Consider the following 62564-nt stretch of genomic DNA (forward strand, 5'->3'; position numbering starts at 1 on the left):
AGGCCACACCTCCTAATCCTTCCCAAAATGTTCCACCAAGCATCCAGATATATGAGCTTACATGGGCTGTTCTCATTCAAACCACTACAACAGCATCCCTTCCTTCTCTCAGTTTCTTATGAGGGTGGGAGGGAGGTGGGCTAAAGGTATTTTGCTGCCTCCTCTCCAAATTCTGTGGTGGGATTACTCCTCTCCGCAACTCAGAATATTGCCTCTAGGGCACCTGATATGTCTACTAATATGTCATTTCTCTTGCTTTGGTAATACACTCTAACAAAAAGCAACTAAGGAAAGAAAGGGTTTATCTTATGGTTCCAGGTTCCAGCCATTATTTCAGGGAAGTCAAGACAGGAGTTAAAGTGTTACATCCATAGTCCAGGGCAGACAGAGAACAAATACATGGATGCTTGCTTGCTCTTAGCTACCTTTTTCCTCTCTTACACGGTAGAGGATTTTTCCTTGGGCCACCAGCTCACAAAAAAATGACATGGAGACTTATTATTAATTTGAAATCTTGGCTTATAGCTTAGGCTCATCCCACTAACTCTTTTTTTGTTTGTTTGTTTGTTTGTTTTTGGGTTTTTTTTTTTTTTTTTGGTTTTTCGAGACAGAGTTTCTCTGTATTGTCTTGGAAGCTGTCCTGGAACTCGCTTTGTAGACCAGGCTGGCCTCGAACTCACAGAGATCCACCTGCCTCTGCCTCCCGAGTGCTGGGATTAAAGGCGTGCACCACCAACGCCCGGCTCCCACTAACTCTTATAACTTAAATTAACCCATTTCTATTCATCTACATGTTGCCACGTGAGTCATGGCTTTTACCTCTCTTCCTGCACATCTGTTCCCTCTGCATCTGGCTGGAGACTCTTCCTTTTTTCTTCCTAGAGCTCTCTGTCCCCAGGAGTCCCACCTAATCTCTTCCTGTCGAACTAATGTCCATTCAGGTCTTTATTAAACCAATCACAGTGACACATCTTCACACAGTGTAAAGGAACATTCCATAACAGTACACTGTTCAGGATCTCTTGCCTAGGGAATGGTGCCACCCACAGTGGGCTGGGTCTTCCTACATCAATAAACAAACAATCCTTCACAGACATGCCCTCAGCCCAAGCTAATGTAGGAAATTGCTCATTAAGTCTCTCTTCCCAGGTGATACTAGATTTCCCTGCCCCCCCCCCTGCACCAATGCCCCAAGAATAGCCACTAGGTACACACCAGTGACACTCTCCAGCTCCCGAGACAGCCTGAATAGAAGTCTACAGCCATTGCTCTCCTGGCCCTGTTTCCTTCTTTCCTTCCTTCCTTCCCTTCCTTCCTTTCTTTCTCAGTTTCATCTATGTGGTTACATTTTAGTCTATTATCACTATTCTATTACTATTACTATTCTTCCCCATAGGAGATTAAAAATAACCAAACAAAAGTTGCAATTTTTCAGGATCTGGATGATCAATCTTTATAGTTATTACGTTTGGTCCCGAATAAGCATATTTTCTTAAAGATATGAGCAGAAAAAAACACAAAGGTAGAAGAAAAATCACAAAGGTAGAAACACAGCTGGCAGTTAGAAGACAGTATTCAACCTCACTGGTAACCTAGGAAGCAGAGGCTAGAGGAAATACTATATTTACCTTTGAAATGATTAAGTTCTTTTATAATGATATTTGAAAATAACAAGTGTTCGATAAAATGAGAACCTTCTAGTGTTGTCAGTGAAAATATAAACTGGAGATCAAAAGCCTTAAAATTTTTTCATTCTCCTTTAACAATTCCCTATTATGACTGAACATAAAGAAATAACCTGAAATACAATGGGCTTTTATGACATTTTATTTAGTGTGTGTGCATGCATGAGTGCGTGTACACGCACTCAAGAATGTGCCAGGGTCAGAGGACAACTCGTAGGTGTCCTTTTCATTCACTGTGTGAATCCCGGGGATTAAACTCAGGCCGCTGGCTGTTGCCTTTACCCGCTGCTTGGTACGGAGTGATGTTAAAAGTGAGGAAACACCTAAGGACCAGCCTGTGGGGGTGGCTGCGGGAGTGTGCTCAGTTGTACATCTTGAAGGGCAGCAGTGGTCCCAGCTAAGCAGCTGTGGGAGCCACAGAACGCTAGCAAGTCTCCGGGTCAGAATTGGCCGCATTGTTTACATCTCATATTACAAACAGAACGCTCTGGAATCCAGAGATTTGTTTCTCATCCAATAGTCCATGTATTAAGCTACCCTTAACCAATTAAAAAAGAGTAAAATGTGGTAAGAGAACACAAAGACTTTTACTGCCTAGCCATTCTTCTGACCACACTAAATGATCCCGATTACCACAGTAATAAATACTTTGATCTTGAGTGCTGACCATGTGGAGAAGGTCTCGATGCTTTGATGTTTCTCGTTTATCCTTTTGTTTGATGGTAGTAGGGATGGAACGCACTCACTACTCCCCCTCCAGCCCCTTATTGTCATTTTACACATTTTGCCATGCCTGTGCCTGCTTAGACATCTCCAGGGCTCCACCGCGCTTTCCTCCCAGGCTCTGTGTCCTGTGTGGCTCTGCTTGTCCTAGGGGACGGGACCACATGAGTTTTGCCCTGGAGACCCAGGCATCCAGCTTCTGGTACTGGGACAAGGCTCTGTTCTGCAATAAAGAAAAGAGTTCCTAGCAGATGCTGGGGGCCTGGATAGCCTGTCTTAGGGGGTGGCAGCTGGCAGAAGATCCCCCAGGAATCTCAAGGGGGCACTGTGAACCTGTCCATCTGAACATCAAGCAAAGCACAGGGCTTCTTCACCTGGCTACCACAGCCCACAAGGTGCAGTCAGGAACCAGGGCACTACAGGTCATTGTATTCTGTGGTTCCATATTAACCCTTTCCCACCCACACCCACGCCCTGGGAGGCAGAGGACCCATGCAGTGTGCCTGTGGGATTGGCCTGTGGAAAGCCTCCACCCCCACACCATCTGCCAGAGTCCTAGGGATTCAGCCACCCCAGGCTTGCTCCCTTCCAGGCCACATCAGGTCAAGGGAGGCTTCTCGGTCCTACTTCTTTGGAAAAACCCTGGCAAGCTTTACTTTCCTCCCAAGGGGGAGGCGAAGAAAATTCAACGCAGTCAGCGAAATGCTAGGGAAAAGCTAGCTGAGCCCCAAGTAGGATCCTCCAGTCTGCGGCCCTTGGCTTTGTCGCCTCGTTTTTTAAATATATATATATATATATATATATATATATATATATATATATATACATACATGTATAGTTTTAAAACTAAGTACTACTAGAAATTAAAATTGTGTGTGTTACATTGTGCTTCTAATTCCTCTGCTAATTTGATTTCTATGTGCACCCTACTTATTTACTGTTGTGGATGTCAGTGGTTGGAATTGTGCGGGGACAGTGGTGACATGTGTCAAAGCCTGCCTAAGTCAGAACAATTTTGTGTTATCAGTTCCTCCCTGTAGCCTGTGCGGGTTCTAGACTTAGACTCGGGGTTCTAGGATTCTTTTGTTCTGTTTTGTGTTTTTGTTTTTTGAGACAGGGTTTCTCTGTGTAACAGCTCTGACTGTTTTGGGACTAAGCTCTGTAGACCAGGTTGGCCTCGAACTCACAGAGATAGATCCTCCTTCCCCTGCCTCCCCACTGCTGGGATTAAAGGCATGAGCTACTACTGCCTTGTGGTTTCTAGGATTTTTAAGGCATATGCCCTCCCTGCTCAGCCATTTTGCTTGCCCTGTAACACCTTATTTTTAAGTTATAAAGATCCCTAGCTGTTCTTAAATTTCTCAGCTTTAAATTGTGGCTACCTCTCTAGAATGGCAGCTTTTAAAATCTAAACAATTTAAAAAATGATAAGGCTGGTGGTGATGACTTTTTTTTAAGTGTGTGTGTGTGTGTGTGTGTGTGATGCGAACTGTGTACACAAAAGATGTTTATGGCTTTATTGGTTATGACAGAAGATTGCTACAATCTGAGTGCCCAGCAGAGGTGATGGGTAAATAAGGTATGCCTGCCAGTGTTCTTTAGCTATTATAAGAAAGAATAAATTCTCCCCTTGTATTGGCACAAGAAGAATGGATGCTATCATGTGGAAAGTGAATGTCAGGACATTGTGTAGCATAAAACCACAGGATTGCTCAACTCTGAGAACAGAGAAGTGTGTCTACAAAATGAAAATGTAAATAAATGTCCAGAAGAAAGTCTAGGGGCTGGGGGATACCTCTCCAAGTGGGCCACTGTGGAGATGTTTACTGGGGGTTTATACTAAGGGATCCCAGGTAGCAGCAATTAAAGGCAGGTTCAAAATTCCCTGGAAGTAAGACAGTGTTTACAAGGAGAATATTTTCAAGTGTCATTTAGTTAATTAACGACCCAGTTTCGGTTCCCAGGATCCCCAATTACAGCAGATCACAGTCTCCTGGAACTCCACCTCCCAGGGAATTTAGCACCCTCTTCTGGGCTCCATGGGTTCCTTCATGTACCTGTGCAAACACACACACACATACACACACACAAATAAAAATTATTTTTGAAATATTAATGTTTAGGCCGGGCGTTGGTGGCGCACACCTTTAATCCCAGCACTTGGGAGGCAGAGGCAGGCGGATCTCTGTGAGTTCGAGGCCAGCCTGGTCTACAAGAGCTAGTTCCAGGACAGCCTCCAAAGCCACAGAGAAACCCTGTCTCGAAAAACCAAAAAAACAAAAACAAAAAAAAAAAAGAAATATTAACGTTTAAAAGAAAAACAAGATGACATTTACAGTTTCAGTCCATCTTTGCCTTCCATACATACTTCTGTTCATGAATTTTTTTTAAGGTTTATTATGTATATAGTGTTCTGTGTGCATGCATTCCTGCATGACAGAAGAGGGCATCAAATCCCATTATAGATGGTTGTGAGATGCCATGCAGTTGCTGGGAATTGAACTCAGGACCTCTGGAAGAACAGCCAGTGCTGTTAACCTCTGAGCCATGTCTCCAGCCCTATTCATGAATGTTTAAATATTTGGAGTTTCATAACTAGAACCTTTTATTCAGATCCAAAGCAAAACCAGCCCAAAGAGCCCCTATTTTCTTCCAGGTATTCGGTCTGTGCTGGTTGCTTTGTTCCGTTGTAGTGGTTTATAGCTGGTGCTTATAGCTGAGTTTCTGTTTCCAGCAGAGAGCCACTTAGTTCTCCAGCAATCACAGCTTTCTCTTGTAGGAATGCTTAGCGTCTATAAACTGGTTAAAAAGGCCAGGCAGTACTGCACCCTTACATGCCTGCAGGGACTTGGACTCAACTAGTGGTATTGAGGGAATGAAGAAAAGACAAATGCAGACAGACAGGAAAATCTGGGAGTTGGTGGACGAGGATCTCTTGCTAGAGAAACCTCAATACCCTGGAAGCCCAGCATGTTTATTATAGAGAGTTGAACAGAGAGGCGGGGCTATTAAATACAGATAAACAAGAAGGTGGGATCTTTGGTGTATAGCTGGGTCAAGGAGAGATTAGCTAATCTCGGGGCAGTGGGGACATCTTCAGTCCTTGGGTGTCTCTGGAGAGAAAGCTATGGTGGACATTTTCCATACCTGTTGTCAACATCCTCACTTGGACCAGAGGAAGGCTTTGGCAGGCCTCCGAGCCTCATCCCCAGAGAAAAGGTCCTTGCATGGCTGTGCTTGTGTCAACAGTACATTCACTACCGACTTCACTTGTCCAGGGCTGTCTCTGCTCCCTACTGGTGGGCGGTACATGCTTTTAATTAACCCAGCCCTTAGGAGGCAGAAGCAGGTGGATCTCTGGGTTTGAGGTAGCCTGGTCTACATAGCGAGTCCCAGGCCAGCCAGGGTTACATAGTAAGACCTTCTCTCAAAAAGTGGGGGGAGGGGGAGAAGAGAAAATAAAGCAGCTTGCATCATTAGTGTCGGTTCCCTCCCCAAGGGCATTTGCACAACAATATAAGGACCCGCTAGAGGTGGGGGTGGGGCAGGGATGGAACCGGTACAGACCCGGGGGTGCCAGACTGTTCAGGAAACTCTAGAGTCTCTGAGACAGGATTTCAGGTTTCTGAGGGAGGTATCTGGGGACTTGGGCACCTGGGTGGCGTCCCTCCTCCTCTCCATGCCTATCTGCTTTTGAGAGGAATCCACAGGGTTAGAAATGGAGCGTGGAGGAGGGGAGACAAAGAAGGGAGGGAGGAAGGAAGGAAGGAAGGAAGGAAGGAAGGAAGGAAACAGAGGAATAGACTGAGACTCACCAGGTCCTCCCATGCCGAGCTAAATAGAACTATTCAGTAAGCTGCAATCCCAGGGGACATCCTCAAAGGTGCAACCAGATAGGAGAAAAATGTTTGCAATTGCAGGTCAGAGGTAGCTCGAAGAAGAGCACAGTCGGCACATTCTCTCCTGAGTTCCGTGTCCTCCTTGTTTTTGATGTTCCCAGGGAGCGCAATCCCCGCCCCCCTGTGCCCTCTGCTCGAGAAAGGCCATCCCGGTTAGCTTTGATTGAGTGCTCGCATTCCACTCCATTCCTTATCACAGCATTCCTGACCAAAAGGAGCAGCTGATGGAGAACGGGCTCTGGCGACAGACAGCGCTCCAGACACCCGGGGGCTTTCTCCCTGCAGTGCAAACGCGCGGAACAGTGACGAAAGGGGCATTCAGACAACTTGGGCTGTGTGCCTGCTGAATACTCCGGCGTCCGTCCTTCGCCTCGCCTCCTTGGTTCAGGGGGCAGCCACCGGCCCTTGTCACAGCATCCTCTCACCGACACGCCTCAGTTTGCTCCGAAGAAGCTGAGCACAGACCTTGCCAGCTGGAAACGCGCGTTCTCGGTTAAAAAATAACAACAGAAAAGAAGAAGAAAAAATCTGTAGGAGAAAGGGCAAAGAGCGGATTCAAAGAGCAGTTGCACATCCCAGAAAGAACAACTCTCTTGTAGCTCCAACATGTCCTCTCAGACCTCACCCAGATCTCCCCAGAGGAGATTTTCATAAAATAATATTCCTCTCCTATGCTGAACTTCGATTTCGTTAGTGAGAGAAAAACGGGCATTTTCCCTTTGCACTAGGCATTTGCAACTATGGATGACAAAAGGCAGGCATGAGCTAAGAGGGCAATTTGTGCCCCCTGGAGTGTTTAGACCACTTCTGTTTTGGAGGTTGCAAGATCTTTCAGACCTGAGGCCTAACTGGCCGATAGAAGGCTGTTGGGAAAGGACCAAAGTAGTGGTTCTCAAACCGTGGGTCATGCATGACCCCTCGGGGGTCTCATAGCCCATATTCACGTTATGATTCATTGCGACAGCAAAATTGCAGTTACGAAGCAGCAACAAAATTATTTTAGGGTTGAGGGGGTCACCACAACGTGGGGGAATTGCACTAAAGGGTCACAGCGGTAGGAAGGTTGAGAATGCTGGGCTAGAGTGTTTGTGCCTGGGCTCTCTGCTGCAGATCCACCCGGACTCGTGGTCTCACCGGCACAAAGAGGAGCTGTTTGTTCCCTCTGCGGCGCCATCTCTGCCGTGATGGACTGTATCCTCTCAAACCGCGAGCCCAACTAAATCCCTACAAAGTTGCTTCTGTAGACTATATCATCACCAAAACGGGAACGGTAACTAGGAGCCGGGTGGCACAGTGGTTAAGAGCACTTGTAGCTTTTGCGCAGGAGTAGGGTTCGGTTCCAGTGTCAACACTGTTCACCATCATCTGTAACTCCAGCGTCAGGAGATCTGATGCCTTCTTCTGGCCTCTGCAGGCACCGGGCATGTACGTGGGTGGTATAGAGACATATGTTCATATAAAACAACCATACACATTAAATAAAATAACAAATTTAAAAAAATAAAAAGAAGTAGGGTGGTGGCTTCAAATGTCTTTAATCCCAGCACTTGGGAAGCAGAGGCAGGAGGATCTCTGTGAGTTTGAGGCGAGCCTGGTCTACAGAGTGAGTTCTAGGACAGTTAGGACGACACAGAGAAACCCTGTCTCAAAAAAAAAAGAAAGAAAGAAAATATAACCCTGACCCAGGGATGGACAGCAAGACATCAAGGTTTCAACTAAATAAATGACTGGTCAAAAATTACACAGTTAAACTGGGCGGTGGTGGCTCACGCCTTTAATCCCAGCACTCGGGAGGCTGAGGCAGGCGGATCTCTGTGAGTTCGAGGCTGGGCTGGACCGACAGCCGCCAAAACAATACAGAGAAACCCTGTCTCATAAAAAACCAAAAAAAAAATTACACAGTTAAGAGACAATGAGGGACTGGGAAGATGGCCCAGTGGTTAAGAGCACTTGCTACTCTTATAGGGGACCCAGGTTCAATTCTCAGCAATATGTGCCGGCTCACATCCATTTGTAACTCCAGTTTCACTGGATGCACTGCCCTCTTCTGGCCTCTGAGGGCACTGCATGAATGCAGACAAAACACCTATACACATAGAATTGATATATATTTAATGAGAGAGAAAGGAGCTGGGACTCTGCTGCACAGTGCTTCTCGCTGCTGTTAGACTTTGTTTTGACGGATAGCTCCCGAAGAATGAGATGGAGACTCATTATTAATTCTGAAAGTGTGGCCTTTAGCTGAGGTTTGGTCCTATCTAGCTCCTTTTTTTTTTTTTTTTTTTTTTAGTTTTTCAAGACAGGGTTTCTCTGTATTGTTTTGGTTGTTTTGGAGGCTGTCCTGGAACTCACTCTGTAGACCAGAAGCCAGGGTTCCTCCGGGGATCTCAGGGGCTGGGGCTTTTGCACATTTTTTATGGGGTGCTACTGCCATGTTTCAACCCCACTTACCTCTGTCTATGTCTTCATTTCTATGGGAAAAATCAGTAAAGCTTGAGGAACAGAACCTCTGCCCTGTAAGGGTACTGTCTGAAAGGATTAGAAGGATTAAGAGGTGTGATCTTATGTCTCTGGGTCTGGACATTGAGGGTTCAGAGTCTCTCTGCCTGTGGATCGGGATGTAGATCTATACGCCTGCTCTAACGCCATGTGTGCCACCATGCTCCCTGCTTTGATGACCAAACCTCTGAAACTGTAAGCAAGTCCCCAAATACATGTTTTCTTTCATAGCAATTGTCATGGTCATGGTGACTCTTCACAGCAATAGAACAGTGACAAAGACATTCCCCGTCCTGGGTGTGGAGTGAACCCTTTCAGAACTGCATATAAATCTATGCAAAAGAGTAAAACAATTCTAAAGATCACTTGATTGACACCAGAAAGGATGAGGGTGCAGTGTTAACGTCCCATGAAAGGGCCTTGAAACCCAATGAGGGGGCCTTGGGCGCACACACCCTGATGGGGCCAGACATGTTCTGTTTTTGCCATTCTGTCCCGGGGGAAGGGAGACTGTTAGAGCAGTTTTAATGTGAATTTCCTGGTGGCAGAAGATGTTGAGTGCTTTTCATGATGCTTTCTTTAGAGAATTGTTTGTTCAGTCCATTGCCGCTTACTGATTAGATGGTTTGGTTTGGGGATGTTCAAGTTTTGTAGTTCTTTCTGTATTTTAGACATTACCCTTGTAGCTGAAGTATAACCAGCAAGGGTTGTAGTTCTCTTGTTCTGTAGTCTGCCTCTTCACTTTGTAGGGAGTTTCCTTTGCTGCGTGGAAGCTTACCAGTTTCACTAATTTCCCACTTGCCCATTCGTGGGGTCCTTTCCTGTGCTATTGGAGTCCTCTAGGGAAAGTTCTTGCTCACGCCCATACCTTGAGGTGTTTCTACCTCTGCTTTCCTCCCACACATTCCTCTCGTCAGCTTTCTACTCGTTTCTTTAATGCATTTTGAATAGATCCTGGTGCAGGATGAGGAACATGGGCCTAGTCTCATTCTTCTGCGTGTGAACAATCAGTTTTCCCAGCACCATGTGTTGAAGAGGCTGTCCTTTTGTTCCCCCTTGTAAATTTTTGACATCCTTGTCAAGGAATTGATGGCTAAAACTATGGGGGTTTATTTCTGGTCCTCTCTTATTTTTCCCCCATTGGTCTTATGGGTCTGTTTTTGTGACAATATTGTGCTATCTTTGTCTTGGTTAGGTCTCAAAGAAACCGGGGACAAATGGCTGAGGGGTCTATTTAACATTTCAAAGTGGACGATGGCCATCAGTCTCTTTCAGCATCGCCGATAACTATTACAGAGTCCTGGCTCCTCTCAGCCCTTCTCACCCACCCCTTACCCTGAGCCTCTCCAGCCCAGCTTCCCTTCCCTTCCCCCAGCTTCTCTGATTCCTACACAACCTCAGCCAATTTGGCTATGTGGTCTGTTGGTCTCTCGGTCCTTGGTTCCCCTCTTGCCTCCTTCTCTTTCCCTCCCAGCTGGTCCCCGCCTGGCCTGGTTCAGTGTAGACCCTTCCGAATGCCTCTGACTGGAGAATGGGATTGCTTCCGTTCTTGGTGCTCAAGTGTTCTTCTCATCGTTCCATAAAAAATTCAGTAAGTTAGCCACTTCCCGCTGTTGTGTTGAATTGTCTGGAGTGGACGCAAAAGGGTGTGTGTGTGTGTGTGTGTGTGTGTGTGTGTGTGTGTGTGTGTGTGCGCGCGCGCACTCTGGATCCCATGGTGAAAGACAGGAACAGACTCCCAAAAGTTGTCTTCTGATCTCCATACACACATACTTTTTAAAAATGTAGGTTATGAGCCGGGCGTTGGTGGCGCACGCCTTTAATACCAGCACTCGGGAGGCAGAGGCAGGCGGATCTCTGTGAGTTCGAGACCAGCTTGGACTACCAAGGGAGTTCCAGGACAGCCTCCAAAAGCCACAGAGAAACCCTGTCTCGAAAAACCAAAAAAAAAAAAAATGTAGGTTATGTGAAGATTGATATGACTGGGTGGTGGTGGCACACACCTCTAGTCCCAGCACTGAGGAAGCAGAGGCAGGCAGATCTCTATGAGTTCGAGGCCAGCCTGGTCTACAGAGCTAGTTCCAGGACAGTTAGGGCTGCTAAACAGAGGAGCCCTTTCTCAAAAACAAGAAAAAGATTGATATGGATCCCTGAACATCCTACTATATGTTTTTCAAAAGCTGCTTGATCTGCACCTATCCAAGCTAGCAATACTGTTTTTGCTTTTTTGTTAATTTTTTAGGAAGGGTCTCACAGTGTAGTTTTGGCAGGCCTGGAACTCAATGGGTAGACCAGGCTGACCTTGAACGCACAGAGATCTGTCTGCCTTTGCCTTCTTAGAACTGGAATTAAAAGTGGGCACCACCACACCTGGCCGAAGCTTGCAATATTTGATAAGGATAGTAATGTTAGGTACCCAAAGGGGAAATGATAGCTTCTATGTAAGTAGATTAATGAAATCTTTGGTCAAGGATAATCTGAAGTTAGATGTTGCCTAATTAGGATCTCTAAAGGGGAAACAAGCATGACAACCCTCTGTAACTGTGGGTCCAGGTTCATCTAACATTCATCAAGGACCAACATTGCAATAGACTCCAGCTGGACATTTAAGAAAGCACAACCCATTAAATTCAGAACAAAAGAATTAAGTTTCTTCCTTTGTGTTGAGCTGGGAAACATGGAAAAGGGAAGCTATTTTAGGACTAAGGAAGGGAGAAACTGCCTCGAACATCCCATGTAGGGTAAATATTTCAGGATCTGTCCTGGAGGCTCAAGGGTACATTTGGAAAGTCGAGTTTGCATAACAAACCACTCAGTTAATCCTTTGAAGAATGTGGTAAAAGTATTGGACACAAGAGATTCATTTTCTCTATATTAGCTCATCTTACATGGTAACGGAACGGTAACATGGAGTGTACCACCCACAGGGGGAGGATTTTCAGCACACAGTCCCATAGTTACTGTTCAGATCAGTTAAGGAAGAAAGCGCCTTGTGCACATGTGGAGAAGGTTTTCTGTGTGCTGTCTCCACTCTGGCTGTGTGCCTCCTATCTCACACTCTCTGCTTTCATGGGATCAAGGCTATTAGTTACCAAAGCACTTAGCACAGTGAGTTGCCTATGTCGGGCCGTTAGTAAGAAGCTGTGTTGAGTGCAGAGATGAAGCTCTAGGCCTTACGTACAGCAGATGTGAGTTCTTTATCTCCAGGCAGCACATCGTCCTTTCTCTCAGTAGCAGCATTCCGGTCACCATTCCGTGCCCCTTCCTTTCACGTGTAGTCTGCATGCACCGGGGGACCCTGACCCACTCTTAGCTCTGGTTCTTTGATTGCCTCCTGTTATCCTCCCACCCAGGGCAATTTGGTAAAAGGCACACCCTACTGCAGATCAGTGAAATGCAAGATACATGATATTTGCTGGAGATTTCAAGGAAAGAAAGAAACTTTCTTATTCTTTGGGAGCTACCTAGAGTAAAACTCTTTTCACACAGGGAATGAATGAAAACCTACATCTGGGGAGCTGGAGTGATGGCTCGGAGGTTAAGAGCACTGGCTGCTCTTCCAGAGGTCCTGAGTTCAATTCCCAGCAACCACATGGTGGCTCACAACCATCCATAATGAGATCCGGTGCCCTTTTCTGGCGTGCAGACATACATGTGGGCAGGATGTTGTATTCATAATAAATAAATCTTAAAAAAAAAAGGAAGACCTACATCTGTGAGAGATTTAGACAGTGGTGTCTTGTGCCCACAATGAAGGCAGCCTTGTCGAACTCAGGCAGTGCCGAAGACTAAGAAAGCCAGGGGAACAGCCGGGCGTTGGTGGCGCATGCCTTTAATCCCAGCACTCGGGAGGCAGAGGCAGGCGGATCTCTGTGAGTTCGAGGCCAGCCTGGTCTACAAGAGCTAGTTCCAGGACAGCCTCCAAAGCCACAGAGAAACCCTGTCTCGAAAAACCAAAAAGAAAAAAGAAAAAAAAGAAAGCCAGGGGAACAACCAACATTTCTAGCATTCAGAAGCTGGGATCAAGGCTTCCCTGAAAAACCACTATCTGTAAGGCCTTTTCCATTGTCTCAACCAGTGATTTTCCTCTCAAATGGTTGAAGAGGGATTATTTTTGTTGCTTTTACTTATAATCAAAATACTCCTAACCATATAATGAGAGCTTAGACATGATGACTCCTTTCAGGTTAATATTTAAAGATTCCATTAAGAACTCTACCACCAGGTGGTGGTGGTGCATGCCTTTAATCCCAGCCCTCAGGAGGCAGAGGCAGGTGAATCTCTGTGAGTTCGAGACCAGCCTCGTTTACTGTGGGAACACCAGACCTTGAGTAGAGACCCACTTCCCCTTTTGCCTGGGAGTAGGCAGCTGTAAGACAATGTTTACTAAAAACATGTTTACTAAAAACAATACAATGCCTGGGGGCATTAAGTTCCTGGAAAAGGCCTGCCCACAGAAACCACCCTGACCTCGACCTTGTCCAAAGACTAACCACCTCTTCTGCCACGCCCAGATCAGTTTCTGGGGTCAGAGCAGAACCAGCCAGGGGAGAGGAGAGAGCAGAAGCTTCTCTGGTGGGAGCCTTTCTTAGGAAGTTTTCTTGAACCTTTTTGGAGCCTGCTTAAAGTTTTCTTTACATCGTTGAACGAGTCTCTGTGTTGTCAATCCCCGACACCCTCCGCACGTTCTCGGACACAGGCCGCGCAACAGACGCGACAATTGGAGGTCCCACCGAGATTGTGAAAGTGAGGTAAGTGGACGGGGTTAAGAAACTATGGGGAATAGTTCCGGGAAGCTAGAATCATTGCAGTATCAACTAAAAAAGTTACTTAAAGAACATGGGACTGCAGTCAAGTCTAAAACCCTAGAAGGCTTTCTAAAATCGATCGAACGAGCCAGTCCATGGTTCATTACTGGGGGAAACTTAAATATTCCAGATTGGGAGGAGGTTCGCCGTGATCTTCATAGACTTTTACGAAAAGAGGGGTCTGAGTCCTTACCCCCTACGACATTCTCCTTATGGAGATTAGTGAGGGGAGCACTTTTGACAGATAAGGTTCATCACCGCCAGGTAGTTCAGGACACAAAAGAGGCTTTTTTAGAATTACAAGAGACTGAGACTCAAGCCTCCTTGAGTTCAGGGGAAGAGAGTGATGATGAATCATCTGAAGGGACCCTGACTGAAACTAGAGTCTCCATTGTTAGTGAGGATGAAGGGGAGTCTCTTAGTAACAACAAAAAAACGGGTAGAGATCTCTGGGCGCGACCCAAACAGAAGAACTCCGGTCAGAATCGGTTATATCCTTCTCTATCAGACCTAAAAAATGGAAGTAGCTCAGACTCAGACTCATCACAGTCTGAAAAGGAACGGTTACTTGCTGAGATCGAGGCCCTTAAAAAAGAACTAAAAAAGATTCGAATTAAGGAAAGACAGGACAGGGAGAGAAACCCTTACCCATACTCTGAAAAAAGGGACTCCTATGAGATAACCCAGTCCTTCTCGGACCTGGAGGGAAGACCCAGAGGAGGGGTCCAATGCTGCCCAGTGGTGGCCCCAGTAATGGAAGTTCCAGACCCAAACAATTCTGGACAGGTCATTCGGCATCATAACCCTTTAAATTTTAAGGATATAAGACAACTTAAAGAGGCAACTTTAAATTATGGAGCACAGGCTCCCTTTACACTTTCCTTAATGGAATCTTTTACGTCTCTTAACTTGACACCTACTGATTGGCAGCAGCTTTGCCGAGCGACTCTATCAGGAAAAAATTATTTGATTTGGAGAGGTAAGTTTCAGGAAAGATGCAGCCAGACAGCCCAAAGAAATGCACAGGCCAGACAGCCCCAGAGAAATGTGGAGATGCTTACCGGGAGTGGTCAATACGCCACCATTCAGCAACAAATGCAATATGACATCGCAGTCTATGCCCAAGTGGCAGCAGCGGCCCAAGGGGCTTGGAAAGCATTGCCTTCCAAGGAAGGAGGGGATCATCTGTCCAAAGTCCTTCAAGGACCCTCTGAACCTTTTCAAGACTTCGTAGACCGTCTCAGTCAGGTAGCAGAAAGAATATTTGGGGGCATTGGGCCTGCAATGCCAGTCATCAAGCAGATGGCATTTGAAAATGCAAGTAAGTACTGTAAGGAGGCTCTTCGCCCCTATCGTAATAAAAGTCTAAATGACTACATCCGGATCTGTAGGGACATTGATGGGAACTTCATCCAGGGCCAAGTGTTAGCTGCTGCTATTCGGCCCCAAGTGGGGAAAGAAAGACCTACTTTGGGAGGGAGAAAAACATGTTTCAGCTGCGGTAGGGAGGGACACTTCCGTAGAGAGTTCCCTCAAAATAGTACTACGGGTCTCAAGCGACCTGGTTTATGCTCCCGTTGCCAAAGGGGATATCATTAGGCCAAAGACTGCTACTCTAAAACTGACCGGAAGGGAAATTTCCTTCCTGCTAATAATAATCAGGGAAACGGGAGGAGGGCCCTGCCCCAGGGCCCCAAAACCAATGTATACGGGGCAATGACCCTTACTCCGGGCAGTGGCAGGACTCATTTTCTCCCCCAGAGCAACCCCTTCATATCTCAGACCTCCTTAGAGCCACCTCGGGGAGTGCAGGATTGGACCTCACTCCCTCTGCCCGGGCAATCCTAACACCGGAAATGGGGATCCAGGCCCTCCCTACTGGGGTGCATGGGCCATTGCCCCCAGGCACGGTCGGACTACTCTTGGGACGGTCCAGTACTATTCTTCGAGGCATCCAGGTACACCCCGGTGTTATAGACCAGGATAGTGAGGGGGAGATTAAAATAATGACATCAGTGGGCAGTGGGGTTGTTGCCATCCCTGCAGGAGAACGGATTGCTCAGTCACTCCTTCTCCCTACAGCTCCTTGTGAGGCTAGAAAAATTAAAGAGAAATTACATTTAAAATTTTTTGACCATAGACCGTAATAATTTGTCTGCTATGGAGAGACATTGAAACAAACCCTCCCAGTCCTTGGGATGGGTCAGATGGAAGGATTTGATTACAGGAAAATGGCAGCCACCCACCCCCCTATTAGCTAGGGCCCGAGGGGCTGTTTGTGTTTTCCCTCCAGGAAGTGAGAAGCCTATTTGGGTCCCCGAACGGTGCATCAGGCATGTCGACCCCAATACTACTCCGGATACTAGAAATGCTCACCATGATAAAGATGATCCAACCATTGTTAAACACTCAGGTAAGGGAAATATGGGCGTTGGTGAGGATTCCCCCCCCATGTTGATGCCAGCTAGTCATTCCAGCTCCCTGTTCATCAAATTTTATAACACCAATAATACATTGGGAGCGGCTGCCGCCAATGAGATTAAAAAGTCAAAAACTAGACATTCTGAGTCTCCCCCTCCTAAGCCTGATACCAGGGTCAGAAAGTAGGGGAATCCAAGAGATTGCCAGCGGCATACACCTTTAATACCAGCAGCATACGCCTTTAATCCCAACACGCCTTTATGAGGGAACATCCTGGGTTAAAAGTTGGATTGAAAATGGGTAAATAGCCGGGCGTTGGCGACACACGCCTTTAATCCCAGTACTCGGAAGACACAGGCAGACAGATCTCTTGAGTTCAAGGCCAGCCTGATTTACAGAGCAAGTTCCAAGACAGCCTCCAAATAATACAGAGAAAAAAAAATTGGTAACAAGCTGGGCGATGGTGGCACACGCCTTTAATCCCAGCACTTGGGAGGCAGAGGCAGGCAGATCTCTGTGAGTTCGAGGCCAGGCTGGACTGACAGCCTCAAACAATACAGAGAAACCCTGACTTAAAAAAAAATGGGTAAAAAAAATTTTATAACAGTAAAGAGGTACTGGTATTAAGTAAAAAAAAAAAAAAAGACAAAGGTATATACAATAAAAATTTTTGTTTACATTTAAGTTCTATTTTGTGAGTCATCTCTAAAAACTTTTGGCCAAAAGCTTGGCCTCTCCACCTTACATCTACAGAGTTACAAGGGGTAGGTACAGCTGTACCCCATGACTGTAGCTCAAATGGAGAAATGATAAAAAACATACAGGACTTTTTAACCTCTTAGTTCACGGATTGGCTGGAGTTGTTCTTTTACATAGATTTCAATTAAGGAAACTTCATTGCAACAGACTAATCATGACCTAGTAAAAAAGGATGACTAAAAGATACATGTATGTTCTAAATGTATGGTGTGGCCACACCGGTATGTATAAAATGTGATTGTAAATGCGTGAGTATAAACTGCTTATATGATTAAAAGGATACTTAAATCCCTTCAAAAATAGTTAAGAAGCTACCTAGATTGCTTTAAATATAGCCAAAAGGAACATCCAGCCAGTCTGTTAATGTTTTAACAGAAAAATTTAAGATGCAAATGAGGCCTTGTCAGCTAGTGAGAGCTCTACAGGTTAGATTGGGAAAGACTGCTCACAGACTTCAAATAATTTTCAAAAGTTATTTGGACACAGTATAGTTTATAATCTTTGAGTGATTTTCAGAAGTTTTTGGGAAATATTTAATGGATATGTCCTTTTTAATGGGCATCTACAAATAATCTAAATTTACCTAGATAGTCAACCAAGGAGGGTAGACAAATCCTTCTACTATTATGGTCCAGCTTCAACAGTTCAAAAAAAATTTTTTTAGAAAATAAAAAAAGGGGGAATAATGTCTCCAGTCCCCATATGACTCATCAAATAATACACTCCTCATTTAAAAATTTTATAATGTGAATGCCAGTGAGCTTCAGACAGATTCTGGCATGATGGAACTTGAGCAACCATTGCTCAGGTCAAATGGAGACATCCATACACTAAACAGTGGAGAAGACCCTAATTTGGGGTCGAGGGCATGTTTGTGTTTTCTTGTAGGAAAAGAATAAAAGCTTCGACATGGAGCAGAGAAAAACTGGACCTGAGACCATGGGAGCCTACCTAAGCCAGTTTGAGTGAGATCTCCTAAATCAGTGTTCCTGAACCTTGATGTCATCGAATCTAGAGCCCAAGAAAGAAAGAAAACAGTCGGTTCGAGATTTCCAGTTTCTCAACAGACCTGCTACATCAACCTTCTGGACCCATAAGTTTTCATCGTAAAGCCAATAGAAAAAAAGGATCCATTTAAAACATTTGGACATTGGTATGGACTGTGATGAGGGGCAAAAGCCACTTTTCAGTAATTAAACAGGACATGGTCACTTGAAATATCAGACTTGATGGTTCCTGTTTCTGGAATCACGACTAGGCCAGTGTATTTTTCTAGAGAGATGCAACTTGTCCTAATGCGACAAAAAGGAGACTTTGACTCAAGTCGCATAATCAGCTGACGTTAAATCAACAAACTACATCACCACAGGAACAAATTGGTGCTCTGTGGATAGTACAACAAGCCTATTGTTCATATTTTTAATAATGCTACATGTGTAACATCAATGATTGTACCTAATGTATCTGTGCAAGTACACTTTCTAAATGCTTTCCTGAGCAGATCTTGAAACAATTGTAACTTTATCAAATTGTAAATGTAAATCACATGCGGGTTACTCTTGTAACAGAATGTAAATCACGTACATATTACCCTTGTAACAGATAAAGGCTGGTAGAATGTTATGACTCAGATCTGGTGATGGGTACGGTGATGGAGAGGCGCTATGTCAATGGGGGTCCTGGAAATGGTGACAGTGGCGGTAGACATTCTGGCTTTATGCCGAGCTCAAACGTGCCTTGTTCCAGAGGCAAGAGATCCGTAACCAAGTATTACTTAGCCTAGCCCATGGCAATCCTGATAGCCATGAAGGTTGGTTACAGATGATTTAAAGTTGGGGTGCTCTGATGACAGGCAACCTGTGGGGAAGACCCCTCCCGCCTAAGACAGGGGTTCAAGGTCCCCCAAGGACGGGAAAGGGAGGGTGACCCTACTTGACCTAAGCCAGGAGTGCCTCATTTAAAAATAAAAAGGGGTGAATTGTGGGAACACCAGACCTTGAGCAGAGACCCACTTCCCCTTCTGCCTGGGAGTAGGCAGCTGTAAGACAATGTTTACTAAAAACATGTTTACTAAAAACAATACAATGCCTGGGGGCATTAAGTTCCTGGAAAAGGCCTGCCCACAGAAACCACCCTGACCTCGACCTTGTCCAAAGACTAACCACCTCTTCTGCCACGCCCAGATCAGTTTCTGGGGTCAGAGCAGAACCAGCCAGGGGAGAGGAGAGAGCAGAAGCTTCTCTGGTGGGAGCCTTTCTTAGGAAGTTTTCTTGAACCTTTTTGGAGCCTGCTTAAAGTTTTCTTTACATCGTTGAACGAGTCTCTGTGTTGTCAATCCCCGACACCCTCCGCACGTTCTCGGACACAGGCCGCGCAACAGACGCGACAATTGGAGGTCCCACCGAGATTGTGAAAGTGAGGTAAGTGGACGGGGTTAAGAAACTATGGGGAATAGTTCCGGGAAGCTAGAATCATTGCAGTATCAACTAAAAAAGTTACTTAAAGAACATGGGACTGCAGTCAAGTCTAAAACCCTAGAAGGCTTTCTAAAATCGATCGAACGAGCCAGTCCATGGTTCATTACTGGGGAAACTTAAATATTCCAGATTGGGAGGAGGTTCGCCGTGATCTTCATAGACTTTTACGAAAAGAGGGGTCTGAGTCCTTACCCCCTACGACATTCTCCTTATGGAGATTAGTGAGGGAGCACTTTTGACAGATAAGGTTCATCACCGCCAGGTAGTTCAGGACACAAAAGAGGCTTTTTAGAATTACAAGAGACTGAGACTCAAGCCTCCTTGAGTTCAGGGGAAGAGAGTGATGATGAATCATCTGAAGGGACCCTGACTGAAACTAGAGTCTCCATTGTTAGTGAGGATGAAGGGGAGTCTCTTAGTAACAACAAAAAACGGGTAGAGATCTCTGGGCGCGACCCAAACAGAAGAACTCCGGTCAGAATCGGTTATATCCTTCTCTATCAGACCTAAAAAATGGAAGTAGCTCAGACTCAGACTCATCACAGTCTGAAAAGGAACGGTTACTTGCTGAGATCGAGGCCCTTAAAAAGAACTAAAAAGATTCGAATTAAGGAAAGACAGGACAGGGAGAGAAACCCTTACCCATACTCTGAAAAAAGGGACTCCTATGAGATAACCCAGTCCTTCTCGGACCTGGAGGGAAGACCCAGAGGAGGGGTCCAATGCTGCCCAGTGGTGGCCCCAGTAATGGAAGTTCCAGACCCAAACAATTCTGGACAGGTCATTCGGCATCATAACCCTTTAAATTTTAAGGATATAAGACAACTTAAAGAGGCAACTTTAAATTATGGAGCACAGGCTCCCTTTACACTTTCCTTAATGGAATCTTTTACGTCTCTTAACTTGACACCTACTGATTGGCAGCAGCTTTGCCGAGCGACTCTATCAGGAAAAATTATTTGATTTGGAGAGGTAAGTTTCAGGAAAGATGCAGCCAGACAGCCCAAAGAAATGCACAGGCCAGACAGCCCCAGAGAAATGTGGAGATGCTTACCGGGAGTGGTCAATACGCCACCATTCAGCAACAAATGCAATATGACATCGCAGTCTATGCCCAAGTGGCAGCAGCGGCCCAAGGGGCTTGGAAAGCATTGCCTTCCAAGGAAGGAGGGGATCATCTGTCCAAAGTCCTTCAAGGACCCTCTGAACCTTTTCAAGACTTCGTAGACCGTCTCAGTCAGGTAGCAGAAAGAATATTTGGGGGCATTGGGCCTGCAATGCCAGTCATCAAGCAGATGGCATTTGAAAATGCAAGTAAGTACTGTAAGGAGGCTCTTCGCCCCTATCGTAATAAAAGTCTAAATGACTACATCCGGATCTGTAGGGACATTGATGGGAACTTCATCCAGGGCCAAGTGTTAGCTGCTGCTATTCGGCCCCAAGTGGGGAAAGAAAGACCTACTTTGGGAGGGAGAAAAACATGTTTCAGCTGCGGTAGGGAGGGACACTTCCGTAGAGAGTTCCCTCAAAATAGTACTACGGGTCTCAAGCGACCTGGTTTATGCTCCCGTTGCCAAAGGGGATATCATTAGGCCAAAGACTGCTACTCTAAAACTGACCGGAAGGGAAATTTCCTTCCTGCTAATAATAATCAGGGAAACGGGAGGAGGGCCCTGCCCCAGGGCCCCAAAACCAATGTATACGGGGCAATGACCCTTACTCCGGGCAGTGGCAGGACTCATTTTCTCCCCAGAGCAACCCCTTCATATCTCAGACCTCCTTAGAGCCACCTCGGGAGTGCAGGATTGGACCTCACTCCCTCTGCCCGGGCAATCCTAACACCGGAAATGGGGATCCAGGCCCTCCCTACTGGGGTGCATGGGCCATTGCCCCCAGGCACGGTCGGACTACTCTTGGGACGGTCCAGTACTATTCTTCGAGGCATCCAGGTACACCCCGGTGTTATAGACCAGGATAGTGAGGGGAGATTAAAATAATGACATCAGTGGGCAGTGGGGTTGTTGCCATCCCTGCAGGAGAACGGATTGCTCAGTCACTCCTTCTCCCTACAGCTCCTTGTGAGGCTAGAAAAATTAAAGAGAAATTACATTTAAAATTTTTTGACCATAGACCGTAATAATTTGTCTGCTATGGAGAGACATTGAAACAAACCCTCCCAGTCCTTGGGATGGGTCAGATGGAAGGATTTGATTACAGGAAAATGGCAGCCACCCACCCCCCTATTAGCTAGGGCCCGAGGGGCTGTTTGTGTTTTCCCTCCAGGAAGTGAGAAGCCTATTTGGGTCCCCGAACGGTGCATCAGGCATGTCGACCCCAATACTACTCCGGATACTAGAAATGCTCACCATGATAAAGATGATCCAACCATTGTTAAACACTCAGGTAAGGGAAATATGGGCGTTGGTGAGGATTCCCCCCCCATGTTGATGCCAGCTAGTCATTCCAGCTCCCTGTTCATCAAATTTTATAACACCAATAATACATTGGGAGCGGCTGCCGCCAATGAGATTAAAAAGTCAAAAACTAGACATTCTGAGTCTCCCCCTCCTAAGCCTGATACCAGGGTCAGAAAGTAGGGGAATCCAAGAGATTGCCAGCGGCATACACCTTTAATACCAGCAGCATACGCCTTTAATCCCAACACGCCTTTATGAGGGAACATCCTGGGTTAAAAGTTGGATTGAAAATGGGTAAATAGCCGGGCGTTGGCGACACACGCCTTTAATCCCAGTACTCGGAAGACACAGGCAGACAGATCTCTTGAGTTCAAGGCCAGCCTGATTTACAGAGCAAGTTCCAAGACAGCCTCCAAATAATACAGAGAAAAAAAAATTGGTAACAAGCTGGGCGATGGTGGCACACGCCTTTAATCCCAGCACTTGGGAGGCAGAGGCAGGCAGATCTCTGTGAGTTCGAGGCCAGGCTGGACTGACAGCCTCAAACAATACAGAGAAACCCTGACTTAAAAAAAAATGGGTAAAAAAAAATTTTATAACAGTAAAGAGGTACTGGTATTAAGTAAAAAAAAAAAAAAAGACAAAGGTATATACAATAAAAATTTTTGTTTACATTTAAGTTCTATTTTGTGAGTCATCTCTAAAAACTTTTGGCCAAAAGCTTGGCCTCTCCACCTTACATCTACAGAGTTACAAGGGGTAGGTACAGCTGTACCCCATGACTGTAGCTCAAATGGAGAAATGATAAAAAACATACAGGACTTTTTAACCTCTTAGTTCACGGATTGGCTGGAGTTGTTCTTTTACATAGATTTCAATTAAGGAAACTTCATTGCAACAGACTAATCATGACCTAGTAAAAAAGGATGACTAAAAGATACATGTATGTTCTAAATGTATGGTGTGGCCACACCGGTATGTATAAAATGTGATTGTAAATGCGTGAGTATAAACTGCTTATATGATTAAAAGGATACTTAAATCCCTTCAAAAATAGTTAAGAAGCTACCTAGATTGCTTTAAATATAGCCAAAAGGAACATCCAGCCAGTCTGTTAATGTTTTAACAGAAAAATTTAAGATGCAAATGAGGCCTTGTCAGCTAGTGAGAGCTCTACAGGTTAGATTGGGAAAGACTGCTCACAGACTTCAAATAATTTTCAAAAGTTATTTGGACACAGTATAGTTTATAATCTTTGAGTGATTTTCAGAAGTTTTTGGGAAATATTTAATGGATATGTCCTTTTTAATGGGCATCTACAAATAATCTAAATTTACCTAGATAGTCAACCAAGGAGGGTAGACAAATCCTTCTACTATTATGGTCCAGCTTCAACAGTTCAAAAAATTTTTTTAGAAAATAAAAAAGGGGGAATAATGTCTCCAGTCCCCATATGACTCATCAAATAATACACTCCTCATTTAAAAATTTTATAATGTGAATGCCAGTGAGCTTCAGACAGATTCTGGCATGATGGAACTTGAGCAACCATTGCTCAGGTCAAATGGAGACATCCATACACTAAACAGTGGAGAAGACCCTAATTTGGGGTCGAGGGCATGTTTGTGTTTTCTTGTAGGAAAAGAATAAAAGCTTCGACATGGAGCAGAGAAAAACTGGACCTGAGACCATGGGAGCCTACCTAAGCCAGTTTGAGTGAGATCTCCTAAATCAGTGTTCCTGAACCTTGATGTCATCGAATCTAGAGCCCAAGAAAGAAAGAAAACAGTCGGTTCGAGATTTCCAGTTTCTCAACAGACCTGCTACATCAACCTTCTGGACCCATGAGTTTTCATCGTAAAGCCAATAGAAAAAAGGATCCATTTAAAACATTTGGACATTGGTATGGACTGTGATGAGGGGCAAAAGCCACTTTTCAGTAATTAAACAGGACATGGTCACTTGAAATATCAGACTTGATGGTTCCTGTTTCTGGAATCACGACTAGGCCAGTGTATTTTTCTAGAGAGATGCAACTTGTCCTAATGCGACAAAAAGGAGACTTTGACTCAAGTCGCATAATCAGCTGACGTTAAATCAACAAACTACATCACCACAGGAACAAATTGGTGCTCTGTGGATAGTACAACAAGCCTATTGTTCATATTTTTAATAATGCTACATGTGTAACATCAATGATTGTACCTAATGTATCTGTGCAAGTACACTTTCTAAATGCTTTCCTGAGCAGATCTTGAAACAATTGTAACTTTATCAAATTGTAAATGTAAATCACATGCGGGTTACTCTTGTAACAGAATGTAAATCACGTACATATTACCCTTGTAACAGATAAAGGCTGGTAGAATGTTATGACTCAGATCTGGTGATGGGTACGGTGATGGAGAGGCGCTATGTCAATGGGGGTCCTGGAAATGGTGACAGTGGCGGTAGACATTCTGGCTTTATGCCGAGCTCAAACGTGCCTTGTTCCAGAGGCAAGAGATCCGTAACCAAGTATTACTTAGCCTAGCCCATGGCAATCCTGATAGCCATGAAGGTTGGTTACAGATGATTTAAAGTTGGGGTGCTCTGATGACAGGCAACCTGTGGGGAAGACCCCTCCCGCCTAAGACAGGGGTTCAAGGTCCCCCAAGGACGGGAAAGGGAGGGTGACCCTACTTGACCTAAGCCAGGAGTGCCTCATTTAAAAATAAAAAGGGGTGAATTGTGGGAACACCAGACCTTGAGCAGAGACCCACTTCCCCTTCTGCCTGGGAGTAGGCAGCTGTAAGACAATGTTTACTAAAAACATGTTTACTAAAAACAATACAATGCCTGGGGGCATTAAGTTCCTGGAAAAGGCCTGCCCACAGAAACCACCCTGACCTCGACCTTGTCCAAAGACTAACCACCTCTTCTGCCACGCCCAGATCAGTTTCTGGGGTCAGAGCAGAACCAGCCAGGGGGAGAGGAGAGAGCAGAAGCTTCTCTGGTGGGAGCCTTTCTTAGGAAGTTTTCTTGAACCTTTTTGGAGCCTGCTTAAAGTTTTCTTTACATCGTTGAACGAGTCTCTGTGTTGTCAATCCCCGACACCCTCCGCACGTTCTCGGACACAGGCCGCGCAGCAGACGAGACAGTTTACAAGAGTTAGTTCCCCACCAGGCCCGCCAGTCCCCCCACCCAATCTCCACTCCGATCCCCAGGGAGGGTGAGGCCCTCCATGGTGGATCTGTCATTTCATCCAGAGCAGAGCCTAGGCCCTCCCACAAGAGTCCAGGCTGAGAGAGCATCCCTCATTGTGGCATGGGCACTCAAAGTCTATTTGTATGCCAGGGATAAATACTACCCAAGGCCCCATAGGTTACCTAGGCCTCCTCACTGACACCCCCATTCAGGGGGTCTGGGTCAGTCCCATGCTTTCCACCCAGCCATCAATCTGGGGTTCAAGAGCTCCCCCTTGTTCAGGTCAACTGTTTCTGTGGGTTAAACTAGCCCAGTCTTAACTCCTTTGCTCACCAGTTCTCCCTTTCTGTCAGTGTTTAGCTGTGGGTATCAGCCTTGGCTTCCATCAGTCACTGGATGAAGGTTCTGTTTCCCAGACTCCCTGGCGATGCAATTGTATGCTGGCACTCCCCCTACTCATGTCTAAAATCCATATATGAGTGAGTACATACCATGTTTCTCTTTTTGTGACTGGGTTACCTCATTCAGGATGGTTTCTTCTAGTGCCATCCATCCATTTGCCTGCAAATTTCAAGATTCCATTGTTTCTTTCCACTGAATAGTACTCAGCCTGCTTTCTTATAGAACCCAGAACCACCAGCCCAGGGGTAGCATCTCCCACAATGGACTGGGCCCTCCCCTGTCAATCATGAATTAAGAAAATTCCCTGTAGGCTTGCCTACAGCCCTGTCTTATGAAAGCATTTTCTTAATTGAGGTTGTGCCAAGTTGACCTAAAACTATCCAGCAGAGTTATACATGTGAGAAGTCAGTAACTATTATACAGGTTGGAAGCTGACATCAGGAGAGCTGACCACATATCCAAATCTTGACATGTCAGAAAAGTTCCCCAGGGGGACTGGAGAGATGGCTCAGCAGTTAAGAGCACTGACTGCTCTTCTAGAGGACACAGGTTCAATTCCCTGTACCCACACGGCAGCTCACAACTGTCTATAACTCCAAGATCTGATACCCTCACACAGATATACATGCAGGCAAAACATCAACGTACATAAAATTAAAATAAATAATTTTAAAAGAAAAGTTCCCCAGACCCCCGGACCACATTCCTGCCCTCAGTCTGACTGCAGAGACCTGGCAGGTCAGACTTTTCTCCACAGGACCCCAGCTTTGCTTGTTCCTGATATCTGAGGACCTCCAACTCAGAAGTTTCACCTGACCAACTTAGAAGAGTCTTACAAAAAGGAATATCTTATTTTTCCAGCACTCTGAATGGTGTTAAGCATTGAATAGGCACTCAGCAAATATAAATAAATTGATTGATTCAACAATTATTAGACATCGACTGTATGCCCGTTATTGAACGAGGTGCGCAAAGTGACACCATTGCCGTGTGTTTTGCCCGCATGTATGTCTGTGTGCTAAGTGCATACCTGGTACCTGTAGAAGCCAGAGGAGTGCATCAAATACCCTGGAATTGGAGCTACAGACAGTTGTGAGCCACCATATGGGTGCTGGGAGGCAAACCCAGCTCTGCTGGAAGAGCAGCTGGTGCTTTTGACTGCTGAGCCATCTCTCCAGCCCCTATAATTTTTTTTTAATTCCCATTCTTATGTTTCTACCCCTCAAGAACTGAAATCAGACATGGACTGAACTCAGTGCATGCTAGGTAGACATAAAGACATAAAGCAAATACAAAACAATAAAGGAATACAAAATACCGAGCACTGTGTGCTTGCACGGTGGCATGGGCCTCTCCTTTGATGCATTTGCCACATTGCAATTGTGGTTTTGTCTTTTGAGGCGATGCACTCTAAGGCATTGCTGTGAACATGGCATTTGAGGCTAGGGGTGACCCATACCACAGGGCAAGAGCCTTCTAGCAAAGGAAAAAAAAGTATAATGTCCATTCTTTCACCTTCAAAACATGGTGATGACTTTAAGATGGCCGAGGTAGGAGGAATAATTTGTAACATCCTATAGTGTGGGAGTATAAATACATAAGATGATAATCCTGTAGGAGATACCATAGGCATGACCTGGCAGCCAGCCTCCCTGGCACACTGCGATTCTAAAGAAGCATGGCACACTGTGCTCCTGAAGTCAGAACACCGAATCCTGAAGTAGCGTGAATAGCCAGTAGTTGGCCTGCAGACTGTCTAGGTCTCCTTTAGTGTGCTGATTCAGCTTAGAGACACTGGTGTCGTAACTGTGTAATATCCATTATACAGAAGGAAGGAAGGGAGATGAAAAAGAAAAGAGTAAGATAATCCAGTCACTGAACTTCTTACCAGGAACTCAAACACAAATGAGGATCCCAGTCCTTCTTGAGGAGTGGCCATTATGGAGAGCATTCTACCCCCAACTCCCAGCCTTGAGGAATTCAGTTAAGCCAGAATATTCTGACTGAGAACCAGTGTCCAATAAAAAGGTGACAGTCATATGTAAATTGAGCAAACAAACTTTAAAAACAAACAAAAAACCCAACCTACTTGCCATTGAAAATAAGAGAAATGAAAAATAACAATAAACTTGCTATGACGGCTCATGCCTTTAATTCCAATACTCGGGGAACAGAGGCGGATGGGTCCCTGTGAGTTCAAGATTAAATTTGACCCTGTCTCAACAATAGTAAACAGTAAAATTAATTTCTGTAATTCAGTTTTCACTTTTGAATTAAGAGGAGCTGAGGCAGAGAGGCCTTGTTTCAAGGGCAGCAAAAGATCTCTATGAAGCTAGGCATGGTGGCCTTCAACCCCAGCATTGGAGAAGTGGGACAGGAGGGGAGGGTCTCTGTGAGCTCGAGGATGGCCCAGTCTACAGAGTGAATTCCAGAACATCCAGAGCTATACATTGAGACCATGTCTCAAAGCTAAAAAGACAAACAAACAAACTTCTATGTGGATAGGACTAGCAGTGTAGGCCTTGTTACATCACCCTGAGTTCATCTAAGTACCCCAAAAGTGGGGTGGGGGCAAGGGTTTGGGGGGCTGTTCTCTGAGCTTCATTTTAACCGACACTAGGAGTAAAGTCACAGACTGCCTCTGAGTCTTGCCTGGCCCTTCTGCTTCCACTTATCAGCAAGCCGGAATGTGCTCTGGGCCATCAGCAGTCACCCACTCCCAACACCTCCCTCCGCGCTCCACCCGGCTGACCTCAGATAACAGCCCTTGCACTCTGGCTTTGGTCCCACCATGTTTGGACTACTTCAGAGTAAACACTGAAGCCCCTTCGTTACATTCCATTCACCTTACGCATTCCACACCTTGCTCTCAGCCGCGGCGGGGCCTGTTTGCTCACCGATTCTGCTGGCTGTGTTCCGCCCTTGTTGGGAGACTATGCCCTCCATTCCTAGCCTTGTGGCTCTGGGCGCCCTCTCTTGCTATGCCAAGTCTGCGACAACCCCTTCCTCACCTTGACAAGCCTGTACCTTATCCAAATCCTCCAGTAGGACTTGAGGAAGTGTCTTTGGGCTTCCCCCTTTCAGTGTGGAGTTGAGGCCCCGGGTGGTGGACAGATCTCCAAGGGCTTGAATATAGGGACAGCAGCCACAGATCGACAGGCATCTTGCAAACTCCCGGCTTCTTCCTCATACTCCTGACCTAAGGCACAGACCGAAAGGGCAGCTGGCTTTTGCCCCCCACCCCCCACCACCAGTGAGGCCCACTAACAGTTGACCATCTGACAGGTTCAAGGTTGGATCCGGCACACGGGTTGACCCCAGAGGTGTGGGCCTGCCAGCCTCCTTGTCTTTGTTCAAACTAAACAACCCTAAAATAGAGGCTGACCCTTTAAGGTCCCAGCCCTCAAGGAGGGACCGCTTTTTAGGCTCCCAAGTCCCATCTCTTGCTCTGCAGAGGGTCCTTCTGGGTGCTGGTTTGTGTGTTTCCTTGTGTGTGACAAATGTGGGTCATGGCCCTTTCACCGCTTTCTGTCCGCTCTGGCTGAAATGTTCCCCCTGTGGCTGGAGATCTTCCCTGCCTTTTATAATTCTTTAAGTGGCAGAGAAAATGAACCCGGCCAAGACCCCTCTGTGGTAAAAGGAGCAGACACACAAGCTCAAGAAATGGCTGGGAGAGAAGAGGAAAACCCAGGCAGCTTCAGAGCCGGGTTCTTGTGGAGATGCCCAGAGGGGTGCTGATAAGACTTCCTTCATGGGCTCCATTTTCTCCTCCAAAATGGTGGGGGGGGGGCGGGTAGGGGCTGGACTGTCCTGGGCATGCGTGCTTCTCCTCACAGGAAGAGAAAGGGAAAAGGCAGTGTCCAGAAAAGGGTGTGAGATCCCCTGGGGCCGCAGTCACAGGTGATGGGCTGCATGAGTTACCACACTCTCGCCCTCTGCACGCACAGCACGTGTGTTTTTTTTTTTTTTTGGTTTTTCGAGACAGGGTTTCTCCTAGTTTTGGAGGCTGTCCTGGAACTCACTTTGTAGACCAGGCTGGCCTTGAACTCACAGAGATCCGCCTGCCTCTGCCTCCCGAGTGCTGGGATTAAAGGCATGCGCCACCAACGCCTGGCCTACAGCATGTGTCCTTAACCACTAGTTCAGGAGTTCTCAACCCCTGGGGTTGCCTCTCAGATTGTCTTAGTTAGGGTTTCTATTGCTGGGAAGAGACACTATGACAACTGTTATGATAAAGCATGAGGGGAACCGTGGCGGATTCCATAGCAGGCGAGGGTGACCAAGGCAGAGGACACACATGCCAGGCAGACAGAGCTTAGTGAGAAGTTTTATTAGAAAGGGGAGGGAAGACAAAAGAGATAAAGAGACACAGAGACAGAGAGAGGACAGAAGAGAAGAGGGAGACAGGAAAAGTCCTGTCTGCCCAGGGGAACAACAGAAAAGACAGCATAAATGGGTAGGGGTCTTTCTTTTAAAGGGGTCCTTCATACCTGGGCTGACCAGAGTACTGCCTGAGTGCATTCTGCCAGGTGACAGGGACAGGCCTGAATCCTTACAACAACCCTTATAGAGGAAAACACTTCGTTGGGGCTGACTTACAGTTCAGAGGTTCAGTCCATTATCTTCATGATGGGCGGCATATAGTCAGACATGGTGCTGGAGAGGTAGCTGAGAGTTCTACATCTTTATCTGCAGGAGGCAGAAGGAGACTGGGCATAGCTTGAGCGTATGAGACCTCAAAGTCCGTCTCCACACTGACACTCTTCCTGCAACAAGATGACACACCCTAATAGTACCACTCCCTATAGGCCAAGCATTCAAACACATGAGTCTATGGGGGCCTTACCTATTCAAACCACCACACAGGTATTTACTTACTATTTATAATAGCAGTGTATTTCCAGTTATGAAGTCACAACGAAATAATTATGTGCTGGGGGGATCACCACGGTAGGAGGAGCTGTAGTAAAGTGTCTCAGCATTAGCAAAGTTGAAAACCACAGCTCTAAACAACCTCTCCAGGCCCTCCATATCTTTTTTTTAATGGCTTGATGATTTTGTTGTTGGTAATTCCTTTAAAATAGGACCTCAATCTGTAGCCCAGGGTGGCCTCCCATTCAAAACCTGGGATCAAAGGTCACCAAGGCCAGAAATTCATTTCTTTCTATTACTGATTAGTATCCTATTGTTAGTAAATACTGGAGATGCCTTCTCCAGGCACAACTTGACAACTTGAAAGGACACCAGGTGTCATTTCCAGGTTTTGTAAATGAGGAGCAAAGCTGCTGTGACTATCCAGATGAGCAAAAGTTTGCCTCTCATTTGAGTGATCACAAGAGTACTGTAATTGGTACCTCTCTGTCGCTGTGATTAACACCCAGGACCAAAAGCAGCTTCCGGAAGAAAGGCTTAATTTAGGGTTCTGGTTCCAGAGGGAAAGCCCTTAATGGAGAGGAAGGCATGGCAACAAGCGGCAGGCTTAGAGACAGGAGCAGGAAGCAGAGAGGTCATGTCTTTAAGCACAAACACTAAGAAGAGAGTGAACTAGAAGTGAGTTAAGGTTATAACGCTGAAGTCCCGCCCCCCACCTGCCCAATGTCCTGCATCCTCCAGCTACACCCCCCCCCCCCAGAACTTCTCTGAACAGTGCCAACTAGGGACCAAGTGTTCAAGTACATGAGCCCCTGGGGACATCTCCTTCAAACCACAACAAGCACAATTGCTAGCTCACGTGGTAAGGGTTAAATGTATGAGAGAGACTGATGCGCTGTCTTCCAGGGTACCCATGACATTGTCATCCCTCTAGCAACGAATGAGAATGTGTTCCTCCACACCATAACCGGCATCGCTGCTGTTGGTTCTAGTAGACCTATGTTAGTACTATCAATTGTTATTTGTCTTTTCCTGTGCATAGATGATAAATGACATGGGACATCTTTCCACATACTCATTTTCCATTTGTTTGTTATAACTTGGTGAGGCACTTGGCTCATTTCAACGGTCATCTTAGTTGCATTAAGGAACACATGGCATGAGGTGGCAGCAGTCTAAAGAGATGGTTCAGGGGTTAAGAGCATCGACTGCTCTTCCAGAGGCCCTGGGTTCAGTTCCCAGCACCTTGACTCATAACCATCTGTAACTCCAGCTCCAGGGGATCGGATGCTTCCTTGCCTCTGAGAGCACCAGGCATGAATGTGGTATGCAGACAAAAACGCCTACACACATACAGTAAAATATTAGTAGTTTTTAATAAAAAAAGTATCTGGAGCATTAATAAGGCTCAACTTTAGGGAAATCTGAGAGTATATTTCCAGAGGCATGTCACTGAACAAGAGTCCCCACCTTAGATGCAAGCCACACATCCCACGGGGTGGGTTCCAGACTGAATAAAAAAGAAAACTGAGAAAGCTAAAAGAGCACTACTATTCCACCTCATCAAAAATATGACTTTTTATTGACCCGGTAATGGTGGTGCATGCCTTTAATTCCAGCACTCGGGAAGCCAGAGGCAGGAGGATCTCTGTGAGTTCCAGTACAGGCTCCAAAGCTATAGAGAGACAAAAAAGAAAGAAAGAAAGAAAGAAAGAAAGAAAGAAAGAAAGAAAGAAAGAAAGGAAGGAAGGAAGGAAGGAAGAAAGAAAGAAAGGAAGGAAGGAAGGAAGGAAGGAAGGAAGGAAGGAAGGAAGGCAGACTTTTTTTTCTGGATGAAAACAAGGTTAGTGGGTAAAGGTGCTTATCTCATACGTCTGGCGACCTGATTTTGATTTTGGGAACTTACTTAAAAGTGGAAAGAGAGAACTGACTCCATAAAGTTGTCTTTTGACCTCAAATGTGTGCTATGGCATCCTCCCCCAAATACATGGTACACACACATTAATAATCAATATGTTTTAAAGGAATTTATTCACACACACTTTTTCATAGGCAGTTTCTTTTAAATCGATGAACTCGATATTTCTTAATCAACTCGATTCTGACCAATTTGTGATGATTCCCTGTATCTCTGCTTGAAGAAGGCATTTGTGTGCTAGGGTACAATCAAATGTCATGCAGGACACATGGGGGAAACAGGAGGGAATGTGACAGCCAGCAGCCACTGTCACCAAGGGAGGTGGCAGAAGTGGAAAGTTCAGCTGAGCGTGAGACAGAGATTGGGTGACAGAGCCAACAACAATGCTCCCTGTGTCCTCACACATGGCTGTTGGCACAGCTAGAAGGAGGGGCTTATGGTGGCAGGCAGTGGAGTGCTTTTCGGGAGTGGAACCAAGAGCAACAGCAAAGGGGAAGGCACGGTTCAGAGTTGGTGTGCGCTACATACGGGGCCAAACCTACTCACCGAGGGTCCAGCAGGTCTGCCCGACGGGGCCCACAGCCACTCTCAGAGTTACCTGCTTCTCCACCTCTTAACTCTCCTACCCACTGCTCTCCAGTTGGGTTTAACTTCCTGCTCAAGCTGCTGCCCCGTCCTGGCCTTTGAAAGTGAGTCATGGTGAGTGTTACAGACTCTCCTCAGTAACCGGCTGAGAATTGCTGCAATGATGACCTTGGTGTGTGCCTGGCCACAAACCAAGAATTCTCCTGTCTTTTAACAATGCCTTTTGAATGAGGAAATGAATATAGGTGGGGGAAAAATAAGTGAATGAAGAAAGAGAAATGAATCTACATAGAAGGACTGGCCTCTGTGTGTCTGTTAGAAGAGTTGAAAGTCAAGATGAAGCTTTGTTTTCGATAGTTGCAGCACTTGCTGATAAACTTGCAGAAGTCAATGGACATGGAAACCAACTCCCTTGCCAATACACAGGACAGAGACAAGGCGTCCAAGGAACTGATGAGGGCCAGAAGTTAACCACTGCCATGATTTAAGGAGCAATGTAGCCCATTAGACATGTTAAGTTGATTCTTTAATTCTCTTAATGATTAATTTCCTAATTAATAGTTGACACGTCATAAGGGACAACCTGAAACTAAAATGTCAAGTATTTTACCATTTTAGATTCTCAGGTAAATCTGGGTCCTGGCAATTGTCAACATGTGGAATATAGAAGTGTCGGCAATGCCATATTTTTAGTTTCCCAAAATATTTAAATAGCCGGGCGGTGGTGGCACACACCTTTAATCCCAGCACTTGGGAGGCAGAGGCAGGAGGATCTCTGTGAGTTTGAGACCAGTCTGGTCTACAAGAGCTAGTTTCAAAATATTTAAATGAACTCAAATAAGATAAATGTGGATAACACTTCCTTGGTTGCCTGAGGGAAATTAAGAGGGCATATTGAATGCTCTGAATGTTTGGGTAACTGGATTGGTTGGTTACTTTTCATTTCTGTGGTCAGAATATAGGAGAGAATACCTTAATATCAGAAAGATCTGTTTTGGCTCACGGTTTAGCAGGCTCAGCCCATGACTGGATAGTTCCAGGGCAGGGTTTCACAGTGGTAGGAGCTCGTGGAGGAGGTAGCAGCTCACTCCATAGGACTAGAGGAGAGGCCTGGGGGCCAGGTACAACATTCAAAGACATGACTCTCCATGACCAACTTCCTTCCTAGAGTCTCCACAAACCCTGATAGCACTGGCCTCTGGAGACCAGCATTCAGAGAACAAGCTTATTCTTATTCTTCCATATTTAACCCATAAGAGTACTCCACATCAAGTCTTAATGTAGGATTCAAGCTTCTTTTTTTTTTTTTTTTTTTTTTTTTTTGGTTTTTCGAGACAGGGTTTCTCTGTGGCTTTGGAGGCTGTCCTGGAACTCACTCTGTAGACCAGGCTGGCCTCGAACTCACAGAGATCCGCCTGCCTCTGCCTCCCGAGTGCTGGGATTAAAGGCGTGCGCCACCAACGCCCGGCTAGGATTCAAGCTTCTTGGGAAACTTACCCTACAGATAACTGGGGAGCTCTGGTACTTGGCAAGCGCTCTAGGGATTTTTGCTTTGTTGAGTCTGCATTAAGTGCAGAGAAATCCAGTTATCCCGTATTCTAGAACACTGCTGATCCTTCATGTCCTGTCTGACCATGAACTCAAACAAGGAATTGTAAATTAGCAGGATAGTCCAGAAATGTATTTGAGAAGCCCAGCCAAGCAGAGCTCCCAAAACCGATGACTTCTGCATGGCTTCTGGTATTTAGCCCAAACACCAGGAAGGATCACGCACCGCAGAACTGGGTTAGCTGCGTAGAACTGAGTGAAGAATGGGTGCATGGAGTACAACCTGAGCAGCCTCACGGTTCCGCTATACACCACTGCATAAGGATACAGCAAATGAAAGCATATTCTATTCTCATGTGTGGCACCTGCCACAAGCAAGTCTAATGTATGGGGCGAAAGCCCAGAGATTTAAATGAAAGATAAGACATCCGGCAGTTTGTGCTAAGAGAATTGTGTGTGTGTGTGTGTGTGCATGCGTGCGTGCGTGTGTATGTGTGTATTTATTGCAAGGAAGGAGCAGCCTTATATACAGACTTGCAGCACAGCGGAAAAACCCCAGGTGTAAGAGTTCGTGTTTTCATAATGGGCCAGGAAGTTTTGAGAACTTACAACACTTATTCTTGCTGTGTAGAATCCCCTCAAATCAGGCAATCGCGTTCTGCAGGCAGGTGGCCTGCTCTGGTGGGTCCAACAGGGACTGCACACTCCTGTGGCTCAAGACAGTCAGGCTTCTTGCCCACTAGCTTAGGACATTCAGAAAATGTACCCCAAGAGACCAGTGTGTGCTACAAGGCTTCTTATGTTCTCCCCTCACACATGCCCAGTGACACCCACATAGCATCTTTGTGGTCAAGCTGGTAACTACAACCAGAGCTCTCCAACAAGGACATCAGCCACCACATCGGGAGAAGTAGCAGGGATCCATGGCTGTCTTAGCCTGCAATGGTGGAAAAATGGAAGGAGGATTTACCAGACAGAAGTGCACTGCCCCCTGCTCACATGCTCTTTCCTTTCTCTGACTCATGCCTCCAGGGGACGGCTGAGGTGCACACCCATCTTGAACCCATCCTCCCAACATCCTCCCAGACACAGAAAGATCCAGAAACACCCGTAGCCTCCCAGCGAACAGCTTTCTTGTTGTCAAACCACTCATACATATACCTCTCCCTAAGTTTCTTTCTAAAAAATTGTTTCCAACATTACATTTATTCAATGAGTGCATGTTTGCATGTTATGTGCACGCGCGTGCACGTGTGTGTGCACAAGTGCCACGGAGCCTGAGTGGTCTGGGAACAACTTTTGGAAAGTCTCTCTTTTCACAGGTGGGACCCAAGGATTGAACTCAGGTAGTTAGGCTTGCTGGCAAGTACCCTTATCCACTCTAGTGCCTCTCCCTAAATTTCTAATCCATGTAGAAAAACTGAAGGTGCTCTTCCTGATGTGACGTCTTCGGCTGGGCAAGTAAACAAAAGCACATGCCCCAAACCTAGCATAACCCACACATGCTAAGGTGCACGCATGCACAGTCATTTTCTTTTGCTATAACAAAATGCATGAGGCCGAGTCCAGGTAATTTATAAAGAATGAAAATTTATGGGCTTGTTGGTGCACACCTTTAACCCCAGCACTCAGAGGCAGAGGCAGATGGATCTCTATGACTCAAAGGCAACTTGTCTAGCAAGTTCCAAGCCACCCAAGGCCACATAGTAAGACCCTGTCTCAAAAAACAAAAACAAAACAAAAAAAGCAGCAACAGCCAAAGAATGAAGACTGAGGAATCACATACATACTCCTCCCTCGCCCCCCACCACAAAATAAGTTAAATGCAAAATGAAATTAAGAATGGCAATTGCCTGGGTGTGATCATGCACACCTGTAATTTCAGCATTTGGGAGGCAGAAGCAGGAGAATTGCCAAATGTTCCAGAGCAGTATGCTGGTTTGAACCCGAACGGCCCCCAGGAGCTCATATGTTTGAATGGCTCATTTTCAGGAAGAGGTACTGCTTGAAAAAACCAGGTGTAGACTTTGTTGGAGAAAGTGTGTCACTGGGGTTTCAAGGGCCCAAGTCAGGTCTGGTTACTGTTTTCCTGCGATTTGAGGATCCAGATGTAGAACTCTCAGCTCCCTTCAGCACCATGTCTGCCTGTGTGTCACCAGGATCCCCACCATGATGACAACGGACCAAACCTCTGAACTCTAAGCCAGCCCCAGACAGACAGTTTTGTAAGACTTGCCATGGTCATGGCATCTCTTCACAGCAATAGAATACTGCCTGAGACAACCAGCTTGGGCTATGATGCAACTATCTCAAACACACCACACACACACTCACGCACTCACGCACACACTCACGCACTCATGCACACACACGCACTCACGCACACACACACACACCAGGCGTACACACACACACACCAGGCGTGCACACACATTCAGAGTTCTGGATTCTGGATACTGGGAAATTCAAAGCCCAATGCCTGTTTCTGGGACACATTATGAGAAGTTTTCTGATTTATGTCAGAAAACGTATTATATGGTAGTACAGAGATTCAAATAAAAGAGAGAGACAAAGAGAGGGAGGGAGGGAGGGAGGCAAGCAGGGAGGGAGGGAGGGAGGCAGGGAGGCAGGCTGTTGGCAGCGGTGGCAGTGGTAAACACCTTTAATCCCAGCACTTGGGAGGCAGAGGCAAGTTGATCTCTGTGAGTTCGAGGCCAGCCTGGTCTACAGAGCAAATTCCAGGACAGCTCGGGCTGTTATACACAGAAACCTTGTCTCAACAAAACAAAACAAACCTCCTCCACAGAAGATTCAAGATGCACTTCTAGGTACTTCCAGACAGGTTTTCAAGTGGTGGTTGGTTTTTTTCCTGACACTCCCCCTCACAGATGACTGGGGCTGAGAGTAGGAGCCTGGGAAGGGGACACTTGGATGGGACCTCAGGCAAAGCAGAGGCCCAGCTTTTCCAGTTCAACTCTAGCACCTCGGGGCTTGTGTCTTACTTGGCACTTTTGAAAAGTCTCTGTCCACTCTGGAGATCAGTGTGGTAACATATGAAGAGAGCTGTGAAATGATTCAGATACTTTAGCCCAATCTTCCACTTTTGAAACATACCCTCACAGAAATATGCAAAAGAGAAGCAAAAACAACTAAAGCAAAAAGCCTGGTGACACCATTCCTAACAGTGGAAACATGGGATGGGACCCAATGCCCAAAATTGGGAAAAGTTGTACCCGCTGTGGCTGTGGCAGACAATGGAATGTTATGTTGCTATTAACAGAAATCGCGTTTAGAGATTGTGCTGATACCCTGAAGTGCACATGCAAGCTAATGTCGGGAGAAAAGGAGAGGCAGGGAACTTGAAAATGCAAGACCTGCTGCAAATATAAATCACTCTGCGCACTCGCTGATAAAAATCGGAACTAAGAAGAGTGCTGCTGTTCTAAATTTATAGTGTTATTTTTTTTTCCTTTTAAAGTTCACAGTATCATCAAAACACTAAACTTTGGTTTGGAGCTAAGAAAAATTACTCCTGCTGAGGAGAGGGGATTTCCCAGTCCACAGGCTCAAGGGACATTTTGCAACGCTACCAGTCTATAACACTGGTTCTCACCCTTCCTAATGCTGCAAATTTTTAATACAGTTCCTCATGTTGTGGTGAGCCCTGAGCATAAAACTGCTTTCTTGCTACTTCATAACTGTCTGCAGGACATCTGATATGTGACTTCCAAAGGAGTCTCAACCCACAAGTTGAGAACCGTTGATCTCTAAGAAGACCAGTTCTGGCTGGAGAGATGGTTCAGAGGTTACCAAAGGACCCAGATTTAGTAACCAGCACCCACTTTGGGCAGCTCACAACCTCTTGTGACTCCAGCTCCGGGGGACATCCGATGCCCTCTTTTGGCCTCCTCACGCACTGCATGAACACACACATAATTTAAAATAAATAAAAAAGGCTGGGTGGTGGTGGTGCACACCTTTAATCCCAGCACTTGGGAAGCAGAGGCAGGTGGATCTCTGTGTGTTGGAGGCCACCCTGGGCTACAGAGCGAGTGCCAAGGCAGTCAGGATTGTTATATAGAGAAACTATCTCAGAAAACCAAAATAAACAAACAAAAGAACCACTAGTTCTATGCTCATGTCTTTAATAACAGCACAAAGAGCAGCAGGGAGATGCCTGGTCTCACTTGCTAGGCTGTACCTCACTAATTACACATCTGGGCTATGGAGAGACCCTGTCTCAGAAATCCAAAACAGTAATGATAATAATAATAATTACACATACGTGGGCTATGTAAAGAGACCCTGCTTCAAAAAAAAAAGAGAAAATAATAATAGGATTACCCAGATGCATGTAAAAATCTCATAATTAATTATATAAATAAATTCCAGCACTCTGAAGGCAGAAGCAAGCAGTTATCTGTGAGTTCAAGGCCAGCCTAGTCCACAGAGAGAGACAGAGAGACAGGACTACACAGAGAAACCCTGTCTCAACCAAAAAAGTAAAATAAAATAAAAAATTGAGATTTTTGCTTTTCTCAAATGAGTCTAAAAGTATGACTAATAAAATGTTAAAACAAAACTCAGGCCACTTGTGGTGGTGTACTCCACAGAAATCCCAGCACTCCAAGGCAGGCAGATTTCTAAATTCAAAGCTAGCTTTGTCAACTGCCAGGACTGCCACCCCCCACCAAACAGACAAATCAAACCTAACCGAAACAGACAAAAGCCCCACAACTCTCACTGCTGAATTTCAGAACTATAACTTACGGAATAATTCATTTATTAATGAACTAATGACTGAAATTTACTACAAACCAATTAAGCCCCATGTGTTAGGCAGTAAGAAGGAGGCCTGTGAAGGCAACATAAGGTGCTGAGTTTGTGGACAGAACTCACCCAGAAGAAAACAAGTATCAGATTACAAATCATGATCCAGGGGTGTGACAGCTGGCTGCTTCAGATAAGGCCCTTGAGCAGAAATGATATCTATCCCAAGAGCTGAAGTCACCGGAGAGACTGTCACATAGACGAGGCACATGGCACATTCCCAAGCACAGAGCAAGACACCTCAAGCCTCCTAAATCAAAGGGCAAACTTAAACTCATCTTTCAGATGTCCTTGAAGCCACCTGTGTCTGTTGATGCCCTCATCAGAGTCCGTGCATTATCGTAGGCACGAGATGCGGCATCCGACTCCAAGAACGGTGATTCCTACTTCCTTCCGTGTAGCATCCGCCGCATAAACTTCTTGGCAAGCGGGGGATGTTGCAAAGGATGCTCCCCGGCTAGAGACAGGCTGCCCATTGGTCCCGCTAATGCTGAGCCCTCCTGGGTAAGCAGAGTTACTGCTGTCCACACCAGAAACAACAAAAACAGTGAATCTGTTCGAAAGTTGTCCGAACTCCCAGCGAGGGCACCTGTCTCTTCTCACAGGGAAGTCTATGGAATGAGTCATCCGAGGTTCCTCGCCCACTGAATGCACCGGTGCAGGGCAGGGAGGGTTGGATTTACGATGCACTATCATCTGGGGATCACATTCTGCTCATTAGGTCTGGCTAAGTGCAGTCAGGAATTCCATCGAGCAAGAGAGGGAGGCTGGAGAGGGAGGCAGGTAAGTAAGCGGTGATGGCCTCTAAGTGAATCCAGATGCAGCGTCAGGTAATGGTGGCAACGTCGCTCAGGGAAAGGGGGCCAGGTCTGCAAACTCACTTAACCCTCCCAAGCTTGGAATTAAAACTGTGGCCTCTCTGCCTTTTAGTCCCCCCCCCCTTTTTTATGTACTGAGATGATAAGAAAGCTTAAAGAGAAATCCCCCAGGACTCACAGCTCAGATAGAAAATAGGAACTTTAAATCACCTTTGAAGTCCAACATGTCTCACATTTTAGGGTCTTGGGGAAAGACCAAGAAACACCACAGCTCTGGAGGGATAGCAAACACTCATCTCCCTTCTGAAAATTCTGTGAAAGTAGACAGGAAGGAAAGTCCCTTGAGTTTGTTTACAGAGAGATAACCCTGAAGCCACTTTAAAAAAAAAAAATCATTAGAATAATAGTTGGCAAATATAGGGAAAATGTCTTTCTCATGGAAAAGGAACTACAGATGAGATACTTTTAACAGAAAAATCTTGTCATTTTATTAATTTTTTTTAGGTTTTAGATTTGTTTTATTTCATGTGTGTGAGTGTCTTGCCTATATGTATGTATGTGCACCACATGTGTGCCTGGTGCCCAGAGAGGCTAGAAGACAGCATGGGATGCCCTGGAATTGGAGTTGCAAACAGCTTTGAGGCACCACAAGGTTGCTGGGAACTGAACCCATGTCCTCTGCAAGAGCAGCCAGTGCTCTTAACCATTCAGCCACTCTCCAGCTACCAGCCCTTTAAATAACTTCAAATCAACATGGCATGCGTGGTATTTGGCTATATAAATGTAATCCGAGTCATTGTCAATAATCGATTGCAAATTTAAAACAGGTAGCAACCAAATGTGTCAAGGTTCAAGTGAGGGAAGAAGGGTGTGATGCAGGAAATACTTGTCTGATTTTAATCTCCAGCAAAGCCCCAAGATTAATGAGTAACAGATGATAATGGAAAAGGAAAAGATATGACCAAACTAATTTCAGCAGTTATTAAAGGATTTTTTTAAATGATTGATTAAAGCAAAGAGCAAAAAACAGAAGACGCCCATGAACCAGGATTTGTGACATCGTTTAAGATCCCCTGTGACCTCTCACCTTTGGAAAGAGGCCAGCCAGCGTGGACGGTTGGCCCATTCTGAGCCCAGAGAATGAACCTCTGCCCTGAGTCCTGGCCATTGCAGTGACTTTATCAGTTTCCTAAATGGAAATACGGAAAAGTGGTTTTGCAGTGTGCAGCTGGTCCTCCAATGTAAGGGACCACTGGTGTTTAGGAAATGCCACCCACCCACCCACTCACCTCTCTACCTACCGCAGGATGGGCTCTGAGATTCAGTTTTCTTGCCCAGGTCTTAGTAAATGGAAACTACTTCAGAGAACCTTTGTGAGCCTTTAGCTGTATAACAGAAATGAAATAGCCCAGAGACAGTGCAGTGAGGTTAGTTTCTTCTAGTTGCAGAAAGTGCGAGCTTTCATAGACAAGAAGGAAAGGAGGGAAAGCCAGTGCTCAGGGGCGGAGCACAGCACATGCTGGTCTCGCAGAGGACCTACATTTGTTCCCAGCCCCCACATTACGGCTCACATCTGTCCCTGACTGCAGTTCCAAGAGACCCAACACCTGCTGCCCTCAGGCACCAGGCATGAACACAAAGCATATACATACACGCAGGCAAAACATGCATATACATCAAATAAAAATAAAGCTAAGCCGGGCGGCGGTGGCACACACCTTTGATCCCAGCACTCGGGAGGCAGAGGTAGGCAGATCTCTGTGAGTTCCAGGCCAGTCTGGTCTACAAAGCAAGTTTCAGGACAGCCTCCAAAAAACAATACAGAGAAACCCTGTCTTGAAAAACCAAAAAAGAAAAAAGAAAAAGAAAAAACAAAAAACCTATATATATATATATATATATACATATATATATATATATATATATAATAAATCTAAAAAGAAAGCTAGTACTCAGTATCACCTCAGTACCTCAGTAAATGACAGCTTGAAAATCCAAGGCAAATTAGCTTTCAACAAATATATAACCTAAAGAATACAAACATGAGGGCTGGAGAGAGGACTCAGCTGTTAAGAACACTGACTGCTCTTCCAGAGGACCCTAGCTCAACCCCAGAACCAACAGCACAGATCACAACTGTCTGTAACTACAGTTCCAGGGAACCTAACATCCTCAGGCACATGTGATACACCAAGGCACATAAAAAAAAATTAAATCTTTTTTTAAAGAATACAAATAATACTAGGAAAGAGTTAATATCAACTAACTTTGAATTACAAAAACACAACAGAAAAAAAACCCGTTGGAAAAGTTTTCACGGGCTACAGAGTCAGCATAAACAAGTTGCTTTTTAAAAGACACATGAAGGCCGGGCGTTGGTGGCGCACACCTTTAATCCCAGCACTCGGGAGGCAGAGGCAGGCGGATCTCTGTGAGTTCGAGGCCGGGCTGGACCGATAGCCTCCGAAACAATACAGACAAACCCTGTCTCGTAAAAAAAAAAAAAAAAAAAGACACATGAAGGCCTGGGGATGTAGATCAGTGGTAGAATGCTTGCCTGCGTGAGACCCTGGGTTCCAACCCATCTTACACACCCACCGCACCACACACACAGACATACACACACACACACACACACACACACACACACACACACACACAGACACATACTGCCACGCCCGCTGGCCCTGGGTTCCAACCCATCTTACACACCCACCCCACCACACACACAGACACATACAGGCACACACGCACTGTACAAACCAGTGCTAATGGTGTGGAATAGAATAGAGATGGAAAGATATGCTTAATAAAATGATACATTACCAAAGGTGAACAGTGCTTTAATCGCAGCACTCGGGAGGCAGAGACCTACATGGCAAATCCAGACCAGCCCGAGCTACGCGTAGTAAGAACTTGTCTAAAAAAGAAAGAAAGAAAGAGTGAGAGAGAGAGAGAGAGACAGAGAGAGAGAGAGAGAGAGGAAGGAAAGAAGGAAGGAAGGAAGGAAGGAAGGAAGGAAGGAAGGAAGGAAGGAAGGAAGAGAAAGCCCAGCATAGTGGCACACACCAGAACTGTATAGTTTCATAGTAACACCCTGTACAGTGTTTCAAAATAAAACACTACTAAAAAAAAGAAGAAAAAGAAAAAGAAAACCAACATAGGAAAGAAATTGGTTTCCTAGCGAGCTGGTGCATATACATAAGGCCCTTGTGTCCCCTGCTTCTGTCATATCTGGGTATCTGGGTCCTCACTCCTGGGCTGTCTATGGACTCTGGTCTTCGAGAAAAGAGGAGTGTTTGGGTGGTGCCTGGATACAGGCTCACAGGCAAGGCTTGCCAAGGAAGTTACTCCCATAGTCGGAAACTAACCTGACATCATTTGCACGTCTGTGATCCTGTTTGCCACCAACGTCAGGACTCAGAATTTAAATAGATTCAAAGAGCAATACTCAGTTCTGGTCTGTGTGTCTCAGCTTGCACAAGTTTAAGCCAGGTTGGATGACAGCAAGAGCAAAACCAATGTTCTGTGTGCTTGCGTTCTATATTTTAGAGTTTATTTTTTTATTTTTTATGTGCATTGGTGTTTTGCCACGGGTGTCAAGTCCCCTGGAACTGGAGTTACGGACAGTTGTGAGCTGCCATGTGGGTGCTGGGAATCGAACCAGGGTCCTCTAGAAGGGCAGTCAGTGCTCTTAACCGCTGAGCCATCTCTAGTCATCTCTCCAGCCCCGCTTCACTCATATACTTGACACCACTGCAATCGTTATCGGTTCAAGCTGTTGTGTCTTCAGTGAGTGTTTAAAAAAATATCTTTTCATGTTGAAGTACTCTCTGACTCGAATTTCATAATTTAAGTCTTTTATTCCCTCTCCATTAACCAAAAAGTATAGTAAAGTGTGTGTTGCAGTCACAACACTCAGGAGGTGGAGGCAGGAGGATTGCCACAAGTTCAAGGCCAGCTTGGACTACATAGTGAATACCAAACTGCTAGAATTAATAGTAAGACCTTGTCTTACTCAAAATATATCTATCTGTGTGTGTGTGTGTGTGTATGAAAGATTAATAACATTTATATCAGGAAATGATATATATCACTACATCTATGCAGAAAAATGTTTCAAAAATATTCACAAGATAGTCTCCTTTAAATAAGGCCTAACTTCTGATCTAGGATCACATACAGCACATGGCGAAGTTATTATTACAGTGAGCTATCTTTAAGTTAAGTGTGGAATGCACCTACTCTTTATTCTTACCAAGAGGGGAAACAGTTTCGCCATGTCTGAAACAAGGAGCCAAATGGACTTTTAGGGGTTTTTTTTGAAAGCAAAATAAAGAGGGAAATGAGCTGATGTTAAATCTGGTGGGGACTGAGTACCCGAAATCATTTTGTTCAAAGATATAGAATATTAGTTTAGTAAAAAAATCAAAATACAAGCAAAGGAAGGTGGGTTTGAGAGTTCCCACATAGAGAGTCCCCAGCAGCAAGGGCTATGTAGTGAGGCTCTGTCTCAAAAACAAAATCAAACAAACAAAAAACCCAAAAAACAAAAATCAAAATACAATACGTTTCGTGGGTTCAGAAGAGCTACCAAAACAGATGAGTGATGTTCTTGTTACGACGTAATTTACACAGCTATGCTCACATGGATACTTGCGTGATGCCAGTGTGGAGGTATATTAAATGTGAAGCCCTGAGGCGTGTTGTGGTTTTCTGTTGTTGGAAGCCATCCTCAGTACTTTGGTGTCTTGGTACTTCTTCTGTTAGCTTTATGCTAAGCAGAGCTGCCCGGTCAAGGGAATATTTGAAATAGTTTGTTTTAAATGTGAGACACCTTGAATGAATTAAACCCTGTTTAATGCTGCTGACACATGATGTTGCCGGGGACTGTGAGGGCTGGGGGGCTGGCAGGGCTGGGTGGCTGGCAGGAATGGGGGGCTCTCAGGGCTGGGGGGCTCTCAGGGCTGGGGGGCCGGCAGGATTAGGGGGCTGTCAGGCCTGGAGGGCTGTCAGGAATGGGTGCTGGCAGGGCTGGGGGTGCTGGCAGGTTTGGAGGGACTGTCAGTGAGGTTCAAGAAGGTGGGAAGGCCTCCCCACACACCACTCCCAAATAACTGATGCCTTTTCAGAGGTGGCTGCTGTCTTCATATTCCACACTGGCTCCCTCCCATTTGATTTCCTACTGTGGAATTTTTGTTGTTAAGTTTTTGGGCTTGAGTTTGAGACCAAGTCTCATTAGATAACCCTGGCTGCCTGCAACTCTCTATGTAGATCAGTCTGACCTCAAACTCACAGAGATCCACCTGCCTCTGCTTATATTTTGATTTTTGTGGAACTAACAATGTCTACTAACTAACTCTAAATCTGTATGCCTGCCTACTAGTCTCTCCTGCCCTCAGAAGTTTGTCTCCTGGGGGTCTTCGCTGATGCCCCACAAATCTACTGCCTTCATCCCCTGTACACTCCTGCCCCCAAGTTAGTCCTCTGACTTAAAGTGTTGATGTTACATTTAACACGTATCCTCTGAACTGTTTAAGAGTTCTGCTAGCAAGCCGGGCGTTGGTGGCTCACGCCTTTAATCCCAGCACTTGGGAGGCAGAGGCAGGCGGATCTCTGTGAGTTCGAAGCCAGCCTGGTCTACAAGAGCTAGTTCCAGGACAGCCTCCAAAGCCACAGAGAAACCCTGTCTTGAAAAACCAAAAAAAAAAAAAAAAAAAAAAAAGAGTTCTGTTAGCAAAGTACCTACCCAGAGCAATAAGAGGGGGCTGCAGCCGAGTGCAGGGCTTCAGGCTTACCCCGAGTATAAACACATCCAAGGGCTAATTTTACCTGTCAAAGGGCTGTTTCTCAAAAAGACACATACAATCACTACTGGGTTTTGTTTTTTTAAACAAAAGCTATTTTATTCTATGGATATTATACCTGCATAAAATCAGTATGAGAACTTCAAACTGCACACCTCTATCTCGCTGTCCTTAGAAGCCACACGTTTTGCCAGAGTCCAGTTTCAAATGTGCAAACCCGCCAAGGCTCCATGGTGGGCCTCTCCATTTTCAAAAACCCTTTGATTGCTTTTATATAAATCAAAAGGATAGACATTCTTTCTCAGAAAGGAAAGAGAGGGAGAGAGGAAGGCAGCCTTACTCAGCCCGGCACCTTCTGTCCTCCTTACATACGTTGGCACCTTTTGAGCCAGAGTTCTCTAAGAAAAGCGTATCTCAGGCCGAGTGCTGGACCTGGCGTTAGACCTCTCTGCACTTTCTGCTGCAGACAGGCCCCACCTAACGTGTCCTCAAAATAGACGTGGCCGCCCTAGTATCTGTCTGTCCCCTTGGGATGGACTTGTTGATTGCACATTTCTAACTGTCACACCCCCACGTCTTCCGCCATGACATGCTGTGGGATGAAGCCGCTGTAGCTGTGACTAGCATACACGTGGTACCGTTAGTAAACAACGCAGTATAAAATACTCACGTGAACACTGCCCACCTTTGGGTGGATTTGCAGCTTTGGGTTACAGTCACCTCTTCCTGCATAAAACTAGAACCAGTTCTGCTTCCAGGCTTCACTTTGCCAAGCACACTGGCAGAGAAAAATGTCCTTGCAATACAAGGACACAATATCCTAATCATTCTGTAGTTCTGCTCCGTAAAAACAGTCACTATTGCATTCCCAAAGCACCAGGGACTTGTAACTTCCTGCCATTGCTACCAACACTGCTACACATAGGGGAAAAAAAAGGAAAAAAGAGAACCCAGAACCCAACATTTATGTATGTATGTATGTATGTATGTATTTATTTATTTATTTATTTATTTATTTTTGGTTTTTACGAGACAGGGTTTCTCTGTATTGTTTTGGAGGCTGTCGGTCCAGCCCGGCCTCGAACTCACAGAGATCCGCCTGCCTCTGCCTCCCGAGTGCTGGGATTAAAGGCGTGCGCCACCACCGCCCGGCCTTGTTTTTAATTTTTTTTCTTTTGGTTTTTTGAACAGCGTTTCTCTGTGTAACTCTGGCTATCCTGGAACGCAATCTGTAAACCAGGTTGGCCTCGAACTCAGAGATCCACCTGCCTCTGCCTCCTGGGAGTGAGGTGGGGTATCTGCAGGGCTGAGGAATGTTGGAGAAGGAGGCAATTCAAGTTGAGGGGGCCCCTCTGTGTATTCAATTAAATATTTACTGGGTGTCTCTGAGGACTGGACCGGGTGCTAATCTAACCACTAAAGACAAACCATCATGAGGCTACGGCTCCCGTGAGGCCAGAGAGGGGGAAGTTGCCTGCAAGGCAAGTGATCAGAAGATGTATAACAAATCACATAACTCAGCCAGATTGTGAGGGAGCAAGAAAGGTCTGTGAGGGAACAGGGAGGAGTCGGGGACTTGTGGATGGAAGAGATGTAAACAAGCAAGAATTCCCCACCACCCCTGCCCCCAAAAGGAAAAAGAGTGGAGTGGGTATTTCAGGCAAAGGAAAGTGCAGAGCCCTTGAGTTATTACTAAGCATGAAGACAGAAAAACTGTAAATGGAGCTGGAGAGACGCCTTGGTGGGAAAGGCACTTAACATGTATGTTAGTCAGCGTTCTCTAGAGGACAAAACTTATAGAATAAATATACACTGAAAGACTTGGGGGCTGGAGAGGTGGCTCAGCAGTTAAGTGCCGTGTCCAGCATGGCTCCAGGGATTTACCCAGCTAGGGCACTGAAGGAATAGAAAGGAAGACAGACACATGGACTGAAAAGCTGGAATGGTGGACTGGGCTTTCTGCTGAAGAAGCTGCAGCACCCTAACTTAGCGTGGTTTATTACATACAGATGAACAGAGGCCTGTTGTTGCACACAGCTGAACACGGAGATGGGTTATCATGCGCAGCTGAACAAAGAGGTGGGTTTTGTGCTACACAGCTGAATCAAGGCAGCAGGTTTGGTTAATCTTGGTAGGAGCAGTCTTGGAAGGGAGCAGTTTTCAGGTCAGAAATATCTAGGGTGAAAAAGCTGTGCTGGGTATTTTCTGCCCATACAATCAACATTCACACTTGGACAGGAATGGAAGGCTTTGCCATTTTTCCACAGGTCCGAGGTGTTGTTCCTTGATATGGCATTATCCATGTCAAACAATACACATTCACTCAGGACTTCACACAGTCAGGGTTTCCTCTGCTCTCCATAGTAGCCGAGAACCAAGTTCAGTTCCCAGCACCCATACGGTGACTGACAACCACCGACAATTCCAGCTCTGGGGCACCTGGTGTCCTCTTCTGACCTCCTCAGGCACTGCTGCGTGGTGCACAGATAGACAAGCATGCAACACCAACTTTTTATAAAAGTAGACTTAATGGTTGGCTTAAAAGATACAGTTTAGATGATCTCACAGTCACTGTCTCACATTGAAGGAGCTAAGAATGCCATGAGAATGTCAGGAGCCTGGATTTCTCTGCAGTACCAATCTTATGTGGAAGGTCTGGTGGATTCCTGGAGAGCTGCTGGCCTTCAGGCCGTGTTGAAAGCCCCAAAGGGCTACTGAGGCTACCACATGTAACGATCATCAAATCTGTTCTAGTATAATAAAAACTCAGGAGTCAGAAATTGAGATAAAGACCTGAAAAATCCAAGGAAAGCAGAGCGATTGGCTGACCTTCTCTCCACATTTTCCCCAACTACCAGCAGCAGCAGAAATTATCCCCTAATGCCTCCCTCCTCTCTTCCTGTCCTCTCTAGCCGCCCTGCAAAGTCCTCCAAGAACTTTATAGTTAATCCCAGTCAGCTAATCGCTGACTCCGTCCTTTGATTCAAGACTACTTTGTTGGCACAGTGGATTGGCTGAGATGATTCTCCTGCAACAAGCTATTTTTAGTACCGGTGAAGGAATGAAGCAGCGGCAGCCACAGGATAAATGAACTCGCCAGCAAGAGTGAACGCAAACAGGCAAAAAGCAAAGCTTTCTTCGTCCATCTTCCTTTTATCTGGGCTCCCACCCACACTTAGGGTGGGTCTTCCTACTTCAAATTAACCCACCAAGAAAAAAAATCCCTCACAGTTATCCCGGTGGCGTGCCTTTTAGTTGATCCCAGATGCAGTCAAGTGGGCAGCTAAGATTAGCCATGCAAGCCTGACAGCCTGAGTTTGGAGCCCCAGACTCCTTGTAAAAGCCAGGCACAGGGTGCCATTGTCTGTACCCTCAATGCACTCCTACGAGGTGATGAAAGGCAGAGACACTCCAGAAGCTCACCAGCCTGCTAGCCTGCCTCACACAGTCACAGAAGATACCCTTTCTTACACAGGGGAGAAAGGCAAGGACTGACACCTTAAGGTTGTCTTCTGACCTTACACGCATGCCCAAACCACATACAAGCAGGTACACACACACACACACACACACACACACGCACAGCACGCACGCACGCACGCACGCACGCACGGCTCCCGATAGGCGGAACAAAAATGATAGACAAAAAGGGAGAACTAGAGGCAGATCACTAGGGATCACCTGATGATTTGGGTCATGGTGTCAAGAGCCTTGAGAACCATTGTAGCCATTTCTGCGATGGGAAGACTAGCAGTAGTGACTTAAAGGAAGAAAGCTTATTTGGTTCACAGCCTCAGAGGACTCAAAGGGGCAGGGATGAGCTTGGCATCATGGTGGCCTGGAGAGAGTGGTTACCAGTACACAGCCAGCTTTCTGTTTCTTTCTCTTCCATCCCAGCAGAGCTCTCGGCCCACAGTGGGGGCTACCATATTCATGGCATGTCCTTCCCACTCTGTTACTCTGCCCTGAAAGGCCCCAGGTATCCCTTCATGTCACCGGTGACTAAACACAGTCAAGCTGGCTGTGAGCAGTAGCCATTGTAGGAACCTACAGTGTGTGAGGGGGCGTGAAAGATGATGAGATTCAGACTAGCTGTGGAAGGTGTTTTCCCGGATCTGGTGTTTGCTCACTATGGACTGAACTTGTCTCCATTATTCCCCCTCTGGGAAGGAAAGCGGAGGAGTCACCTCTCCATCCTCTTGGCAGCGTCTAAGCTGGCCTGGGTGGGTGAGGGCATGTTCTATCTGATGCAGGCTGATGTTAGACCCATTGGCCTCCCACTGGATGGGGTCAACACTCTATCAATAAAGCTAGTGTCTTGGCCATCAGACTTATGTTTTGTCTGGATGGAGCTGAAGAGATGGCTCGGCTGTTAAGAGCACTGGCTGCATCCTGCTTTCTGCTTTTACAGAGGACGGAGGTTCAGTTCCTAGCTCCCACATGATGACTCACAACCACCTGTAACTCCAGCTCCCAGAGCTCTTATGCAGGCACATGCATATACACACAAATAATAAAACCAAAAAGAATAAAATACATTTTAAAAAAGAAAAAAACCAGTGGAAGCAAATCTTCATGATCTTGGACTCAGCAATGATACTTTTTTTTTACACACAACACCAAACCATAGGTAATAAGATAAAAACCAGCAAGTTGTACTTCACTAAAAACTAAACATTTATACACATGTAATATTAGCAGCAGAATAAAAAGAAAATTCAGGGAAAATATTTGTAAAACATCTGATAGTCATTCAATATACCTATTATATTTATCCTGCCGGGTGGTGGTGACGCACACCTTTAGTCCCAGCACTCAGGAGGCAGAGGCAGGCAGGTCTCTGTGAGTTTGGGGCCAGTGTGGTCTACAGAGCAAGTTCCAGGACAGGTTCCAAAGCTACAGAGAAACCCTGTCTTAAAAAAGCCAAAACAATAAGAGTAAAAATAATACCTACAACATTACAACAAAAAGACATAAATTCTAATTTTAAAATGAGCAAACAGAGTGTGGCTCAATGGTCAAACTTGAGCAAAAAGCTGGGTTTGGTGGCACATGCCTACAATCCTACCCTTCAGGGGGCTGAGGGGAAAGGATTACAAAGTTGGGGCCAGCCTGTGACACAAAGCAAGTTTCAGACTAACCTGTGCTACATACAATCTTGCTCCAGAGAGACAGAGACAGACAGACAGACAGACAGAGACGGAGGGATTTTTACTTGAGTCTGGAGAGATGGCTCAGCAGGAAAAGGAACTTGTGGGCAAACCTGACAACCTGAGTTCAATCCCTACAACCCACATGGTGGAAGGAGAGAGCTGACTCCTGTAAGCTGCCCTTTGACCTCCACACGTGGTGTGGCATTTGTGTGCAAAGGCAATCCCCCCCACACAAAATTAATGTAATTTAACATTTTTGAAGTATCACCATGAGTCACTGGGGAAGCGTAAACCTAAACCTCGGCGAGGAGTAACGTCACCCCTGATAGCAATTCAAACGACAAATGATAACAAGCCTCGGTTAGGATGTAGAGGAGCTGAAATGTTCGTATATTGCTAATAGCAATGAGACATAATAAAGCCACCATGGGAAAACAGTCTGGCAGTGCCTCAGAAACGCAAACATGAAATTATCCTATGATCTAGCAATACCACTCTGCTGACTTGTAATAAAATGCCAGAATCCAAAAAGCTTAAACTTCTCACAGCCAGAGGGCTTGGAAGTCCCTCCAAAGCACCAGCTGATCCGGTGTGGGGTAAAGACAGCTTCCAGGCCCAGGACACGTCTTGCTATGTCCTCACATAGTAAAGAAGAAGCCAGATCTCTTGGGACTGGGAAAGTCACTAACCCACTAATGATAGTCTTGTCCTTCTCTATTCATGATCACCTCCAAAGACTATTCCCTTCATTTATTTATTTGTATTGTATGTGTATGAGTGTTTAGCCTGCATGTGAGTCTGTGTGCCACTCGTGTACCAGGTGCCCATGGAGGCCAGAAGAGGATCCCCAGAATTGGAGTTACAGATGGTTGTGAACTGCCCTGTGCTGTGCCAGAAATCCAACTCTGGTCCTCTGGAAGAGCAACCAGTGCTCTTATCCACCAAGTCATCTCTTCAGCCCCAAGACTCTATCTGTCTGTCTGTCTGTCTATCGACATGGATTCCCTGAGTATCCCTGGCTATCCTGGAACTCACTCTGTAGCCCAGGCTGGCCTCAAACTCACAGGGATCCGTCTGCGTCTGCCTCCCAAGTGCTGGTATTAAAGGCATGCACCACCACCAAATGGAAACTTTTTGTTTTGTTTTGTTTTTTTGAGACAGGGTTTCCTCTGTATTGTTTTGGAGACTGTCCTGGAATTGGTTCTGTAGACCAGACTGGCCTTGAAATCACAGAGATCTGCCTGCCTCTGCCTCCTGAGTGCTAGGATTAAAGGCATGTGCCACCAATGCCCGGCTGGAAACTATTTTTAATACCATCACATTATGGGATATGATTTCAGCATATGGACTTTAAGAAGGATAAAGCATTTTGTTCATAACACATACGCTGGTATGTGTCCAATGTAATTGAAAACAAACCCAAACAAATAATTGGACCTTATTATTCACAATAGCCAAAAGGTGAAAGTGTTCACCAACAGCTGAATAGATCAAAATTATATGTCAGTATGTATTTTCATATTTCATTCTCCCTATGTATGGATAATTATTTCTTAAGAGGGAACAAAGGTCAGGCACATCTTACAACAGGAACCCAGCTTGATTACATTCTGCTTAATAAAATGAACCAAATATAGGAGAACAAAACTCGATTTCCCTTGTACGAGGTCCCTAGGATAGCTGAGTTAACAGAAACAGAAGAACTGAGACTACTAAGGGTTAGGGCATGCAAGAATAGGAAGTTATTGCTTACTGGGTACAGAATTTGTTGGAAATGATGAAATGCCTCAGAAATAGATAGTGATGGTTGCACTACATGGCGCAGGATTTTACACTGAAGTGGTTGAAACAGCAAATACCTCACCACAAAAACACCGAGGAGAGTTCCTTTCACTATCTGTCAATTAACCAGACTCATAATCATGCTATCGTTGGGTGTGTTCTACATACGTAGTTTCACCAGTCAGTATTAGCTCGCCTCTCCTCATAGAAGCCCTATATTATTATCCACATAACACATAAGGATGCTAAAATTTTCAGAAGGTAGGTGACTTTCCCAGGGTCATAAAGCTACCTTATAAAGCTAGCTAGTGGAAAGGCAAAATGATTTCAAATTACTTAGTTGGAAGTTAAAAGAAAATTTTGTTTTTTAGTTGTAGCTAAAAACATCTGAAAAGAATATTTACGCTTTTTCCCCCTAGCGCCGCTGGGCCTGCAGGTCTGTGTGGAGCCGCAGTTGCAGGTGTCTGTTCCGCAGGATGGGGTTCGTGAAAGTTGTCAAGAGTAAGGCCTACTTTAAGAGGTACCAAGTGAGATTTAGAAGGCGGCGAGAGGGTAAAACTGACTACTATGCTCGGAAAAGATTGGTGATCCAGGACAAAAATAAGTACAACACACCCAAATACAGGATGATAGCGTGTCACTAACAGATATCGTCTGCCAGATTGCGCATGCCCGTATAGAAGGGGACATGATAATCTGCGCAGCATATGCACACGAACTGCCCAAATACGGTGTGAAAGTTGGCCTGACAAATTATGCTGCAGCCTATTGTACCGGCCTGCTGGCTCGCAGGCTTCTCAATAGGTTTGGAATGGACAAGATCTACGAAGGCCAATAGAGGTGACTGGAGATGAATACAACGTGGAGAGCATTGATGGTCAGCCTGGGGCCTTCACTTGATATTTGGATGCAGGTCTTGCCCGAACTACAACTGGCTATAAAGTGTTTGGGGCCCTGAAGGGCGCTGTGGATGGAGGCTTGTCTATTCCTCATTGTACCAAACTATTCCCTGGTTATGATTCTGAAAGCAAGGAGTTCAATACAGAAGTGCATCGGAAGCACATCATGAGACAGAATGTCACAGACTACGTGTGTTACCTAATGGAGGAAGATGAAGATGCTTATAAGAAACAGTTCTCCCAGTACATAAAGAACAACGCCACTCCAGACATGATGGAGGAGATTTCTACGGAAGCTCACGCTGCTATCCGAGAGAATCCAGTCTATGAGAAGAAGCCTAAGAGAGAAGTAAAGAAGAGGTGGAACTATTCGAAAATGTCTTTGGCCCAGAAGAAAGATCAGGTTGCTCAAAAGAAGGCAAGCTTCCTCAGAGCTCAAGAACGGGCTACTGAGAGCTAAACCAATTTTCTATGAAGATTTTTTTCAGAAAGATAATAAACCTATTGACCAAGAAAAAAAAAGAATATTTACAATTTTTGGTTTTATGTGTTTGGGTGTTTTGCATGCATGCATGTCTGTGCACTGTATGTGTACAGTGTTCACCAAGGCCACAATAGGACATAGTAACCAGGTGTTTGCACACGCCTTTAATCCCAGCACTAGAGAGGCAGAGGCAGGCGGATCTCTGTGAGTTCGAGGCCAGCCTGGTCTACAGAGCGAGTTCCAGGACGACCTCCAAAGCAATAGAGTTTCTCTGGGCCTTTGGAGGCTGTCCTGGAACTAGCAGAAAGAGTTCTTAATTGCTGGCCCATCCCTCCAGCAATAGAACTCCACATAGTAATTTTTTTCTTGTATTCAAGAAGAGAGAAAGAAGGGCTGGAGAGAGAGCTTAGCGGTTAAGAGCATTAAGAGCACTTGCTACCCATGAAGAGGACTCTGGTTTGATTCCCAGCCCCACACGGTCCCAGCTCCCATATAGAGGCTCATGATCATACATAACCCCAGTTCCAGGGGATATGACGCCCTCTTCTGGCCTCTTTGGGTACTTCATACACACGGTACACATACATTCCTGTAAAATACCCATACACATTAAACAAAATAAAATGCTACGAAAATATTCACATAAATGTACCCAAAGTAAATACTCAACACTTCATTGATGATTCAGTTATATTATGACACATTGCAAAATCAGTTCTGTGAAAGCAAAGTATTGATGAGCAATTGTGGGGACTTCTCTAAGCTGCAGGAGACCACCTCAACTTCCCCCTCCCCAGCCCCAAAGACTCAGAAATGATCAAAAGATCATAAAGAGCAGAAAACAAAGTAGCTATGAGAACCAAGCTTAATTAATGTTGGAGGTGTTTCTAAGTTGTTTGTAGGGGTTCATGCACTTCAGGTGACCCTGGATAAACCTGCCTGAAGGCTGGGAAGGGGTCCAGGCCAATGAAGGTGGGATGTTCCTAACATTGGATGAACCCTGTCCCTAAAATGATTCCATTAATCTGTGTTTGATCTACAGAACATTTTATTTTTACCCCAGGCTCTGTCCTATGTCAAAATGTGCCAAGTATTTCTGTGAATCCCATGATAATTTGACATCCATCCAAATAGTGCCTCTTGCTTTTTAATAACCCTATTGAGCTATTAGATTTTGATGCCTGGGTTTTAATTTTTAATATCGAGCACATTCTACATTTCAGACCAGGGACCACGAAGCCATTTCACAGCTAATGAACTTCCTCATTATAAACCATGCAGTGAGCAGTGGTTTCTTTAAACTTGGTCAAACATTAGCAATACATACACAGAACTTTGGGTGGGGGGGAAATCCTCTTCACTCAGTGGTGTGTGGTAAAGTGTAATGTCAGATGAAAAGAGAAAGAAAGGAAGGAAAGGAGGGAGGGAGGAGGAAGGGAAGGAGAATGAATAACAAGTAAAGCTTGGAAGCCCAGGAGGAGTAGATAGCGCCAATCCAGTAAAGGGCAGGATTGTGGGGTGAGGCAGGTGGGTACCCACAGGTAACCACGAGGAAGCCCTAAACAGCCCTCCAAGTGTCCACATGCCTTCACTAAAGAGCAACAAGTGTCTGAGGTCTTACCATTCCAATTTTCCCTGCCATCTCCAAGACTAATCATTGTGGCTCTGCCTTGAAGATTACAAAGCACTTCTGGGAATACTTGTCAGCTAATCCCTCAGGGCAGGGACTCTAACCAGTTGATCAGGATTGGCTGGCCCCAGCTAAAGAGGCAGTAGGAATGTTAAGAACTTGGCCTTTATCACTCTCAGGAAGGGGAGGGGGGCGAGTTTATCTTCTGGAAGCTTCAGTCGCTTTGATAAAATAAGGATAATGCTATTTACCTTGAAGGGTGGTTGTAAGGTTGAAAGGGCACAGAGCATCTTAACCACAATAGCTGGTATCTATCCTGACAGCCAGAGCAGTGGGAAGGCAGCCCCTTGGCTCCTGAAGTGTTTCTCCTCCAGCTGGGGAGCTGGGAGAACGTTTCCCAGGGTGGCACCCCTTTTTCTGTCAATAGTGGGGGGCAGGGAGCTCTCAATGTCTGGTCAGCTACCCCAGTAACACCCGGCTCCACCCACATCCTCTTGAGTTTGCTCCCCTGGGTTTCAAGTTAGGTTTGGGGGATGGGAGAAAAGGTTCCCAGAAGAACCCAGAGACTGCTGCCCGTCACCCACCTCCAGAAGTGATAGGGCCACGGAATGTTGGGGTTTGGACAGTTTCCTCTTTTTTGGGGGGAGGAGTTCGAGACAGGTTTTCTCTGTGGAGCCTTGGAGCCTGTCCTGGAACTCACTCTGTAGACCAGGCTGGCCTCGAACTCACAGAGACATCCACCTGCCTCTGTCTTCTGAGTATTGGGTTTAAAGGTGTGCACCATCACTGACTAGCTGACGGCTTCTTCTTTGCAACATGGGTGTGGAGTGTGTGTGTGTGTGTGTGTGTGTGTGTGTGTGTGTGTGTGTGTCTGTGTGTGTCTGTGTGTGTTTAGGGGCTGGGGATACCAATAACAGCACAGCAAGTTAGAGAAGCAGAGGTGTGGGGTTAGCACCCCCTTCTGAGGAAGCCAGGCTGCCAATGGAGACCTGCAGACCAGGTAGATCCTGGCTCAGGACTGTGACTTTAATTTGCACATAGAAACATCCCCCTCTGTCCTGCCGCCTCTCAGGAATTACCACTGCCTCTTCTTCAGAATGGCTTTTAGCATTAAGGCAACCTGTTGTACTTTAACATCTGTGTTCATTTTATGAAAGTAAGGAGTACCCAGGGACCAACTCCTCAGAGCAGATGATTCCGGCAGTATGGCTGAGAGACAGGTCACCTGTGTTCTGAGTCTCAGTTCACTGATCATATGTGAGGGTTGGTTGGTTTGTTTTAGACAAAGTCTTACTATGTAGCCCTGGGTGACCTGGAACTTGCTATATAGACAAGGTTGGACTCGAACTCACAGAGATCTACCTGATGGTGCCTCCTGAGTGCTAGGATTAAGAAATGTGTGTTTGTAGGCTTTGGCGGCTCATACCTTTAATCTCAGTACTCGGGAGGTAGAGGCAGTCAAATCTCTGTGAGTTTGAGGCCACCCTGGTCTCCAGAGTGAGTTCCAGGACAGCCTCCAAAACAATAGAGAGAAACCCTGTCTTGAAAAAAAAAAAAAGAAAGAAAGAAAGAAAGAAAGAAAAAGAAAAAAAAAAAAAAAGAAATGTGTGCCACCAGCTTGACTTGCTTTGTTTTTGTTTTATTGGTGGATTAGCAGTGCTGGGGACCAAATGCTGGGCAAGCCCTGCAGCCCCAGCCCAACTCCATGTACAAATGTCACTTACCTTTTCTGTTCTTTCTTCCCCTGCACATTTAGGATAATAGTACCCTACCCACACAGTTGCTGGTACGCTAGGATTGCTGTAGTTTAAAGAAGAATGGTTGCAGGAGGGGGGGGGGGCAAACCTTTAATCCCAGCACTGGGGAGGCAGAGGCAGGCAGGTCTCTGAGTTTGAGGCTGGCCTGGTCTATAGAGCTTGTTCCAGGATAGCCAGGGCTATACAGAGAAACCCTGTCTCAAATAACCGAAGAGAGGCGGGAAGGGGGTATTATCTCATATTTTAAAGGAGGCTATAAAGCATGGTACAAGCCAGGCAGGGAATAAATCACTTGGCTACAAAGCTATTCCCAAGTATCTTCTGATCATGGGTCTTGAAAATAATTTTAAAAGTAAGAAAAAAAGGGAGATACAAAGACATCAAAGAATAATTTTTGGCAAGTACTTAATCACTGAGGAAAAAGATAAGGCTTAGAAGGCATGTACTCTTTGATCCCTGCCTATATGGATACATTTACAAAACACTGGGCCATGTTCAAGGTAAACCATTTATGTCACGAAGGAAAAAGTCAAAAGAGTGGAAGGAAAATCTGAACTTAAAGCATTCCACATGAAAAGTCAAAGGTAAGTTAATTGCCACTCAGGTGTAGTTGCTCACACTTGTAACCCTAGCACTCAGAGAGCTAAGGCAGAAGGATGGTCATGAGCTCGAGGCTAGCCTGTGCTTCATACGGAATTTCAGGACCACAGTGTGAGACTTGACTCAAAAACAAGTCAAAAGTAAGCCAGACGTGGTGACAAATGCCTTCACTCTCACTCAGCGCTCTGGAGGCAGAGGCAGGCACACACCTGTGTGAAAGAAGCCAGCCTAACCTACATAGCAGGATACAGGTTAGACAGGACTACACAATGAAGCCCTGTCTTGAAATAAAATTAAATTCAAATTTTGTCACGAGACGTGTTTAAAGCTGCTAGAGTTTCAAATTAAACGGAATCTAGAGTTTGATCAACTTTGGTAAAGGTGCTTTTAGAGGCCACATCTGTGCACTCAAATCGACCAGCCACACTAAGAGTAAGAACACAGATGTTGACAACATTCCAAAGAGAATTCCCGTGTCCTTGGCTGCTTAGAATCTCATCCGTATTTCCAAGACTATCAGACCTTATAGCTTCTCCATTCCTTTCATTCCTTCCCCCTCCATCCATCACTCTCTTTCTTCCCCCCCCCCCTTTCTCTCTCTCAGCTGTGATGTTTCTTTTGAGCTTGCCTGGCAAGAAAGAGGAGGACAGAAGAGAGTGACAAGCCAACAGTGGCAATGTTTCCCTGGGCACCAAGGGAAAGGAACACACACACACACACACACACACACACACACCACCACCACCACCACCAGTGCCAAATCAACTCTAGCAACCAGGGTGCCAGCCCTGGACTCAGTACCTGTCCAGGGTCAGGGCCGGCACTGAGGCAGGAAAATTAAGGAAACATGGGAGAGGAAAAGGAGACCCTTCCCCCAGCGTCTGATTGGAACATCTCACCAACTCAGAGTAAAGAATTTTAAATCTTTGCAAAGAACACCTACATATTGCCAGGCAGTGGTGGCACACATGTTTAATCCCAGCACTCGGGAGGCAGAGGCGGGTGGATCTCTGTGAGTCTGAGGGCAGCCTAGTCTACAGAGACAGTTCTAGGATAGTCAAGGCTACACAAGGAAATCCCATCTCAAAAAACATAAAACAGACAAAAAAAAAAAAAGAATGCCCGTATCCAGACAATATTCATGCTTATGTAGATATTTCAAACAAGAATATGAAGAAAGCAATGAGCCTTACCTAAGGCCAGTGTATCATGATCTTTGAGTCTCACTGTATCCCCCTCCCAGCTGTGAACCTGTAACTTCCTGACAGTCTCAGAAACAAGGTTAGCAAGCTTTGTTTACAGTCCACACATCTTACCCTACCCTCCTTGTGACCTTCTACAGTAAGGATCCCTTTAACCTTTGCCCTGTGCTTTTTTCATATTGGCCTCATCCTACCCAGTGCACCACAGAAGTCACTCAGTAGACTCGTTTACTAAGTGGAAAAACAAACCAAGAAAAAGAAGCCTTTTGAATGATGTAATGTCAGAAACCACCGGTACACTACATATGGCTATCATGTAGAAATTCAGTTGCTCTGGATGTGTATTGTCCTTCTCCTAAAGTTATGTCGGTCTGTCTGCCTGCCTGCCTGCCTGTCTGCCTGTCTGTCTGTTTCATGTGTACATATCCCTGTTTAAATCTGTATTAAGCCTTTGTGTATATGAATGTTATATACATGTATGTGTGCCTGTGTTTGTACACACACATGGAGGTTAGAGGACTTCAAATATCTAGTTTATTTCTTTTTACCTTTATAATATTTAGTTTTTTATTTGATCTATATGAGTGTTTTTGCCTGCATGTATGTGTGTGCACCCTGTGCATGCAGTACCTGAGGAGGTCAGAAGAGGGCATCAGATCCTCTGGATCTGGAGACAGATGTCTGCCTTTGCTGGGATTAAAGGTTTATGCCACCACTGCCTGGACCGCCTTTTTTTTTTTTTTTTTTTTGAGTCAAGGTTTCTGGATGAACCTGGAGCTTGCCATTTTGGCTAGGCTGGCTGACCAGTGAGCCCCCTGAGACCTGCCTGTCTTTACCCAGCACCCCAGTGGTTAGAGGCACATGCAGCTATACCCTTTTCTTACAAGGATGCTGGAGATTCGAACTCAGGCACTCGTGCTTTTACTGCAAGGGCTCTTACTGAGTCCTCTCCCCAGCTGTCTAAACTTCTCAGTAAACTACAGCTATGCTCCACACGTGCTGTTCTGAAGTTCTTTCCGTGAAGAAAAGGTAAGTACCCCCGATTGACCGGAGCGGAGATACACTCACTCACTCACTCACTCACTCACTCACTCACACACATTCACTCGGGAGTGTGCACTCACACACTCCCTCCCCAGAACACCACCACAAAGGACAAGGACATACACCATAGGGAACAGATATCTGCCTCAGGCCTGGTGAGAGGCCCACAGCAGACCCGGGAGACACACCCACGGTAGTGTCAAGTTCTTCAGAAGCAGTCAGCCAAAGGCTGCCATTTCCTAGTGACTTCCTGGGGTTTCCACAGAGGCTTGGAACTAGGAGAAAGGCTGGTGATGGGAAAGAGGGACAATATAAGTGTTCTTTGTGCGTTTTATGAAGCAGAACTTCATCAGATAGCTACTCCTCATCTATGTCCCTGGTGAAACAGTCTCACCACCTAGCTCTGGCTGACCTGGAAGGGCTTGAACTCACAGAATTCCACTACCTCTGCTTCCCAAGTGCTGGGATTAAAGGCATGCGCCACCACCGTCCGGCTCTCTGTGGCTTTTGAGGCTGTCCTAGAACTCTTTCTGTAGACCAGACTGGCCTCGAACTCACAGAGATCTGCCTGCCTCTGCCTTATACCCCTTCTCCTCTAATATCTGTGTCTTAGAGAAACACGTCGTCACTAAATCAAGCCCGAACATTCAGATTTTCCTCATGTTTGTCCAGATCCTACCCAGGACACCACATCACGGTTCCTGTGAACCCCAAGGTTCGTGACTCTGAATGTTTCTCAGACTTCGTTTTTAAGGAGTAATGATCAGGAATTTTACAGGCTTCTCTCCCTCTGGAATTTGTTTGATCTTTCTCTCATGATAAGGATGAAGTTGTAGGTTTGGAGGAGAAAGGCCACAGATGCTATCTCAACCCGGCTCACTGCCGTCTTTATAGCTCCCTGTTTCTTTGCATTCTGCTTTTGACTTCCCTCATTTCTGCAGGTGGGAACTTTGGTTCCTGGCACACCACTCTCCTAATGTCTTTGTCTTTCCGTTCTTAGTACATTTATTTATCTATTTATTAACTCACTTATTTCAAGCAAACAACCCCCCTGTGTGAAGGTCAGAGGACAGCCTTTGGGAACTGCTTCTTTCTTTCCTCCATGTGGACCTTGGGAGGGAACTCGGGTCCTCAGACTTGGCAGCAGGGGTCTTGCCCCACTGAGCCACATGACCAGCTGACTCCGCTCACTTTTGACTTGTGCATTTAGACGTATAAGTTTGTCTCTCAGCGTGGCATCAGCTGCATTCTCACTTTTTTGTGACATGTCTGTCATTTGCCCCCTTCCGTTCAGTCCTACGTACTTGAGCTTCTTTGAGTTTTCCTTTTTGGAGACAGGGTCCAAACAAGACTATAGAGTGTAAACCTGTCTCGACAAATAAAAGGGAGCTGGTTTGGGGAGGTGGCCTCTCAGCTTCCTGCCCTGGCTGCCGGCTGCCATGCTCCCTTGCCATTATGGACTTCCTTTATGAGTCTATTTCAGCCAAAACAAACCCTCCCATAAGTCACTTGGTCACGGTGTTTTATTACAGCAACAAAGAGTAACTAATACAGTGGCTTTGTTCTTAGTCTTGCCTCATTGTCCCTTAGCAATATTTCCTGGCCACGCACGCATCTTCCTTTCTGCCCACATTAATACCCCTCTTATTAAGGCCATTGTGCACCGAGGTCATCATCCGGGTACTGGGGCTCCCTGCACCTCTGCACCTGTGACTCGACAATGCAGTGCTGTTGTTGGCAACAGGGAGAGGTACTGGAAAGCAGCTCCCCAGGTCCCCTGAATATCTCTCTTTAGAGTGGATTCCATTATAGTATTCATGGGTGTTTTGCCTGCATGTATTTCTACACACCATGTACATACCTAGTGCCTGCATAGGTAGGAAGGGGGTGTCAAATCCCCTAAAACTAGAGTTACAGACGGTTATGAGCCACTATCTTGGTGCCAGGAGCCAAACATAGGTTCTTGTTCCTCTGCAAGGCAGCAAGTGCTCTTATCTGTTGAGGCAATTTTCCAGCCCTTCTGCCATCTCCCTTTTTGGGGGTGGAAAATTTCCTAGAGAGAGTCTGCCTATGTAGCCCAGGCTGGCCTTGAATTTATATATAACCCAGGGTGGTCTCGAACTTGCAATCCTCCTGCTTTAGCTTCTCCAATATTAGGATTACAAGTACCTGCAGCATGCCCAGGAAAAATGTTCTTAGTACCATGTCTTAGTCACTGTTCTAGTGCTGAGAAGAGACAGCATGACCAAGGCAATTCTTATAAAAGCGTTTAACTGGGGGGTGGCTTGGTTTCCGAGGTTTAGTCCATGACCGTCATGGTGGGGAGCATGGCGTGGCAGGCCTGGCAGAGTTGGCGCTG

General features: G+C 45.7%; 1 long non-coding RNA gene and 1 pseudogene across 2 annotated transcripts; one reads left to right on the plus strand and one right to left on the minus strand.

The window, feature by feature from the left end:
- Positions 1-4323: 4323 nt before the first annotated feature.
- Positions 4324-28469, minus strand: LOC121134138. Of its 2 annotated transcripts, XR_005871170.1 has the most exons (3): positions 28288-28469; positions 6224-6835; positions 4324-4465 (listed from the first exon to the last, which is right to left on the minus strand). It is a non-coding gene; the product is annotated as an uncharacterized LOC121134138 (long non-coding RNA). The 2 variants fall into 2 exon arrangements; XR_005871169.1 differs by lacking the exon at positions 28288-28469 and having other exon boundaries at positions 6224-8145.
- Positions 28470-53001: 24532 nt separating this feature from the next.
- Positions 53002-54001, plus strand: LOC101831820 (annotated as a pseudogene).
- The last annotated feature ends 8563 nt before the right edge of the window (positions 54002-62564 follow it).

Source organism: Mesocricetus auratus, unplaced genomic scaffold, assembly GCF_017639785.1.
Source record: "Mesocricetus auratus isolate SY011 unplaced genomic scaffold, BCM_Maur_2.0 Super-Scaffold_100026, whole genome shotgun sequence".
Classification (NCBI taxonomy): domain Eukaryota; kingdom Metazoa; phylum Chordata; class Mammalia; order Rodentia; family Cricetidae; genus Mesocricetus; species Mesocricetus auratus.